This window comes from Pipistrellus kuhlii, unplaced genomic scaffold (genome assembly GCF_014108245.1).
Source record: "Pipistrellus kuhlii isolate mPipKuh1 unplaced genomic scaffold, mPipKuh1.p scaffold_m20_p_47, whole genome shotgun sequence".
NCBI lineage: Eukaryota > Metazoa > Chordata > Mammalia > Chiroptera > Vespertilionidae > Pipistrellus > Pipistrellus kuhlii.
In genome coordinates this window covers 515,843-586,247 of record NW_023425548.1, presented here as the reverse complement: position 1 = coordinate 586,247, position 70,405 = coordinate 515,843, and the positions used below count along the sequence as shown (strand labels likewise).

General features: G+C 50.0%; 1 protein-coding gene across 9 annotated transcripts; it reads left to right on the top strand.

Moving 5' to 3' along the window:
• Nucleotides 1-10,237: 10,237 nt before the first annotated feature.
• On the top strand, nucleotides 10,238-53,762 carry ACTR3B (actin related protein 3B). Of its 9 annotated transcripts, none has more exons than XR_004983515.2 (13): nucleotides 10,238-10,380; nucleotides 18,187-18,242; nucleotides 24,558-24,682; nucleotides 25,295-25,405; nucleotides 31,522-31,617; nucleotides 32,452-32,607; nucleotides 34,547-34,768; nucleotides 35,455-35,598; nucleotides 38,511-38,684; nucleotides 40,819-40,911; nucleotides 50,904-51,029; nucleotides 52,219-52,301; nucleotides 53,284-53,762. XR_004983515.2 is itself a non-coding variant. In XM_036412721.2 (12 exons), exons 1-12 carry the CDS (start codon nucleotides 10,337-10,339, stop codon nucleotides 53,362-53,364), a joined length of 1,428 nt encoding a protein of 475 aa, XP_036268614.1. In that variant the 5' UTR covers nucleotides 10,238-10,336; the 3' UTR covers nucleotides 53,365-53,761. The 9 variants fall into 9 exon arrangements, 6 of the variants coding, with proteins under 6 accessions (XP_036268614.1, XP_036268613.1, XP_036268628.1 ...); XR_004983514.2 differs by having other exon boundaries at nucleotides 53,269-53,759; XR_004983516.2 differs by having other exon boundaries at nucleotides 53,259-53,384.
• The last annotated feature ends 16,643 nt before the right edge of the window (nucleotides 53,763-70,405 follow it).

Below are 70,405 nucleotides of genomic sequence, written 5' to 3'. Positions count from 1 at the left end.
CCATTTCTTAATTGGATCATTCATCTTCCTTTTATTTAGTTGTATCAGCTGTCTGTAGATGTTAGAGATTAAACCTTTATCAGTGGTGTTATTTGCAAATATGTTCTCCCACACCGTGGGCTTTCTTGTTGTTTTGTTGATGGTTTCTTTTGCTGTAAAAAAGATTTTTATTTTGATGTAGTCCCATTTGTTTATTTTCTCTTTAGCTTCCATTGCCCTAGGGGCAGTATCAGTGAAGAAGTTCTTTTGGCATACGTCTGAGATTTTGCTGCCTGTGGATGCTTCTAGTATTTTTATGGTTTCCCGTCTGATGTTTAAGTCCTGTATCCATTTTGAGTTTATTTTTGTGTATGGTGTAAGTTGGTGATCTAGTTTCATTCTTTTGCATGTGTCTACCCAATTTTCCCAACACCATTTATTGAAGAAACTGTCTTGACTCCATTGTATATTCCTGCCTCCTTTGTCGAATATTAATTGAGCATATTGATTTGGGTTGATATCTGGGTTCTCGATTCTATTCCATTGATCTATATGTCTGTTCTTGTGCCAGTACCAGGCTGTTTTGAGAACAGTGGCTTTGTAATACAGTTTGAAGTCCGGTATTGAGATCCCTCCTACTTTACCCTTCTTTCTCAGGATTGCTATGGCTATTCGGGGTCTTTTATTGTTCCAAATGAACTTTTGGAGAGTTCTTTCTAGGTCAGTGAAATATGCCCTTGGTATTTTAATGGGGAGTGCATTGAACCTATAGATTGCTTTAGGAAGTATGGACATTTTGATGATGTTGATTCTACCAATCCATGAAGATGGTATGTTCTTCCATCTCCTTACATCATCCTCTATCTCTTTTTTCAATGTCGTGTAATTTTCTGCATATAGATCCTTTACTTCCTTAGTTAAATTTATTCCTAGGTATCTTAATTTTTTTGGTGCAATGGTAAATGGAATTGCTTTTTTAGTCTCTGTTTCTGTAGTTTCACTGTTGGTGTATAGAAATGCCATGGATTTCTTGGCGTTAATTTTGTATCCTGCTACATTGCCAAATTCATTTATTAAGTCAATTAGTTTCTTAATGGAGTCTTTTGGGTTCTTTATGTACAATATCATGTCATCTGCAAATAAGGATAACTTTACTTCTTCTTTTCCAATTTGGATGCCTTTTATTTCCTCCTCTTGTCTAATTGCAATGGCTAGTACTTCCAGTACTATGTCAAACAGGAGTGTTGAGAGTGGGCATCCCTGTCTTGTTCCTGTTCTTAGAGGGAATGGTTTTAGTTTTTGCCCATTGAGTATAATGTTGGCTGTGGGTTTATCATATATAGCTTTTATTATGTTGAGGTATGATCCTTGTACTCCCACCTTGTTAAGAGTTTTTATCAGGAAAGGGTGTTGGATTTTATCAAATGCTTTTTCTGCATCAATTGATATGACTATATGATTTTTATCTTTCAATTTGTTTATGTGATGTATCACGTTTATTGATTTGCGGATATTGTACCAACCTTGCATTCCTGGAATAAATCCTACTTGGTCATGGTGTATGATCTTTGTGATGCTCTGCTGGAGCCGATTTGCTAGGATTTTGTTGAGGATTTTGGCATCTATGTTCATGAGGGATATTGGCCTGTAATTCTCTTTCATTGAGTTGTCTTTATCTGGTTTTGGTATTAGGGTGATGCTGGCTTCATAGAAGGAGTTTGGAAGTGTTCCTTCCTCTTGAATTTTTTGGAAAAGTCTGAGGAGGATAGGTTTTAGTTCTTCCTTGAATGTTTGGTAAAACTCTCCTGTGAAGCCATCTGGCCCTGGGCTTTTGTTTGCTGGAAGCTTTCTGATGACTGTTTCAATTTCTTCCCAAGTCACTGGTCTATTGAGATTTTTAGATTCTTCCTGATCGAGTTTTGGAAGTTTGTATTTTTCTAGGAATATGTCCATTTCCTCCAGGTTGTTCAGTTTGTTGGAATAGAGTTGTTCGTAGTATTTTGTAACAATCCGTTGTATTTCGGTGGGGTCTGTTGTTATTTCACCTCTTTCATTTCTGATTTTGTTTATTTGGGTCCTCTCTCGTTGTTTCTTAGTTAGCCTGGCTAGAGGTTCATCTATCTTGTTTATTCTTTCAAAGAACCAGCTCTTGGTTTTGTTGATCTTATGTATTGTTTTTTTGGTCTCTATGTCGTTTATCTGTGCTCTGATTTTTGTTATTTCCTTCCTTCTGCTTACACTGGGCTTTTCTTGTTGCTCCTTTTCTAACTCTTTGAGTTGTAGAGTTAGATCATCTGTTACCCTTTTTTCTAGTTTTTTGCAATAGGCTTGTAAGGATATGAACTTCCCTCTCAAGACTGCTTTTGCTGTGTCCCATAGATTTTGGATTGTTGTGTTTTCATTGTCATTTGTTTCCAGGATGTTTTTAATTTCTTCCTTGATTTCTCTGGTAACCCAGTCCTTGTTTAATAGCATGCTGTTTAGTCTCCATGTGTTTGATTTCTTTGGATTATTTTTATTGTAGTTAATTTCCAGTTTTATGCCATTATGGTCTGAGAAGATACTTGATATGATTTCTATCTTCTTGAATTTGAAGAGACTTTGCCTATGACCCAAAATGTGGTTTATCTTTGAGAATGTCCCATGTGCACTTGAGAAGAATGTATATTCTGTGGCTTTGGGGTGGAGTGTTCTGAAGATGTCAATTAATTCCATCTGGTCTAGTGAGTCACTTAGGATTGATATTTCTTTGCTGTTCTTTTGTTTAGATGATTTGTCGAAGGGTGACAGTGGGGTATTAAAATCTCCTACTATGATTATATTGCTATTAATCTCTCTCTTAATGTCCTCCAGCAGTTTTTTTATGTATTTGTTTGCTCCTGTATTGGGTGCATATATATTTACCAGGGTTATTTCTTCTTGTTGGATTGTTCCCTTTAGTATTATGAAGTGGCCTTCATTATCTCTTATTATGTCCTTCACTCTGAGATCTAATTTGTCAGATATAAGTATTGCTACCCCAGCTTTTTTTTCATTTCCATTTGCCTGGAAAACTTTTTTCCATCCCTTCACCCTCAGTCTGTGTGCATCTTTTTTTCTGAGGTGGGTTTCTTGTAGACAACAGATGTATGGGTCTTGTTTTCTTATCCAATCTGTTACCCTATGTCTTTTGATTGGAGCATTTAATCCATTTACATTTAAGGTTATTATTGATAGGTACACATTTGACGCCATTTTTATTCTATACCCGTGTTCCTTCTTCACTTCCTATTTCTTTATTTTTACAGTAGACCCTTTAGCATTTCTTGCATTGCTGGTTTGGTGGAGATAAATTCCTTCAGTCTTTTTTTGTCTGTGAAGCTCCTGATTTCCCCTTCAATTTTGATTGATAGCCTTGCTGGGTACAGTATTCTTGGATTCAGACCCTTCCTTTGCATGACTTTGTATATTTTATCCCATTCCCTTCTGGCCTGATAAGTTTCTGTTGAGAAATCAGTTGCTAGTCTGATGGGGGTTCCTTTGTATGTAACTTTCTGTCTCTCTCTGGCTGCTTTTAAGATTCTTACTTTGTCGTTGTTGTTTGCCAATTTAATTATAATGTTTCTAGGCATCTTTCTTTTGGGATTCATTTTGCTTGGGACTCTGCGAGCATCCTGGATTTGTGTGGGTTTTTTACTTCTCTATTTCAGGAAAGTTTTCTGTCATTATTTCTTGAAATACTTTTTCCATGTCTACCTCAGTTTCCTTTCCTTCTGGAACCCCTATTATTCGAATATTATTTTGTTTTGTATTGTCCCAAAGCTCCCGTAGGCTCTCCTCCTGCTTTTTAATCTTTTTTTCTAGAAGCTGCTCTACTTGGGTATTTTTTTCCATCTTATCTTCTAGCTCACTGTGCGGTCCTCTGCTTCATCTAGTCTACTCTTGATGCTTTCTATTGAGTTCTTCATGGTAGCGATGTCATTTTTCATTTCTTCTTGGTTCTTCTTCAGTTCCTCATGGCTCTTCTTCAATTCCTCATGGTTCTTCCTCATTTCTTCTTGGTTATTGTTAAATTTCTCTTCCATTCTTTTTAGCCATCCTATGATCATTATTCTGAATTCTTGCTCTGGTAGGCTGCTTACCTCGGGCTCATTTACTTCCTTTTCTGGTGATGCCTGCTTTTCTTTCATGTGCGGACTATGTTTTTGTCTCCCCATGGCCTCTCTTCTCAGGATGTCTGGTTATATGGTGTTCCTTCTCCTGCGTTGATTTAAAGTTTCAAAATACAACACTACCGTCAGCTCGGCCGCGGCGGCGGCAGGGAGGCCAGGGACGGGGGAAGGGGAAGACACAATATGGCAGAGCACCGCAGCAGCTGCTCTCGGCAGCTCCCAGCAGCCGCCTCCGGGAAGACGCCGCCACGAGCAAGGCAGCAGCAGCAGCCTTAAAAATATTTTTTTTTTTTTCGATTTCAGAGAGTAAGAGAGAGGGAGAGAGATATAGAAACATCAATGATGAGAGAGAATCATTGATTGGCTGCCTCTTGCATTCCTCCTACTGGGGATTGAGCCTGCAACCTGGGCATTTGCCCTTGGCTGGAATCAAACCTGCGACCTGCAGGCCGATGCTCTATCCACTGAGCCAAACGAGCTAGGGAAAATTAACTTTTTACTTATTTATTTTTAAAACTATTATTGACAGTATTAGAGACGTCCCCCTTTACCCATGCCTTGCCTCTCTTCACCCAGTCCCCACCCCACCCCACCCCACCCCACTCATCCACCCGCATTTTCTATTGGTATAAACTGATACAAAGACAAATGTCTGACTCGTTTACTTCCTTTTCTGGTGATGCCTGCTTTTCTTTCATGTGCGGGCTATTCTTTTGTCTCCCCATGGTCTCTCTTTTCAGGATATCTGGTTATGTGGTGTTCCTTCTGCGTTGATTTAAAAGTACAAAATACAACACTACCAGGTACAACACAAGAGGCACTTAACAGGAATGTATTTACAATATTAATAACCTCTAATAAAGGTGACCACTAGAGAAAGGCAAATTAGGGGATAGGAGAGAAGGAAGGAAGGTCAAAGACAAATGTCTGGATTAAGAAGACAACATGCTTTTTACCTTAACTGACAGCTATTTGTTGTCATTACAGTGAAGCGGAACACAGGGACTCTTTGTTTTTCTGAAAACTATTCCTGCTTACAATCATCTTGTACCTAGATAAGTAAGCAAGCACAAGATATAGTGAGATAAGACATGGGAGCATTGCAATTCTGTGTCTATTTTTCAGATACACATTCTTGCAACCAAAGTTCCATTTGGATAAAAAGACAAATTAAGCAGGCAGGGGTGCCCCCCCAATCTCTCCCCTCCTATCACTGTTCCCTTTGACCTGTTTGAGTTTCTCTGCCCAATTTTTCACATCTAAAAGGACCAAGTCAATATCTGGGAAGATAGTTTGAAATGGCATGGCCTTGATTAATTTGTTCTACTATAATTATATAAGAGTTCCTGCTGGGCACTTCTGAAAAATGTTCTAGAATAAACATCAATAAGGAACAGAGAGGCTCCTGGGAAGCCAACTCCTTCAAAACCTGTTGCTTGTGAGATTTCACAATGGCAAGAAACATTTGGGCTTCGCTCTTGGCAGTACGCTCTGTCCAGATTGCTTGGCGTCCAATTATAATACTCAGCAGTTTTATGCCCGTTGGCAAAAGAATTAGATTTTTATTGGCTACTGCTCAGTTTCTAGAACATACAGTGACTGCCTGATGGGAGCTTATGGGTATTGGTTACTGGAAATAGAAACCATTCAAGGTGAAGAGCTCAAAATTTTCCAAGGGCATCTGAAATGATCAAAGAGCCGGGTTAGTTGGAAGGACAATAGATTTCTGAGACTCTTTCTGGCTCCAACATCCATCAAACTTCTGCTTACCAGGTGCTGGGTTTGCAGCACATCAGTGTTTTCCTGTTTTCTCCATAGGCCCTAAAGAAGGTGCCCCCAGCAAAATTAAATTTTAATATGTCCCAATTTGAAAAGTGTGAGCCTCAGTTTTCTTATTTGATAAAGAGAGGTATTTATGATATTTACCTATGGGTTTTCTATGAAGATTAAATGTGATGATGTACTGAAATGCTTTGTAAACTAAGATATTGTAACCCAGTTCTCTATAAGAAAATCACAATTCCGTTTGGTAGAACAGAAGATCTTATTAAAATGCACATCTTTTCAATAATAATAATAAAAAAAAGCCTTGGCCAGCCGAAACCGGTTTGGCTCAGTGGTAAAGCGAGGGTCTGCAGACTGAAGGATCCCAGGTTTGATTCCGGTCAAGGGCGTGTACATTGGTTGCGGGCACATCCCTGGTAGGAGGTGTGCAAGAGGCAGCTGGTTAATGTTTCTCTCTCATCGACGTTTCTAGCTCTCTATCTCTCTCCCTTCCTCTCAATAAAATATATTTTAAAAAAATCAATAAAATATATTAAAAAAAAAAGGCCTTGGCCAGGTAACTCAGTTGGTTAGTGTCGTCCTGACTCACCATTGTTTCAAGTTCAATCTCTGTTAGGATACATACAGGAATCAATCAGTGAATGCATAAGTAAGTGGAACAACAAATCAATGTTTCTCTCTCAAATCTATAAATCCTGACTCATTCAAAGAGTTAGTGATTGATTTTGATTAGAAGCATAAAGAATTCCTTGCTCTGTTTTGTTGAAGTAATAAATGAAGCGAATTTGAATTGAAATTAGAAGGATGAATGAGCTTTGATGAAGAGGACAGGGTAGGTGAAGAAGAATGTTCTAGAATCAGTGGTCCAACTGGTGGTCCCTGAGGTCCCTGTTCTAGATTGAGGGCCTGCATGAAGATCTGACAACACAGGGGGTTAAGCCTCTGTGCCCAGATGTTTCAAGGGGCATAACTTGAGATGAGATTTGAAAGATAACCCGAGGGCAGCTCATAGAGGTCCTTGAATGTCATAATAAAGGTTTGGATAAAATTCCATAGAATAGGGAATCACCGAATGTTTGGGGGAAGGGAGGATGACATGATGTACAAATGTTCTGCATTTTGGCACGATGCCCCTCATAGCAGTATTGTTTGCCCAAGAGAAGTCTTGGAAAGGCAGACAATGGAGACAGGGTCTATTGGGAAGTTATTGAGCAGGTCAGCAAGAAAGACAGTGAGATAAAAAGCTAGACCTCAGACACAAGGGACATTAGTGGTGGGACTGAATGAACAGGATTTGGTAGCTGCGAGGTAGTGGAGGGAGGGGGAGTCCAGAACCAGTAATCGCCATAGGAGGGGACAGAAACATAGTGGAGTTGATCAGAATGAAGTCAGATCGCCTAGCCAGTCCTTCCTCAGCAGTCTTGTATTTTTGGGTCTGTTATCAACTCTGGCAGAGCCAACACACTCAAGCCAATCAAATCCAACTTGGACCATTCTTCTCCACGGTTGCCAAGACCTCTGGGAGGTCCATTGAGTGCGATGACAGGCCCTTCCTCTTAAAGGAGAATGCCAGCTACTTTCAAAGGAACAGGGCACTAAATTTTTGGTCCTCCTTTCTCTATTTGCATCCTCATGGCAACAGAGAACACACAGATCGCTCCTGCTTACAGCTCTGCCACTGAAGATTCGCAGAGCTGCTGGGTGGTCAGTTTCTGAAGACAGCCTCTAGGTTTTGTGTTCTTTTTCCTTCTTGGCCCAGAATGAAAGGTTAAATGCAGGAAATTAAGATCACATTGTCCCAGGGCTCATTGACCAAATCCCATTAGATTGACAACCTCTAGTCACTGGTTATATTTTAAAGTTGTCTTCATTGGCATAAAAATGCATCAAAAGGTGTTTATTAGAAGTTCATCTGAGGGTGGTGCTGGGCTGTGCAACAGTCCAGTCAGGATAGTAGTTATGAAACAGTCACATTATCCATCGTGGAGAGGCAGAATTCTACACAGGAAGTGTTCCGGTTTCCATGTTTCTGCATATTGGTTGAGGGGGAGGGGTATGTGTGTGCTTCCCGTATATTCCCCAACTGGGGATGGATATGTGCCCTGACAGGGAATCAAACTCCCAACGTTTTGGTGCATGGGAGAAAGCTCCAACCTACTGAGCGTTTCAAGCAGAGGCTGGAGGAGTGAAAGGGCGTACGACGAGTGAGAAAAAACAGTTTAATGAGGAAAATTACCAGTGAGGCAGGAACTATTTATTGTCACTCTCCTTCTTGCTGATCAAACCCAACTCCAGTCAGGTATTGGTAGCTTTTTCTGAGGACACAAGGTCCCTCTCCAGCCCAAGCGGGTCGTCCTTAACAGTCTAAGCCAAGGGTGGGGAACCTTTTCACTGCGAAGGGCCATTTGGACATTTATAACAACATTTGAGGGCCAGGCAAAATTATCAACTTAAAAATTAACCTGCTGCTGAAGCCTGTTTGGCTCAGTGGTAGAGCGTCGGTCTGCGGACTGAAGGGTCCCAGGTTCGATTCCGGTCAGGGGCATGTACCTTGGTTGCAGGCACATCCCCAGTAGGGGTGTGCAAGAGGCAGCTGGTCGATGTTTCTCTCTCATCGACGTTTCTAGCTCTCTATCTCTCTCCCTTCCTCTCTGTAAAAAATAAATAAAATATATTAAAAAAAATTAACCTGCTGTATTTGGTCAGACATTTAATTAACTCACTCCTAATGCCTTGGCAGGGCCAGACCCAATGATTTTGAGGGCCTTATTTCATGTTCCCACCCTGGTCTAAGCTAGTCACTGTATATCACTTCCCTCATGGGTGGTTGCTTCGCACAGGCCGTGTCCCCTAAAAGGACAAGTTGAAGTCCTAACTCCTGGTACAGGGAGTGATCTTCTCTGGAAACAAGGCCTTTGCAGTGATCGAGTTAAGATGAGGTCATTAAGGTGGACCTTAATCCAGACTGACTAGTATCCTTATGAGAAGAGAATGCCACGCTGGCCAGGTTAGAGCATCATCCTGATACGCCAAGGTTTCAGGTTTTGGCCCCAGTGAGGGCACATACAAGAAGCAAACAATGAATGTGTACATAAGTGGAACCACAAATTGATGTTTCTCTCTCTCCCAAAAAATCAACCAATAAAAACATTACAAAAGAGAAGGAACGCATGTGAAATGCAGACACACACGGAGAACACCCTATGGCAGTGTAGGCAGAGAAGGGAGTGATACACCTACAAGCCAAGGGACGTCAGGGCTGATGGCAACACTAGGAGCCGGGAAAAAGGCCCGGAACAGTTCCTGCCCTGGGCCCTGCAGACCTTGATTTTTGCCTCTGACCTCCGGAACTGTGAGACAATAAATGTCTGTTGTTTTGCCAGGCCCAGGACACTAATGGAGCTGGTTAATGAAACTGAGGGAAAGCAGCTAAGGACTTCTGGGAGCGGGTTTTCTAGCTCTGAACCTTATTTGACCCTAACAGGCAAATTAAAAAAAAAAAAAAGGTAATGCTTATGGTATGTATGCAAATTAACTTCCATCTTTGTTGGATTAATTTGCATACTCACTTTGGCTGTGGGCATAGCAGACATACGGTCAATTTACATGTTTCTCTATTATTAGATAAGATTAGGTAAAGTGTGATAGGATCTTGCCTGTCTGGTCCCTGGTTTCTGTGAGAACTTTTGAATGATTCCATCTTTGATACTTAAAACATTTTCCTGTAATAATCTGGGTGTGGTGTTAACTCAATCTAAGGTCATTTGCTCCGTAAGCCTGGCTATGCGTTTGTTTTGCATATTTTTCTTCTAGAGAAGAAATTGTACCGTGTTCTGCTAGGTATCATAAATCTACATATACATATATATTCTTTATGGTGAAGGTTATTCATTCACCTAGCAGACATTCGGGTCCTATCATGGGTGTAGCAAGTTCTGTGCTCACTCATGCAATAAAGGGTAAAACAGGATCCCTATCTGAGTGGGGGAACAGACTACAAATAAATATATATGAAAACTTGTCCCAGGTGTTGTGGATGAAAGCAATAGATCGTTGAGGTAGAGAGTGAGGTGCGGGGAGGGGACAAGTTCTTTGAGAAGGTGCCATTGGAGCCCAGGCCTACAGGCTGAGCAGGAGCCAGGCCAGGGGATCAGGTCACATTCCTGTTAAATTAGCTAAAATAGCTCCCATCCCGAGCGGGAAGCCACAGGTGTGGGCAGAGGCCTCGCCGCCAGCACCAGAGAGGGCGGGTGGGCGTGGCTTGGCGCGGAGGGGCGTGGCGCGCCGTGATTGGCTGGCCGGGGCGGCGGCACGCGGGCTCCCGCGGCGGCGCTGCGGAGGCTCCGGGCAGGAGGCGCGGGACGAGGAGGGTGCGGGTCCTGCGGGGCCTCCCGCGCGAGCCGAGCGGTTTGCTGGCGCGCATGGCGGGCTGCCTGCCTCCCTGCGTGGCGGACTGCGGCACCGGGTAAGAGCGCCGGCGCTGCCCCGCGTCCGCCCGCCCTCGCCGCCCGGGCCCGCCCCCGGCCGGGAAGCCCCCGCGGAGCCCGCCCCCGGCCGGGAGGGCTGCGGGCTGGAGCGCCCGGCTCGCCCCTGCCCGCTGTGCCCCTGCGCCCAGCCTCCCCGGGACGCCGGGCCGGCGGGCGGCTGCGGACCGCGGCGCCCCCGGCTTTCTGCCCACCGACCGGTGCCTGACCCCCAACGTCCGGTCCCAACCCCGCGGGGCCCCGTGCGAGCCATTGCTGCTTTCAGGACCTTTGCCTCTCCCCCTGGAGGTGGTTACATCCATCCGTCCACCGGGCGCCTGTTTTGCTCTCTCCCCCTGGCCCCTATCCACTGGCTCGCCCAGGCTAATAAGCTTCTGCTTTAGTTTGCATAGACTTGCCTTTTCGCTTAAAAAATGAAAAGAAAAAGGCTACATTTTGAAAGATAGAAAGTCTGGATTTGGGAACCCGGTTATTGGTCTTTTTTTCCTCCTTTACTTTTGGGTGGGATTGCTTCTTTTGATGTTAAGATATGCAAAAGAGTCTTCTGGAAATTTCCTGAGCTCCTCAGTGGCCCAAGCTTCCTGATGTTAAGAAGGTGCTAGTGAACACGGCCAGCTGGTGGTTTAGAAATTCAAGGTTGCCTGCTTGCTTTATCGATGAAGTACTTATTAAAATGACCTGGGAGGAAATGTAGTCTCTTACAGGATTTCAGTAATTTTTTTGTCATGAAATAGCCCATGGCATGTTCACCTTGATTTCTTTTCTGTAGAAAAATGCACTTTTCTGTACAAATTTAGTTTCCATGACAACCTTGTGGGGGTGTCTTTAGTTTGCTGCAGTCCATCTACTGATCTTCCCCCCCCCCCTTCTGCTGCTAAAAGCACCAGCTGTCTGAAAAACAAACAAGAAAACAACAACTGCCTTTTTGCCTGTACTAATTCTTTTTCTAAAAAAAAAATAAAAATGTATCTTCTTGTTTTCAGAGAGGAATGGAGAGGGAGAGAGAGAAACATCAGTGACGAGAGAGAATAATTGATTGACTGCCTGCCACTCGCCCTTTTCTGGGGATCGATCTGAGACCCAGGCATGTGTTCTTGACCAGAATCGAACCTGCGACCTTTCAATCTGAAGGCCAATGCTCTATCCACTAAGCAAAACCAGTTAGGGCTGTACTGACTCTTTTTGAAATATATCGATACATTGTATCAGAAGTGTTATGGCCCTTTATTTTAGAGGTCATTTTGCTGCCCCAAACACAGGCCAAAGTCAGTGTTGGTATTATTACCCCCTCAACTGTCACTCCCGGAGGCATCTGCTCCCCTCACCAGCATCCCCTCCTCCCACCGCCCAGTGCTCACTCATGCCCACCTGTGGTCCGGTGGTGTCAGGAGGGAAGGCAGCCGGTAGAAATAGTTTTCATTCCCACATTTGCATGTGAGCTTTTTGCTTTTGCATTTTTGGTCTTGTCAAACTGTTGAAATCCAGAGCGTTTCTTGGCAATACCAATAATGCTCACGGGGCTCGTCACCTTTCCTGTTAGTAAACGGGACTGCTCATCATTCTTGCTTGAAATACCTGAAATGTGTGTTCAGTGTTGACCTGAGGTAAGTCATTAGTGGAACTTGGCCTCTTGGAGCTATAACTTCAGGATATTCTTTTACTAGAGGCTCAGTGCACGGAATCGTGCAGGTAGGGTCCCTAGGGCCTAGCCGTTGGGATCACCAGCTCATCCTCGGCTGCTTGGGGGCTCAGGCCTGCGGGAAAGCGGGCGCCGGCGAATTCGCCTCCATGTGCATGCGCCAGGCCGCCGCTGATGGGACGTGCTGCCTGCTCGGGGCCACTCACATGGGTGGCGGCGCCGCCCCGCTGCTGTCACTGCTGCTGCCGCCGAGGCTGTGGGGCGCCTGTGACTTACCCGCCTTGCTGTGAGCGGCCCTGAGCAGACTTCATCCGCAGCCAGCCCGGCACACGCACATGGAGGTGAAGTCGCCGGTTCACTTAGATTATTTGGATACGGTGATGTCCACCGATTTCTTCACTGTCTGGTTACTGTTTCCCTCTTTGTTATTAATGTCATTCTTGGAGAGATACGTTGGTTCTTAAACTTTCATCCACTGGTTTTAATATCCATTGGTGATTCTTGCCCTAAGTAATTATTATAGTGATGGTTGCAAAACTGTGATTACAAAAACATTCTCTCCAGCACTTGTTTGTTGATGATAGCCATTCTGACAGGTCTGAGATGGCACCACATTGCCATTTTGATTTGCATCTCTCTGCTGATTAGTGACTTTGAGCATGTTTTCATGTGTCTCTTGGCCTTCCTTCTGTTTTCTTTTGAAAAGTATATTAGGTCCGTTGCCCATTTAAAAAAAACAACAACATTTTATTCATTTTTTTACAGAGAAGAAGAGAGAGGGATAGAGAGTTAGAAACATCGATGAGAGGGAATCATTGATCAGCTGCCTCTTGCACACCCCCCACTGGAGATGTGCCTGCAACCAAGGTACAACTGGAATCGAACCTGGGACCCTTCAGGCTGAAGTTCTATCCACTGAGCCAAACCAGTTTCAGCCATTTTTTGATTGGGTTGTTTATCTTCCTTCTGTTAAGTTGTATGAGTTCCCTGTAGATGTTGGAGATTAAACTTTTATCAGTGATAACACTGGTAAATATGTTCTCCCATGCAGTCAACTTTCTTGTTGTGTTGATGGTTTCTTTTGCTGTGCAAAAGCTTTTTATTTTGATGTAGTCCCATTTGTTTATTTTCTCTTTAATTTCCATTGTCCTAGGAGCAGTATTAGTGTCCTAGAAGAAATTGCTTCAGCATGTCTGAGATTTTGCTGTCTGTGGATTCCTCTAGAATTTTTATGGTTGCCTGTCTTATGTTTAAGCCCTTTATCCATTTGGAGGTTATTTTGTGTATGGTGTATGCCAGTGTGTATTCTCAATCTGTTGCTTAGGTAGGAAAGCTGAGGACTTTTGTCCCTTCATTAAGTACCTGGTCATCTTACTGAGTTCCTTTTGTTTTTAGTTTTTTATTTAATTTCCTTATATATTCCAGGTCTATAATTATGATTTACAAATAACTTTCGTCTCCTTCCCAATATTATTTCTTTTATTTAGTTTCTGATTTGTAATATCTACTTCTCCCAAAACAGTTTTAAAATCACAGCAATGATAGTGGGTCTCCTTGGCTTAATTCTGACTTTAATAGGGATGACTATTTTTTCACTACGATTTGAGTATGTTAATTTAAAATTTTTTTACTACTAATGATTGCAATAAATGGTGTCTTGTTTCCATAAATGGTGTCTTGAACACACTCGTGTTTGAGTTGTGTTTTTCTTATCGTTTTGCATCCTGTTCTGTATATAGCTGAGCCGCCTTGTCAGGTCATCTCTGCTGGGTGTGCCAGGCTTGCACTGGGCTGCCCTCCTAGGAGCGTTATTAGAACGCACCCTTGTCAGCTTAAGTTTGCAGTGTTCTAGTTAATATTGGTAGCTTCTCATCGAAGTTTGAGATGAGCCTGTGCTGATGAAGATTTTATTAAAATTTTAAATTTGAATGTCTCTTTAAGAAATCTTAGTAACTGTTCATTATGCTGTGATTATTCAAAGTAACAAAATGTCAAGTATTTGATGCCATATAAGGAATAGCACAGGAAAATGTTAAGATATGGAATTACCATAGAGTCATCTGAAGAGTTTGCTCTGCCAATGTTTTTAATTAATGCCGGGTGATATCCAGCATCTAGAAGGGAACAGGAATCTGGAGAAGGTGCTGCGAGTAAATTAATGAAGAGGCTAGAGAAGAAATATAAATTTGTAATTCACAGGGGGAGCCAGAGGAAGTTCAGTTGTAATAGCTAAGTTCTCTCTACCTCCCAGCCCAAACCAGGGTTCTTTTTACTCCCACATTTTGCCCTATAGCAAAGTGGATATATATATATGTGTGTGTGTGTGTGTGTGTGTGTGTGTGATATATATATATATATATATATATATATATATATATATCTATCTATCTCAAAGGAAAGTTTTAGTATACAGTAGGCATTGTCAGTTTTGGGGAAACTACCTTCAGCTGTTCAGGTGTTTGGCCTGCAGGAGGCAATAATATGTACAGTAAAGTGCCCTCAACTGTCTGGCAGCAAGCAATCAATTATATAAATTCAGGTGTGGGGAAATGCCTTCGGCCCTTCCAGTAGGCAATAATATGTATCTTCAACCCTTGCTGAAGGCTCAAGGTTCCATCAACCTTTTTTTTAAAAAAAAAAAATATATTTTATTGATTTTACACAGAGAGTAATTGAGAAGGACAGAGAGTCAGAAACATCGATGAGAGAGAAACACCGACCAGCTGCCTCTTGCACACCCCCCACTGGGGATGTGCCCGCAACCAAGGTATGATACATGCCCTTGACCGGAATCGAACCCGGGACCTTTCAGTCTGCAGGCCGACGCTCTATCCACTGAGCCAAACCGGTCCTGGCCATCAACCTTTTGATGAAACTTCTTGCATTTATGACATGCTGGAATTAGCCTCCAGCATTTAATGACCTCAGTTTCATCAGGATGGCAGGGATCATAGGACGTTGCTAATAAGTAAGAATATTAACATTTTCATGTTAAATTGCCTCAGCAGGAACATCATTGTGTGCTTACTGTTTTTGCTGCCAAGGTACCTGTGTGTCTGTGAGAGAAAGCCTCCTCTGAAGGTTGTATTGTACCTTCTAGCAAAGTGCTGCCGAGTGGCATGGCAGGATTCGGTGAATTTGAGAGTTGTGAGCCTAAACGTGCTCTGGCCCGCTGCTGCAGTTTGACCCTTTGCTGGTGGTTTCAGGGCACAAAGCTTTGGGATGGAGCTGAGACCAGTTGTGGAAGGACATTGGTGTCACACCGCTTGTCCATTGAATTTCGGCCATTGGCGTGTCTGTGGTGTAGTGGTTTGCAGAGTGGTATGTGACTCGGGACACAGAACAAATTTAAAGTGACTCCTCTCCCCCCAAATTTAAATGGAATATTTCAAACATACAGAAAAATAATAGTAAAAATGACAACAACATATAGATAGCACTGTTCGAGTGCTCTTTCTCTCCCTCTATGTATTTTTAAATATTAACTCACTAATTCCAGCGGATAGATTGTATTATCCTTATTTTTACAGATGAAGAAACTGAGATATAGATAGGTAAAGTAACTTGCCTAAAGTTTTTGGCAAATCACAGCTGGAATTTGAACCCAGGCAGTTTGGTGCCAGAGTGCATGGTCTTAATTAATACAATATACTCTGTTGCCTTTCAGAAATACAAAAAGTATTATCATATACATGGATGATATTTAGCACCTAATTTTAACAAATGCTATCATTTGATTGTATTTGTTTCAGTTAAAAAACCCCATTGCAAAAAGACAAGTGTTTTCTCGTCATTGAGGGATTGGATTAGACACTGTCCTTGGTCTTTCCTGGACCCATCACATGGCGTTTCAGCGTTGCCCTTGCCAACACGGCCCTCCCTCGGCAGTTTGACATGATTGCCTTTCCTTCTGTCTGCCAAGCGCTCAGCAGCAGGCATTTGGGAGTATCTGCCACAGGCCAGGCTCTGTGCAGGGTGGACACAGTCAAGACGAAACCCCTTTTTGGTCATGATGCAAGTCAGAATCTTAACAGCATGGGGATGTGGGCTTACTTTAGCGCCAGGGGTGGTTCAAAACACAGACGTGGAAGGGCTGATTTTAGTGTTTGCTGTCCAGCTTGTTAGATCCTGTAGGCTTCCTGGGTCAGTAATGTAGTTAATTTATATTTATTGTCTGCATAAACTCCGGCGAGATGGCTGAATTAGGGGTGGTCTAAAATTGTTTCAGTTCAGTACGTGTTGACTTCCTTCTGGAAAGCCCTCGGCTCTGGGTTGGCTTTGAACCCACCCTGTGGGTTGAGGAACTGGTGGGTTCATTCCGGACGTCCTTCTGACGAAGCCGGGGGCCAGAGGGAAGCCAGCCCGGGTCCCAGGGGCCTGCCTGCGGCCGGAGGAGGGAAGCGTGTGCCAGGGCCGGCAGCGGGGGAAGGAAGGCCTACTCTTGACGAATTTTCGTGCCTCGGGCCTCCAGTGTTATTATAGATCCAAAAAGACAGGTAGGCTCAGGTAAGGTAAAGGTTTATCTTGTCAGTGAAGATACTGGCCTAGGAAGTAACTACCCACCATATCAACTTTTAGTTAAAGTTTAATTTCAGACCATCCTTTGTTAAGGTCTCTGAGTTTGCAAGACCACCTGCAGGCCTTTCCTGAGCTTGTCGGGTTAGCATGTGGCCCCTTTTGACCACATAGCAGATGTTAAAAATATATTTAAAAATCATAATTAATTTATTAGAATTTGAAATGTATTACTACCTCAAAAATTAGTATCAAGCATCTTGAAAGAATTTGTAAATAGAATGGATTAATAAAGTCACTTTTAGCACTGCCCTCAAGTGTTTTACTCATTATATGCATCACTACAGAATGGGGTCACTGCCCAGCCTCACTGTCCATACAGCTGCCCGATCAGGACGGGATGGGGTCACTGTCCAGCCTCACTGTCCATACAGCTGCCCGATCAGGACGGGATGGGGTCACTGTCCAGCCTCACTGTCCATACAGCTGCCCGATCAGGACGGGATGGGGTCACTGCCCAGCCTCACTGTCCATACAGCTGCCCGATCAGGACGGGGCTGGGGTCACTGTCCAGCCTCACTGTCCATACAGCTGCCCGATCGGGATGGGGCTGGGGTCACTGTCCAGCCTCACTGTCCATACAGCTGCCCGATCAGGACGGGATGGGGTCACTGTCCAGCCTCACTGTCCATACAGCTGCCCGATCAGGACGGGATGGGGTCACTGCCCAGCCTCACTGTCCATACAGCTGCCCGATCAGGACGGGGCTGGGGTCACTGTCCAGCCTCACTGTCCATACAGCTGCCCGATCAGGATGGGATGGGGTCACTGCCCAGCCTCACTGTCCATACAGCTGCCCGATCAGGGTGGGAGAGCCAGCGCATCCTTTCAGCTCTTCATTTCTAGCAGGTGGCTCTGCGTGGTGGTCCCCTGTGCCCCACCTTTAAAACAGTATCGGAGGAGACTAGCAGTGCTTTTGGAACAGGCAGTAGTGTTTTGGCATTCAGCTCCGAGGAGACTTGTGGGATCTCACACGTGCCTTGGCAGAAAACGGGCTCCTTCTGAAACCGGTGATAAGATGCTCGGTCCCATATCCTCAGCAGTGGTGGGAGCAGCTGTGACATATTCTGGGCGCTTGAAGGGCGTCATGCAGCCCCTGCAGCCGGAAGTTCGAGCAGCTGGGGAGGAAGTACTCTTCGCCCCGGGCTGCCTGGGAGCGAGGCCGCACACGAGATTTGGCTTTTTTCCCTGCAAACTGGCTGGAGGCTTTGGCAGCTTAATGAGCTCACGAGTGCCTCAGTTTCTATCTCAAAATAGTGATAATATTTACTTTCTTTACAGGGTTCTTTGTAAAGACTGAAAGAGGGGAAAAGCAGATTAAAGTTGTTAGGGACACACAAATGTGATTTATTTGTTCATATACAGAATCTTTCCAACAGAAACAAGCATACTATTTTACGTTTTTGTAACTGCTTGCTTATTCGAAACCAGTGTTTGATTCTCAGTCATTATAATTTTTTTTTTTTTTTAATTTCAAGGGAATATTTTGAGGCTCGCTTCTAGGCCGAGGAGGCTTATAGTAATGGTGTAGTGGAGTATCATTCTCACCGTGTCCGTGCCTTTGTGCTTTTAGGTACACCAAGCTTGGCTACGCGGGCAACACTGAGCCCCAGTTCATTGTTCCTTCATGTAAGTACAGCTCCTCCCTCGCGTTTATGACGGATTGTTCCTCAGAATTGTTCTAAGCATTCCCATCCTGTTCTTCAAGGCGTACCCGCCATCTCCCTGTAGAAGTTTGTCCTGGTTCCGGGGAGGGTCATTCGTTTTGACACCTAGTTCCTGAATATTGCTATTGGCTGCAGCTGTGAGCTAACGCCCCACTTCCCTCCCTCACCCCCAGCTTTCTGACAGTCCTTTGTCGCTGTCATTGAAGTTTCAGCTAGGCTCCGTGCAATCCTAAATGTCTGAATTATTTAGAAGTGTATGTGTGTCTTTAAGACTAATTTGTGATTTTTAAGTCAGTGCAGTTTTATTCACTGAGCCACTGTTCACTCTATTGAAAGACTTTTTTTTTTGAAATGAGAGGCCTGAGGACAGAGTGCTCTTCTCTTGCCTCCGCTCCAGGCCGCGGAGAGCGGGAGCTGAAGGGGCACGCGCGCTCAGTTTGGTGGCAGTGCTTCACCGCTCTGTTTCCCAGGGAGACTCCAGGCTAGGCTGGTTGTTGAGAGGGTAGAATTAGTCTCCAAAACGATTTAAGTTTTGGAGATAATTTTCCGAAGAGTGCAGTGTAGCCTAGCTGGTGTGGCTCAGTGGTTGAGTGCTGACCTATGAACCAGGAGGTCAGGGTTCGATTCCCGGTCAGGGCGCATGCCTGGGCTTCGGCCTCCATCCCCAGTGTGGAGTGTGCAGGAGGCGGCCGATCCATAGCTCTCTCTCATCTTTGATGTTCCTACCTCTCTTCCTCACCCTTCCTCTTGTTATGGAATATGGAATTTATAGAATCGGCGTGGAAGAGACTGGGGGCACTCTGAAGTTCAGGAAAGGCTTTATTCAAAGCCGCGCTGCTGGTTTGGAGAGCCTAAGATCCAGATCCTGAACAACCTGGACTGTGAGATTTCCTCTCTCTCTGTCCCTGACTTCCTTTGTTTCTTCTCTGGTGGACTCTCACAGCCCCCTCTGCCCTCGAGAATCAGGTAGAATGGTTACCTTAGACTGCATCCAATGTCCATCCTGCATGGCGCCAGTGACCTGCCTCCAATGAAGCTGTTACATCCTTGGTTTAGGCCCCTTGTAGATTGGAAGTATTTAGGTAAATAGCTCTTGCCGGACCAGAAATTAAGGGAGGGGCAGTGACTAGACTATAGGCTAACAGGAATATGCCTTAGGGACATTGATTAACTTAGGTACAGAGTTCCTGCTAGCCTCCTCATTCTTTCACCAATGGATTAATTATCTGCTAGCAAGAGAGTGCAGTAGAAAGCAGGTTTCTGAGGCTAATTCAGATTGCTAGCCCCCCAAATGTCTTATGCTCCCAGCACTCTCTGAAATAAATAAAAATAGGTTAAAAAAAAGAGTGAGGTGTATCAGTTAAGTGAAACCCTGCCTCCTAGATGTGGCTCTGGCCGGGGACTGATGATGGCAGGCTCTCCTGAGCCGTGTGGGGCGTGGACGGCTGGGAGGTGGGAGAAGGAGCGGGCTGAGTGTTACTCAGGGAAGACCAGAGACGTTCTGGTGGACATGGGCCTTCACATCACTAGAAAGCACCCATTCCATGGTGGCACGCCCTCAACAACAGGCGTGATTGGTCTGTTGCGCCCGCATTTTAAATCCATAATTTGGTGTGTAGTTTGTATCCCAGAATGGGGTCTCCAAGTCCAAAGCCAGGTGCCATCAGGGATGGTTTCTCATTGTGTGCTTGCGTGACCTTTTCTCTCTCCATGCCGATAGCTCTGGTGTCTCTTCCTTTCCTTTCCTTTCCTTTCCTTTTCCTCCCTCCCTCCCTTCCTCCCTACCTTCCTTCCTTCCTTTCTTTCTTTCTTTTTTATTTTTTTCTTCCTTTTTTTTAAATACTCATCTGAGGATATGCTTTTATTTTTAATCATTATTTTTTATATTTATTTAAATCTTTATTGTTGAAAATGTTACATATGTCCCCTTTTCTCCCCTCCAGCCTGCCCTTCCACCCCACCCCAGGCCTTTAGCACCCTATTGTCTGTATCCATGGGTTACTCATATGTGCATACAAGTTCTTTGTTTGATCACCTCCCACCCCCTCACGCCCCCCACATTCCCTCCGAGATTCCTCACTCTGTTCCATGCTTCCATGCCTCTGGATCCACTCCATCAGTGCATTTTAAAAAAAAATATATTTTTATTGATTTTACACAGAGAGGAATTGAGAGGGACAGAGAGTTAGAAACGTCGATGAGAGAGAAACATCGACCAGCTGCCTCTTGCACACCCCCCACTGGGGATGTGCCCACAACCAAGGTACATGCCCTTGACCGGAATCGAACCCGGGACCTTTCAGTCTGCAGGCCGACGCTCTATCCACTGAGCCAAACCGGTCCTGGCCATCAGTGCATTTAAAAAAAAAAAAAAAAAAAAAAAAAAAAAAAAAAATATATATATATATATATATATATATATATATATATATATATTTTATTGATTTTTTTTACAGAGAAGAAGGGAGAGAGATAGAGAGCTAGAAACGTCAACGAGAGAGAAACATCGACCAGCTGCCTCTTGCACACCCCCTACCGGGGATGTGCCCGCAACCAATGTATTGTACATGCCCTTGACCGGAATCGAACCTGGGACCTTTCAGTCCGCAGACTGACTCTCTACCACTGAGCCAAACCGGTTTCGGCTCATCAGTGCATTTTATTCATTAGATTCCACATGTGAATGTGATCAGGTGATCATTGTCTTTCTCTGACTGGCTTATTCATTCAGCATAATACTCTCTGGGTCCCTCCATGCTGTCTCATAGGGGAAGAATTCTTCTTTTTTACTGCTGCAGAGTGTTCCATAGTGTGAATGTACCACAGCCTTTTATCCACTCATCTACTGACGGGCTCTGGGGCTGTTTCCAGATCTTAGCTATTGTAAATTGTGCTGCTGTGAACATATTCTTTCTGATTGGCATTTCAGGATATATTTCTAGATTTGGGATTACTGAGTCAAATGGCAGTTCCATATTTAATTTTTTGAGGAAACTCCATACTGTTTTCCGTAGTGGCTGCACCAGGTGCTTTCCCACCAGCAGTGCACTAAGGTTCCCTTCCTGCCACATCCTCGCCAGCAGTTAGGACATGCTTTTATTGCAGTTAGAGAGAGAAAAAGGGCTAGGGAGAGACAGAGAGAACTGATGCGAGAGTGAACATTGATTACCCTGACTGGGGATCGAAGCAGCACCTGGGTATGAGCCCTGACTGGGAATTGTGTCTGTGACTTTACAGTGTGGGTTGACACACCAACCAACTTAGCCACACCTTTAAAAATATATTTGTGTTTATTTCAGAGAGGAAGGGAGAGGGAGAGAGATGTAGAAACATCAGTGATGAAAGAGAATCATCATTCAGCTGCCTTCTGCATGCCCCCACACTGGGGATTGAGCCTGCAACCCAGGCATGTGCTCTGAGCGGGACTCAAATCCTGACCTCCTGGTTCACAGATCGAAGCTCAGTAACATCAGCTGGGCTCTTGAATTTCATGCATCAGGCCTCTAGTATGAATATAAAATCTTTAATTAATCTTTGCCCCCTTCCCTCTGAGATTCATCAGTCTGTTCCATGTTTCCATACGTCTGGTTCTATTTATTCATCAGTTGATTTTGTTCATTAGATTCCTTGTTCACTTATTTTGATTTTTAAGTTCAGTTGTTGATAGATATGTATTTATTGCCATTTTATTGTATGCATTTTCTTCTTCTTTCTCATCTCTCTCCTCCTTCTCCTTCTCTCTCTCCTCCTCCTCCTTTCCTTCCTCCTCCTTCTCCTTCTCTTCCTCCTCCTTTTCTTTTTCTTCCTCCTCCTCTTCTTCCTTCTCCTCTTCTTCTGCATCCTCCTCCTCTTCCTCCTCTTTCTCCCCATCCTCCTTCACTTCCTCTTCTTAAAGACTACCTTTTAACATTTCATGTAATGTTAAAAGGTTTAGTGATGATGAACTCCTTTAGCTTTTTCTTGTCTGTGAAGCTGTTTATCTGACCTTCAATTCTGAATGATAGCTTTGCTGGTAGAGTAATTTTGGTTGTAGGTCCTTGCTGTTCATCACTTTGAATATTTCTTACCACTCCCTTTTGGCCTGCAAAATTTTTGTTGAGAAATCAGCTGACTGGATAGATGCTCCTTTGTAGGTAACTACTGTTTTTATTTTGTTGCTTTTAAGATTATCTCTTTGTCCTTAACCCTTGGCATTTTAATTATGTTGTGTCTTGGTGTGGGCCTCTTTGGGTTCCTCTTGTTTGGGGTTCTCTGTGGTTCCTGGACTTGTAGGTCTATTTCTTTCACCAGGCATGGGAAGTTGTCTGTCATTATTTATTTAAATAGGTTTTCAATATCTAGCTCTCCCTCTTCTCCCTCAGGTACCCTATAATGCAAATGTTGGTCTGCTTGAAGTTATCTCAGAAATTCTTTACACTTTCTTCATATTTTTGGATTATTTTTTTATTTTTGCTATTCTGATTGGGTGTTTTTTGCTTCCTCATATTCCAAATTGTTCATTTGATTTTTGGAATTCTCTATTCTATTGCCCTATAAATTATTTCTTATTTTAAGTAGTGTATGCTTAATTTCTTACTGCTCCCTTTTCATGTCTTAATGTTCTTACTAAGGTTCTTGAAAGTCTCACTAAGTCCCTTGAAGCCTTCATTAAGATTCTTGAGTAACCTTATAACCATGGTTTTAAACTCTGTATTAGTTTACTTGCTTCCGTTTCATTTAGTTCTTTTTTGAGATTTCTTCTGTTTTTTTCATTTGTGACATTTTTCTTTTTCTCTGCATTTTGGCTGCTTCCCTGTGTTTATTTCTATATATTGTGTAGAGCTGCTATGTCTCCTGGAATTGGTAGAGTGGATTTGTGTAGTAGGTGTCCTGTAGGGCCAAGTGGCTCAGCCTCCCCAGTCATCTGAGCTGGGCACTCTCAGTGCGCCCCTGTGTGGACTGTGTGCACAGGCTTATTGTAGTTGACCCTTCATTGCTATTGGTGTCATTAGGAGGAATTGAACTCAAGGCCAATTGGCTGTGAGGACCAGGTGCAATGACAGTGAGAGAGCTGCTGTGCAGGAGATACCCCTATGGAGCAGGACTTGCTTCAGTGGGACTTTGGTGCTCACTGAGTCGGCCCCTTGAATGTGTTGTTTGTAGATTTGTAGAGTTGTAATCTGGTGTGGTCTGAAGCTGTTCACTGGGTGCACTGCCTCTGGGAGGTGCAAAGTTAGTGACTGCCTGGAGCCACTAGGCAGGAGCTACAGAACAATCTGCAGATGGTTGCCACTTGTATTGGGTTTGGAAGTGACCAGGTGAGGCCCAGGTGTGAAGCAAGGCAGGCTGGTGCTAGTGTGACATCTTGGGTCTCTTTTTGGTAGTATGGGGCATGCTAACACCAGCTCCTGCTTGTTTTAGAGATTTTAGGAGAGTCTGAAGCCTGAGCCAGGAGAGCCCATTCATATCGACAAGCTGCTGCAAGCATCATGGGTAGGGCTGTAAATTGGATGGGGTGGGGTCTCAGGGAATCGCCAGGGCCTGGCGAACAGCGTGAGCCAAGCTGATGGAAACTCAGATATGGTTGCCAGTTAGTTCTGTGACAGGGGGAGGTACCAGCACAGGAACAATGACCAGGACCCCTGCAAGCACCCCTGTCTGGGAGAAAGCCACCCCCTGAGTTCCTGCCCCAATGTCAGAGAGTCTAGTACCTTCCATATTTCCCTGGCTCCCCCAATGCTACTGCCCCAGAGCTCAGAGAAAGTGGACTGTGTAAGTCTGTGTGCCTTTAAGAGGAATACCTGTGTCTACTTAGCCATAATCCCCACTGGTTTTCACAGCCTGAAGTTACAGAGATTTTTCTTCCCAGCTCTGGAACCCTGGACTGGGGAGTCTGGTATGGGGCCTGGACCTCTTGCTCCTCATGAGAGGCCTCTGCAGCCACAATACCTCTCCCAATTTAAAACACACACACACACACACACACACACACACACACACACACACACACACAAATGGGGCGTCGGACCAGGCCGGTTCTGAACCTCCGCCCTCCTAACAGTCTCAATGTGCTCTCTTCTTTACTTCTCTAGTTGTGGGACTTCCATTCAGCCAGATATCAGTGGTTCTGAATGATGGTGGTTCTGTATTTTAGTTGTAATTTTGATTGTGGGAGGCAACAAGTACCAATGTTTACCTACCCCACCATCTTCGTTCTCCCCCTAAATTTGGAACCCCTTTGTAAATTATTGAAATAAATGTGGATAGTGAAGGAAATATTTTTCCTTTTTTTTTTAAGGTATTGCTGTCAGAGAGTCGGCAAAGGTAGTTGACCAAGCACAAAGGAAGGTGTTGAGGGGCGTGGATGATCTGGACTTTTTCATTGGGGATGAAGCCATCGATAAACCCACATACGCCACCAAGGTGAGCCCAGATGGGAATGGCTTCAGTGAGTAGCCAGGATGAGCTGAGAATGGCAGATTATATAGAAAGTGTGCTGGGAGTTAAATGTGTTTTTATCCTTATGTTTGTAAAGAGGTTTTGTTGTTTGGATGTGGGGAAGGGGGTGGATTTTCAGAGTTGGTATACAATCTGGACTCAGGCTGGCATGTGAAGGTAGGTCCTGCTGAGATGGAAAATCACAGGTTGAGTAAAGGACCTGTTAGATATGGAAAGTTGCAGATTGATTAATTAAAGAGAAGCACTAAAATTAAAATTATTTAAGTAGACGTTTGTTCTAAAAAACACACCCTAAAAAACAGAACCTCCCAGTCAGTGGGACGGTGGATTAGCTGCACTTGCACTTGCCACTCGGCTGTTCAGACGTTCTTGGTTCTTAGAAATGGGTGGAGTTAGAGAATCAACGATTACATAACAGCCTTTCTGTTAAAGTGTCTGTCTTTTCTCTGTGGGACTAACATTCAGGTCATGCAAAGGGGACCTGATTCTGTAGTTGTTCAGTCTCCCCGTCTTGTCGTTAGAGTTGCTCTCACTGATGTGAACCGAGCTTGACATACTTGGTTTCTCTTGGGTTAGTGGCCAATAAGACATGGAATAATCGAAGACTGGGATCTTATGGAAAGGTTCATGGAACATGTGATTTTTAAATATCTTCGAGCTGAACCTGAGGATCATTACTTCTTACTGGTGAGTAATTGGGACTAATAGCCGCATAAATTCCCAAGTGCTTGCATTTAACCAGTTAACCACCGTGTGTCCAAAACCATCCTCACACGCCATGATATTTTGAATTTAATTAAAAAAGGTCCGCTGCTTGTGTCTATAGATGCTTATGGCGTACAAATGGTTAAACTCAAGATAGCATTCCCTGGGGAGTCTTTATTTCTGCTAAAGCAACTTATATGAATCAGGATGCTTTTTTGGGCAAATAATGGAACAGTCAGCAAAAATGTCTGATGCCAGGAAGGGCTCATTATCTCACTCAACAGGCAGCCTCTAGTTGAGTGGTTCCAGGGCAGGTCACCTTAGCCCCTCAGGGACAGAAGCGAGGGCTGGCCCAGTGTGCCAGCTGGGCCTCCTGTGTGGTCCCCTCAGGCCCAGCCCACTAGGTTTCCATGCGTTAGTATCTGTGCTTTCAGAAAGAGGCTCACCTTTTAGATTTCCAGGAACCTTTCTAGCAGATTGGCCCACCATTCTCTCCCTGCGGCTGGGAGGGGACCCTCCCTGACCATGTGGCCCTGGAGGGTAGGGACTTAAACAGGCCTCCAGCAGCCAGGGAGGTGGAGGGAGGGATTGGTTGGGTAGGAACAGCTGTGTACTTAGATGGCTCCATGAAGTAACTGGGTGGCTGTGATTTTTTGCTTCTTACAACAGAGGAAACCGAGGCAAGGTGTTATTTTGCCGTGGTTTAAGTCTTACTGCAAAATAAAATTGAGTGGGGTTATGGACCCTGATTATGTCACTTGATCTTATTTAAACAAAATAAACAATTACAGAGAAAAGAGAAGAATTATGTCTTGATTATGGATTCTGTTCTAATTGTTATACTCAATATTATGGGTTTTCTTCCATGAAATATTCTTTTCAAGTTAGAATTAATTACATGTACAAAACTCATGCGCCACAGAGAGCAATTGCATGTAAACCGCCTGTTAAAACCTGTGTAATTTAGCTGTCCAGGCTGAGCACTGTGCTTTCCAGGCACCTGGGGCCCTCCCGTGTCCCTCCAGTGGTTCCTGTGAAGTAAACGGAGCCAGGAAGTGACAGTTCTGAGTGGCTTTGTCTTTGTAGCCAAAACAAATCACAGATGCCCACCTGTCAGGTTTGGCACTTTTCCTTCTCTAGTGCACACATGGCTACCTGTTGGACAGGATTTTAGGAGCGGGCACTGTGCCCAGCCGCTTCCTTCTGCCTGCTCGGCTCACTGTGCCAGCATTGTCCCTCCGACTCCACCTGAGGGCATCTTCCAGAGGCCTGTGGAGCAGATGCCAGGACAGCCCATAGGAAATGTCTCCTATTTCTATTTTATTTTTTCGAATTTAGCTGGCATATGTAGGCCAGTAAGCTAAAATCACTTGCCAGGAAAGAATTGGGTGTTTGGTGTGAATGTGGAAATGCTAAAGCCCATTTGCCAAAAATGAACATCTGCGGAGAAGGTTCAAAAATAATCAAGTTTATTAAAGATAAGAAAACACTGTGCTATCTACGTTGTGTTTTGGATGCCACAGGTTGGTTCAGTGCGTGGTGTGCCTGAGGGAGTGGAGATGTGCCTTTCTCTCAGGCGTCTGCCCGCACCATCGGTCACTGCAGCAGTGACTGGGGTACGGCGGTGTACACGTTTACAGCCGAGCCACCGACGTTCATTGAAGACATTTACTGACCGGCTCCATCAGATGAGGGCTTCTCCGTGAGGCTCCGAGTTCTAACTTCTGTGTCCTTCAGCAGCCGCAGGGTCCTTTCTGACTGCTGACAGGCATCGGGGCAGGGGTGCCCCTCAGGCTCCCAGTGTTCACATGGTTCCCGAGGTTACTGGCTGTGAGTCCTGAGCAGAGCCAATGGGAGCCACTGTGCCCCGGAACTGCCCTGTGTCCAAACCAGAGTATGGGTTTCAGAGAACTGCGGGCCTGGGGAGCAGAAATTGAGGTTTATTTTTCTTTATTTTTTCCATCACCATTTATCCCCTCTATGCCCACTCCCCCCACCCCTCCATCACCACACTGTTGTCCATGTCTTCTCTCTCTTTCCTTTGTTTTGCTCAGTCCCTCCAACTCACTCCCTTCCCACCCCCCTAACTCCTCCCATCTAGAAATTGAGTTTTAACTTCAGAAAAGATTTGGAAACTTTGACTATGAGTTGAGCAAGAAAGAGGAAAGAAGAGAGGGAATATCAGCCTTCTACGGTCTTGTTGCTCCATTCGGTCCTTGGTGGTTGTGGGTGATGCCGCCCACGTGAGGGGACAGCTCTCACTCGGTCTGTTGAATGCTCGCCTCTCCCACCACATCCCAGACTGCTAGTTAGGGGCGCATCCTGCGCCCAGTCGGGCACAGCGCAGTGGGCCTTCCATGCGGCGTGTCCTGGTGTAGGGACGTCCCCTCCCTGCTTCCTGAGGGTGCAGCCCTGCTCGGTCGAGTTGCCGCCAGCAGAGCCAAGGCTATTTCTTGGGTTTGCTCAGTTCCTAGAGGCCCACCTGCTTTCCAGCCTCCAGCGTGTTGTCATCTCCTCCCTGACCTCCCTGTCCTCCCTTCCTTGAGGATTTATAGTTTTTAAAAAATATGCATTTTTGTTGATTTCAGAGAGGGAGAGGGAGAGAGAGAAACATCAGTGATGAGAAAGAATCATTGAGCGGCTGCCTCCTGCACATCCCACACTGGGAATCAAGCCTGCAACCCGGGTATGTGCTCTGACTGGGAATCAAACCGTGACCTCCTGGTTCATGGGCAGCAACTCAACCACTGAGCCATGCCGCCAGGCAGGGATGTATAGTTGTTTTTAAAAATATATATTTTACTGATTTTTTACAGAGAATAAGGGAGAGGGATAGAGATTTAGAAACATGGATGAGAGAGAAATATCGATCAGCTGCCTCCTACACAACCCCTACTGGGGATGTGCCCGCAACCAAGGTACATGCCCTTGACCGGAATTGAACCTAGGACCCTTCAGTCTGCAGGTCGACATTCTATCTACTGAGCCAAACCAGTCAGGACTATAATTGTGTTTTTTTCTACCACGTGGGACATGATTATATCATATATTCATAAAGCTTCCCAATTACAAAGCACTTCCCCTTTTTAAAAAATTCTTTAGTGCTGAAAGTATTACATATGCCCCCCTTTCCCCCATTGATCCCCTCTAGTTCGCCCTCCCCAGGCCTATAGTTTTAAAAAAGGTTTTGTTGCTGCAGTTACAGAGGAGATTGGGGAGGGGCAGTATTAGATCCAGGTGTACAGTTTGCTGGCTTAATCCAGAACTAGGTATTGGTTTTTTATGACAGTGACTATTCATCTGGAATCAATACCAGATGATATTTTACCATTTTTTTTTTTAAAGAAAATGTATTTGTATTGATTTCAGAGAAGAAGGGAGAGGAGTTAGAAACATGATGTGAGAGAATCATTGATTGGCTACCTCTTGCATGCCCCTTCTGGGGATAGACCCGAAACCCGAGCATGTGCCTTTGATCGGAATTGAACCCGGGACCCTTCAGTCTGTAGGCTGACACTCTATCCACTGAACCAAACCAGCCAGGGCTATTTTACCCATAATTCTGATGTTGGTAATGCTTGAAGTTGTCCTAGAGGCTCCTTACACTATCTTTATATTTTTGGATTCTTTTTTCTTTTTGCTTTTCCGGTTGGGTGTTTTTTGCTTCTCTGTATTTCAAATTTTTGACTTGATTCTTGCAATCCTCTAGTCTGCTGTTGGATCTCTGTATTTTATTCTTTATTTCAGTCAGTGTATGCTTAATTTCTAGTTGATTCTTTTTCATATCCTTGTGGGTCTCACTAAATTTATCGGCCTTTTTCTAGGAAATTCTTGAAAAATTTTATAACGATGGTTTTGAACTCTATATCCAGTAGTTTGCTTTCCTCCATTTCTTCCATTTGTGACCTGTTTCTTTGTCTCCACATTTTGGCTGCTTCCCTGAGTTGATAGAGTGGCTTTGTGTACTAGGTGTCTTATAGGGCCCAGTTGCTCAGCCTCCCCAGTTACCTGAGGTAGACACTCTTAGGGCACCCTTTTGTGACCTGTGTGAACAGTCTTGTAGTTAAGCCTTGATTGCTGTTGGCATCACTGGGAGGAATTGATTTCCAGGCCAATTGGTTACAAGGACCAGCTGTGTCTATGATGGGAGAGCTTCTGTGCTGGAGACACCCTTATGAGGCAAGACTTGTTTCAGTGGGGCTTTGGTGCTCACTGAGTCTGCCCCCTGAGTGTGTCTCTTATGGATCTGAGGAGTTGTAATCTGGATGGTTCTATTTTGACCCGTGGGTACACTGGCTCTTGGATCTCTAAGGAGAAGCTAATTTAGATTCTGTCTGAGGCCACCAAGCAGGAGCTATGGAGAGATCTACAGATTCATCTTCTTTGTTTGGGTTTTGGAGGTGCCCAGATGAGGCCCAGCTGTGAAGCAATGCAAGTTGCTGTAGGGCCTTGGGCTTTCTTTTGGATGTTCTGGGTCTCACTGACTCAGATGCAGTTTGATAGGTAAGTATAAAAGTCAAAGGACCAGGCCATTCATATGCAAAAGCCTCTATGCACTCAGCTTGGATGGGGCGGAGTCTCAGGGAGGAACAAACAACAGTGGCTTCCCATCAGCCCTGCCCTAAGAGGTCCCTGGGTCTCAGTGTCCCTTGGTAGTCACTGCAAGCACCTCTTGAGAGAAAGCCACCCTCAAGTTCTACCCACTGCCAGACAGTCCAGTTTCTCCCTGTATGAGTCTGTATCCCCAGAGTCTCACCCAGAACTGGAGTTCAGAGCAGTCAGGAGCTTGTCTCTCCCTGCAGATTGAAAAAGCCAGCCACGTACTCAGTTGCCAGCCCTCTCTGTGCACACGCCTCTGTACCTCTGCCTTCCGCACTTCCTCTGAGTCCCAGTGTGCTTTTCTCTTCCCTGATAGTTGTAGAATTTCCACTGAGCCAGCCTTCCTGTGGTTCTGGATGATGATGATGATGTGTGTTTTTTTGTAGTTTTTTTTTTAAAGATATTATTTTAAAAATATATTTTATTGATTTTTTACAGAGAGGAAGGGAGAGGGATAGAGAGTTAGAAACATCGATGAGAGAGGAACATCGATCAGCTGCCTCCTGCATACCCCCGCACTGGGGATGTGCCTGCAACCGAGGCACAGGCCCTTGACCGGAATCGAACCTGGGATGCTTGAGTCTGCAGGCCGATGCTCTATCCACTGAGCCCAACTGGTCAGAGCTTTAATTGTAGTTTTGAAGTGGTTGTGTGCGGCAGCAGGTTCAGGTGCTTACCCATGCCGCCATCTTGATTTCTCCGCATTGCTCTGAATGAGGAACATTTTTGCTGGATTAGCTGTGTGTGTGGTTTTGGCTGGGGTGGGGGTAAGGGGCACAGTGAGGGCGAAGCTCCTTTTCTCTGGGGCTCTGCCTCGCAGCTGGTGGCTAAGGCATTTGTCTGAGCTTGCTCTGGGCTCTGGTGGCAGGGGTTTGGCAGCGTCTGCCGCTGTCCCGCTCAGTTGGCTCTTGCTCGAAGCAGGGCTGCCTGCCTGTGCTCTGAACTCTGCCCTTCTCCTAGACCTGACGTCCTGGTGTCCCCAGGGTGCCCTCCCGGTCCAGCTGGGTGTTTCTTGCCCATGGCGGGTCTGTTCAGTGTCAGGCTGTTCAGGTGTGATGCTGGCAAAGACCAAGCTCTCTTCTCCATCACTCACTCTTGGTCTGGGTGGTCACAGGAGCAGCATTGTTCAGAGAGGGCTTTACTTCCAGGTTTTGAGCCCCACAGTCAGGTTTCATTTTTTTTTTTTAATTGGTTTCAGAGAGGAAGGGAGAAGGAGAGACAGAAAGGTCAATGATGAGGGAAAATCACGAATCTACCACCTTCTGCCACCCCTGCTGGGGATTGGGCCTGCAACTGGGCATGTGCCTTGACTTTCTGGTTCCTAGGTCGAAGCTCAACCACTGAGCCATGCTGCCCAGGCCAGGTTTAAGGAACTACGCTGCTTATTCCATCTGTAAAGGAAGGGTGCTCTACAGCATCCTGATGATCATGCTCTTAAGTTCTGACGCAATTATATGAAATCTGGGCAGATACTGACCACAGTGACTGCTTTCTTACAGACAGAACCTCCGCTGAACACACCAGAAAATAGAGAATATCTTGTAGAAATTATGTTTGAATCTTTTAATGTGCCAGGACTCTACACTGCAGTTCAGGTAAAAGCAAAGTTATTTTTATGGTTTCCAAAGGACCTTCACGTCTAATATCTACAGGACGGCATGATGATTCCACAGGCTCTCTCTTAGGAGATAGGGCTGTGTGTTCTTCCTTTCTCCTTTCTCTCAACACACACACAGCACACGGAGACACAGACACACACATTTACAGACACACAGACACACAGGATAGACACATATATTCACAGACACACAAACACAGGACGGACACACACATTCACAGACACAGGACAGACACACTCATTCACAGACACACAGACACACACAGAAGACAGACACTCATACTTACATACACCCTACTCCGCATTCATCTCTGTCCATGGTCTCCAGCCTCAGGGTGGGATGGACAGTTCTCTGTGTTAGCAGCCTCTGGCCTGGACCCCTAGAAAGAGCATCCGCCTGGTCTCCCCAAGTGTGACAGACACAGCATCAGGCCTCCCCAGTGTTCTGGGGGCAGATGGCCCTGGTGGGGAACCAGTGTCTGGGTGAGGCCAGTGAACTGCAGCCGTCAGTCCGTCCGTGGACCCGCACTGGGAACGGTGGGCAAGAAACACCACCCTCTGATTCCATAGTAAAATCCCCATCTCACTGGCTTTTTTTGGGTAAAAATTGATTTATTTTATTGAAAACTTGAGTCCTCCAGTTTAAGTACACATGGTCCTTGTCCGGTGTGATTTGAATTTTGGGGGCAGGTGAAGATGAAGAGGGGGAGTTAGACTCGCTCAGTGAGAGGGCCCGATTGCCTGACCTGAGGATGAGTGTGCAGAGGACTGAGGACGCCCGGGCTGACTGAGGACGCTCGTGTCCTTCCAGGCAGTGCTGCCCTTGGCGGCGTCCTGGACGTCTCGGCAGGTCGGCGAGCGCACGCTGACCGGCATCATCATCGACAGCGGGGACGGGGTCACCCACGCCATCCCAGTGGTAAGCAGACTGTCAGTGCTTCTCTTTGTAGGACTCACCGGAAGAGAGGTAAGGGAACAGTTAAAGGAAAGAAAAGCTTTCCTGCTTAAAATACCACTTTTAAAGTCATAGCTGTACTTAGACCAGGGAATAAGAGGAGAAAAAAATCTGTGGCCTTCTCATTTTTAAATGTGCGGGGGCAGCTAGCTTCTGCTGTCGGACGGCAGCCATTGGGTGGGGTCAACAGAACTCTGCCTGGCCCCTGGGGTCACGGGGTCACGGCCCCCGGGGGCTTTTCCTGCTCACCTTCCGAGCCTGGGGCAGACGTCATCTGGGAATCGGTTTGTAAGCATGGCGCCTGGCCGCCGGAGGACTCTCTCTGTTCGGGACAGGACGTGGTGGCTTTCTCCAGCTCTCTCTGGACCAGGCCTGCTGGTGTGGAGAATGGTCTAAGATAGGGGTGTCGAACTCAATCAGAGAAGGGGCCAAAATCTAAAATCCAGCCTAAATCGCGGGCCGAATGGTTTACTGAACAGTCATAAACTATCATTGTGATGGAAACACAGCGGAGTGCAGTGATGACAGCGCGGTGCGGGCCACATTGCAAGGCCTGGCGGGACGGATTTGGCCCGCGGACCTTGTGTTTGACACAAGAGCTGAGGGGAGGATGGCACCTTCCGACTTGCAGAGTGCTCTCTCTGCCGGGCCACTTTCTGGTTTTACATTCCAGAACGTTAGAGAAGTGACTCCTCATTGGGGCTCTAGGAGACTTCTGTCCGTGTCCTCCCCCGCCCCCCCAGCTATTTAAATGACTTGTTCGAAGTTGTTCTTTGGGAAGAAATTGACACTCTCTGGAGAGGGTGTCCAGGGAGAGTCACCGGCTCTCGTTCCCGATCTCCCCTTCAGGCCCTCCTCCCAGATGCACCGCTTACTGGGTATCACGTTTATTACAAGTACGCGGTCTGCATGTGCAGGTGTGTGTATGTATGAGGCCTGCGGAAAAGGCAAACTAGGGCTTTTTAAAAAACAACTCATTTACGACCTCAGGTTTCAGGAGGTCTCAGTGAGGATGTGCTCATGTGCTTTAATTCTGGGTCAGAACGGGAACAGGGCAGACGGTGGACGTGCCCTCAGTCGGGGTGCGCTCTGCAGCAGCATCTGGAGGGACGGGCTCTCTGCTGGGCGCCCGCAGCTGGTCTCACCCCTCGCTCCTGTAGGAATCGCTGAGGCCTGTCCATGCCGCTGCCCTGAGAGCAGTGCTGACCAAGGAGCCAGCGTCTGCCCCTTCTCAGGTCCTCCCCTCAGAGGCCAGTGAGGACGGACCCGCTGGGCCTGCTGCCCTCTCTCCCGGGATCCGATTGAGGAGGAGAAAGGAAAACTGGTTCACTCGGTGTCGAGGCCCACAGAGAAAGTGGCTTTAACATTTTTGTCTGTGTCATAATTCAGTGTTTTCCCAAAAAATGATATGTACAAAATTGGAGTGAAATGGAGAAATGTGAAGGAGGAAGTAGAATACCCGTGAACTTACCCAGAGGGCACTGGGCTTTGGTTGCAGAGCCTTCTAAGCTTGTTTCCTAGACACAACGCCTGCACGTTTTCAGCGAAATGGGAACATCGTGTTTCCGGTTCTGTGTCCTGATTGTACAGTATAACCCTAACATTATAGCTTGCGTGCTGACTTATCCCTAATAGTGCTGCTTATGGCTGAATATTCTGTGAAAATACTTAGTAGCTACGTAACAGCCCATCTGGGGAGTCCAGCCTAATTCACTGCCTGCCTGTCGTTGGATGGGGTGTAGGACGGGGGTGTAGAGTGTTTTGAGTCTGAGACCAAGCTCATGTTGTCAAACTTTTAGAAAGTGTGAGGCATGGAGTGTGATAATTGTGAATGGTTTGTTAGCTGATATTCCTAAGATTTTAAGTTGATCTTCACTATTTTAATAATTTGGACGTATCTTTTATCTCCCTCTTTTCCCTCCTTCCTTAAAATATTTTACAAATAGCTTAGACTGTGGGAAGCCACATCTTCTTACTTCCGGACGGTAGGCACGTCAGAAAGGAACCCGGGGGCTCAGCAGCTTGTCCTGGCGCCCTCCCGTGGCTCTGCCTGGTGGCTGTCGCCACAGAGCGCAGTCCGTGGTCCCTGCCAGGCCCTCCGTGGCCCAGGGCGTGGGGCAGGGAAGCATGCTGTCCTGGGGACGAGTGCCACGTCCTTTCCTGTGACCCTGTGGTGGGAGGATCCACTCTGACCACCGGCCCCTGTCGGGGAGCTGGGTGTGCCCGGCCTGGGGCTTCCCGGGACAGCCTCCCCTCAGGAGGGCTGGGAGGGGCTGGTGCTGGCCCGCAGACAGTGCCACCACAGTCCAGGAAGGCCCCAGGGCGGGGGCCTGACTACCCAAGGCCGACACAGTGTTAGGGGAACTGCAGAGTCACTCCTGCCCCACACCCGGGGCTGTTCACTGGGAGCTTAGTGATGCCCTCGGTGCTGGTGCTGGGCCTGCCAGGCCGCACTGACTGTTGTAACCCCAGCGGATCATTTGCCCCACATTGGACGGAGGTCCCAGCTTGAAGCCTGTTAACAGGTCCTTAAATAAAAGTAGACTTACAGTTGGCTTAGCAGTTTACAGGTAAAACTCTTCCTGTTAAGAAGTAGTTGGGTTGGATTTTTGGTTCTGATATGCAGCATCCAGTTTTGGAATGTGGTTTTCCGAGCATGTTCCTGAGGAAAGCACCGTTCTGGCTGCTTGGGGGGGCCCCCCCACCCCCAGCAGGTCATGGTCACGGGATTGGGAAGCAGGCCTCGCCTGCGGAGCCACGTGGGGATCTGTAAATGTGTGTCAGGGCCGAGAGGGCAGGAGCCTTGGGAGCCGGTGGCCGCGGGCTTGCTCACAGTCTTCTGCCTCCTCTCTTCCCCAGGTGGAAGGTTACGTAATCGGAAGCTGCATCAAACACATCCCGATCGCAGGTAGAGATATTACGTATTTCATTCAACAGCTGCTAAGGGAGCGGGAGGTGGGAATCCCTCCTGAGCAGTCACTGGAGACCGCAAAAGCCATTAAGGTAAAAACAGACGGGGAATGGGCTGGTTTGGGGTGAAGGAGAAATGGGCTGCACCCCTCCCTGCTGCCGCCACCCTGCTCCCACCCTCCTTCCTCTCCCGCTCCCTCTCCGGAATATGGTCCTGATCCATTTGGAGTTCAGTAAGGGCTGACAAACGGACAGCTCAGGCCCTCCTGGGAACAGCCGTGGAAGCCCCAGCGCAGATGAGAACCGCTTGATGGCCAGGCAGAGCCTGCGTGCGGGTGCAGCCTCACGACTGGAGCCTGATTCGACAGCCTCCAGGCACCGAGTCTTCCGCTCCTCCGCGGCTGGCACTGGCAGCAGCAGCAGTGACGCCAGGGTCCTGGGTATCGGCCAGTGTCAAACGTGTTCCCATCCCTGTTGTGTGGTTTGCACCCCCTTAACGGCTGTTCAGAACAATCCATTCTCGGCTCTAGAATCACGAAGCACAGTCCACTTATATTTACTGGACCCTAGTTACCATGCTAAAAAGGTACAGGAAGTTTTAAAAGGAAATCAGTTTGGTAAGAAGGAGCATGGCTTGTCAGGACATGTTTAAATGCTCATGGACCAGTTTAGTCTGTTACCATGTCCATTTCAGCTGACACACCCTTTTAAGGGAACTTTTCAAGTTGCAAAAGGACAGACGATTACATTTCTAGTAAAAATACAAGAGATTCTCAAGAAGGCAAGGATAACTACTGTGTAGATGAAGAGAGAGGATTTAGTGTGTTTTTGAAGAAGAATTTCGCGTGGGTGTGCCGTGAGCTTGAGCGTCTCCTGTCACGTTGAGCTGCCGTGGGAGTGAGGGCGCTCCCCACTGTGTTCCTTGGCTTAGCCCCCGGGAACCTGCCGGCTGAAGGACAGGCAGCATCATAGACGGCCCACATTTGCACGGCATTCTGGGTAGCAACAGAGGGAGTTTCAGGGTGGGGGCACTGGTGTAGGTCAGGGCTCCGGCAAGCCAGGTGGCCAGCTGCCCCGCTGTCCTGGGGCCACGGTTTCCCGGGATGGGCTCATTTCACTGGGCAGCGCAGCCCCAGCAGACCGGGAGACTTCGCCCTTCCCAGCTGGGGAGCGGTGAGCCAAGTATCAGACTTTCTTTTTAGACTAAAATGCTTCCCAAGAACTCCCCTCGTCCTTTCCCGGCCTTTTTTTTTTAGTGAAAAAAAATAAAATAAAGAGATTTGACCCAAGCGCTCTTGCCACCCCCTATCTGTGACAAATGTCAATCAGAATGGAGCCCCTTGTTTCTGACACTCGGGATCGAGCTGGGGAGCGTGAGTCAAGAGTCCTGAGTGTCATGGCGCAGGAGGTTGCTTTCCGGTCCTCACAGTGGCATTGCTTTACTCACTGGCTCTCTGGGTCCTCTCCTCGCGCTGAATTCAGCGCTGGCTGTTGAGGCTGCAGAGGTCAGGAGGAAAGAGACTCCTTAGGTAAAGCTCTCGATGAGCTGCCCTGGCCTCTGGGTGGCTGTGGCCCTGCTGTTGGTTCCCGCCTCACTTCTCTGGGTGAAGGAAGGGACCCTGGAGTGCGTGGGGCAGAAGTGCCTGCCCCGTGTTACTGCGTGGCCCTGGCCGTGGGCATGAGCAGGCCGGAGGCTGTGTGGGTTCTCATAGTGTGAGTTCAGAACACCAGTCCAGCCTGCACACTCCACCCACCTTCCCATGAAGGCTCCGTGCTGTCCCTGGGCCAGGCGAGGTGCTGAGGACATGGACCATGCTTCCGAGGACAGCTCCATGCTCTGTCTCCACCTGGCAGGCTGAACTGTGTCGAAGGGCTCACTCTCGTCAGGAACACAGTTTGTACAAACAAACTCTGCCCCCAGTCTTACAATTATGTTGAGGTTGAAATGGAAATATGGTTTGGAGAGTCCAGCAAACTTCAAACTTCACAGCAGAAACACCTTCAGAGATCCTTCCAAAGGTGTAAGAGGGCCAGGTGCTGCCTTCCCACCGTGGGGTGGGGGCACCGTCTATGCGGGGAGTAGGACGGACCAGCGGGTGCAGATCACAGGAAGACACTGAAGCCATTCTGGGTGCCTACATATTCCTGAGGGGGCATGGTGTGAGTGTCTCCATGGTGATCTGTAGCTGCTCTGCCAGTCTCGCTCCTTGTGTACCAGGTGCCCCCCTCTGCCATCTGCCCACAGGAAGCTGACTTTCAGAAGCTGGTACTCATGTGCCACCTGCAGCTGACAGAGGTTAGCTCTGAGGACAGGTGCCCTCCCAAAGAGCCCAGAGGAGACATTGCATGTGTAGGCTGGTGGTTCAAGGTGAAAGCCCGGCACGTTCTTGCAGCAGCAGCGGCAGCATGGGCCAGTCCTGCCTGCGTGTGCCTCTTCCTTCTCCGGGGCCCTCCCGCCTATAACCTGCCGCGTCCCTGCTTGTTAGGGACTCTCAGCCAGAGCGCTTGCCCCCGGCCAGGATCTGTGTCTGTTCACTCCTGCAGCCCGCACCTCAGCCGTGAGGACTCTCCGTCTTCACCGGGCGGCTGATGGCCGTGCTGTGCTGTGGCTGCACAGCAGGGTGACAGCTGGTGGTGGCTGCGGCGCTGTCAGGCTGTCTGCCATGTTCAGTGGGCGGGGCTGCAGTGCAGGCCAGCTGGTCCAGGATCATCGTGGTGGGTACCCGGGGCAGGTGCCATGTGGGCGCCTTAGAGGAACAAAGAAAGAGGTGATGGAGACAACATACTTAGTAGACACCTGAAACAAGCAGCTTCACAGGTCCAGCATCAAAGCGTAGCCATGTCTTGTGTGAAGGATGACGTGTGAGGCTTAGCACGTCCACATTGGCGAGGTGTGTGGCAGGACTCCCTTCAGGGGTGTGTTCAATGCGTGGGTGGCTGGGTGTTTGCCGGAGGCTCTGGGTTGGTTGTTAATGCCTGTGACGTCTTTGTGTGTGTGCACGCAGGAGAAGTACTGTTACACCTGTCCTGACATCGTCAAGGAATTTGCCAAGTACGACCTGGATCCCGGGAGCTGGATGAAGCAGTACACAGGCATCAAGGCCATCAGCCAGAGGAAGTTCCTGGTGGATGTGAGCTACGAGCGGTTCCTGGGCCCCGAGATTTCCTTCCGCCCCGCGGTGAGGTGCTGGCCTGCGGTGGTGAAGCACACCGTGTGTGGGAATGCTGCCACCTCGTGTGTAAAGCTGGTGCCGTCACTGAGCCGGCTGACTGACAGCCGTGAGCACAGGCCCTGTGTGACCGACTGCGCCCCTTGCTGCACAGGTTTGGTTATCTGCAGTAGGAGCCATTGATTACGCCGTGAGTGGCTAGGAGGAAGTTTGAAGGGCAGTGGGGGTAATGGAATTGAAATGAATCGCTCACTGATATAAAAATGAGTTGCCTCTGTATCAGAGGGGATGATGTACCGTTCCCTTTCCATCCGAATTCCCTTTCTAACCAGGATACCTGCTGCCGTGTCCCCGCTGACGCTTAGTCAAGGCTTGTGCCTGAGGGCTGTCTGTCAGAATCACAGCTGTCGCCTTGTAGCTGGGAGTCACAAATTACGACTTTTTTGGAAGCGGTAATTAAGGGGCAGCATTTTATTATTTATTTATTTTTTTACAAGTTTTTTTTTTTTTTTTTTTAAATATTTTTGATTTTTTACAGAGAGGAAGGGGGAGAGAGAGAGAGAGAGAGAGAGAAAGAGAGAGAGAGAGAGAGCGAGCTAGAAACGTCAATGAGAGAGAAACATTGACCAGCTGCCCCTTGCACAGCCCCCTACTGGGGATGTGCCCGCAACCAACGTACATGCCCCTGACCAGAATCGAGCCTGGGATTTTTCAGTCTGCAGACTGACGCTCTACCACTGAGCCAAACCGGTTTCGGCAAGGGGCAGCATTTTAAAGTTTAAATAAAATGCACTTAAAATATTTCAGTATATTTTCCTGCCTGATTCAGTTTGTGTTTAATAGGTAGATTGCAGACTGCTACTTGTTTTTCAGATGTGCATAGAACTATTTTGTACTGGGACCTGGCACAAAACGTGTCCAGTACTGTAATCTAATAACACCACACTCCTCCCCTCCTGCCCTCGATATCAGTGATTGGAATAGACATGAAGCCGCCGTGTCCAGGGAGCAGCGGGGAGCAGCTGATGTGACCTCCTCCCAGCACTATGCACATTGAGGCTTTCCTTTGACTTTTAAAACATGTTTCAAACGGAATGTCCGTGCTCTTTCCTCAGATTAAATCCCCTAAGGTAAATAAGATAAAAAAAGTTTTGGTTAATACTCAGCCACAGCTATTTTCCCATTGATGTTTTAGAGAGTGGAAAGAAGGGGCCGAGACACAGAGAGAGAAACATTGATGTGAGAGAGACACAATGATCGGTTGCCTCCTGCATGGACCCAGGGCGGGGGATTGGACCTGCAAACGAGATATGTGCCCTTGACTGGAATTTAACCTGGACTTTTCAGTCTGCAGGCCATCACACACCGGCCAGGGCATTGTCACATTAAAAAAAAATATCCTCACCCAAGGATTTGTTTTTCATTGACTCTAGAGAGAGAGAGGAAAGGAGAGGGAGGGAGGAAGGGAAGGAAGGGGGAGAAAGAGGGGGAGAGAAGGGGAGAGAGAGAGAGAGAGAGAGGCACAGAGAGAGACATCAGTGTGAGAGAGAAACATTGATTGGTTGCTTCCTGTACGTGTCCTGACTGGGGATCAAACCTACAACTTGGCTTGTGCCCTGACCGGGAATTGAACTGATGACCCTTTGGTGCATGGGAGGACATGCCAACCAACTGGCCAGGGCAGTCGTTACATTTTGAAGCCACCATACAGTGACCTTTCATTGACTATGTTTTTTTATTTTTTGTATCTTGGATAATTTTTTCATAAGTTAGTATTCATAAGTGATGTACTCATTACATATTCATAGTGTGTCATTATTTCACATACATCATGGACATGCTTTTTACAGTGTCTTATCACACGTTTCACTGTATTTGTGATGCAGGGCTGGTCTGCTTTTGTTACCATTTCATATTTTTCCTTCATTAAACCCCACATTTCATCTCTTGAGAGGACGTATGTCGTCATCAGTCCGTGCACACAGTCACATGAGATTCACTTGACGTGTTGTTCATTCCCATGTGAAGTGCTTAAAGGTATAGTAAATTCTGTATTTGTTCAAGTTACTTTTTAAAAAGTGTTCTTGTTTTGTCCTATTGAGAGCAATGTGTAATGTTTCTTCTGCATTTATATAAAACATAGTTTGCCAACCCGGATTTTATGGAGTCCATCTCGGATGTTGTTGACGAAGTGATACAGAACTGTCCCAACCATGTACGTCGTCTGCTCTACAAGGTAGGAGCTGCTGGGGGAGGGCTCCGAGCTCACTCCACAGCGCAGGCCCGCGTCCTCAGAGCAGTCATTAACGCCTTTCCTGTTCCACCTCCTGCCTCACAGGGCTTGGTAAAGGCCAGTGTAATGCAGATTTTTTTCTTGGAGTGGGGAGGGCTTAGCTGTTTGGAAGAATGACCCAGTAAACCGGAAGTATTACTTTAACTGTTCTATGTCTTTTATTCTCACCTGGCAAGCTATGCTATTTTAAATTGGACCCTTTTAACTATATGTATTGATTGAAAGAGAAAAGCGAAACTTCCTCTCTAATTTCCATGAATTCTACTGGTTTTGTTTGATGCGTGTTTAGGTTCAGTGCCAATGTGGTGTTGCCAGAAGAAGATAGAGCCTGAAATGAAACAACCAACTAGAAAATGCTCATGTAATATTTTTCCCCAAATTCTTTGGAGGGACTTTTGAACTTGAGAAAATGCTAATCCATGTAGTTACAGAATAAAAGGAAATATTGCTGACCGCCAAATATTGAGAGCAGAAAGGGATGGTCAGTTAGCCTTGGTTAACCTTCGATTGACCTCTGCATGAGGGGGTCATGCTCTCCCACCTCAGGACTGCATCTTCCCTTTCTCAGATCAAGGCAGCCGAGTTTTACAGAAACATCTTCTCATCTGTAATGGGTGGGAAACCTTTTTTTCTGCCCAGGGCCATTTGGATATTTATAACATCATTCAAGAGTCATAAAATTATCAACTTAAAACTCAGCCTATTATATTTGGTCAAACATTTAATTAACTCACCCCTAATGCTTGGCAGGACCAGACCAACTGATTTTGCTGGCCTTATGTGGCCTGTGGGCCGGACGTTCCCCACCCCTGATCTATAAGATGGAATACAGCCTTTAAAAAGAAATAGGCAAATCAGTGAAAATAGGTAAATCAGTGTAAATGCAAATGAAAAGATGTGAGAATATACTGATAGCTAGAAAAGCATGTTGTAAAATTTGCACATAGTATTGGGTCGGCAACTAAGTACTTGGGGATTTTTTAAAGAAAATCAAAGACAATTTTTTCATGGAACTAAATAACTTTATTCTGTAATGTATTGCCCATTTTGATCAATGACCTTTTGCCATCTTTCAGGCAGCATCATAATCCCACGTTCAAAAAACTTCTGGTTTTTATTAGCAAAAAACTGAATCAGGTACGATTTGACATCATCATCATTATTGAAAATTTTTACCATTCAAGGAGTATTTGTAAAGATCGAAACAAAAAGTAATCAGATGGTGCAAGGTCAGGACTATATGGTGGATGTGGCAAAACATCCCAACCAAGCTCCATTAATTTTTGCCGAGTGACCAAAGATGTGTTTGGCCTTGCATTGTCATGATGGAATACAACACCTTTTGGATTTGTCAATTCGGGCCGCTTTTCTTCAACTGCATTGTTTAATTTCGTTAGTTGTTCATGTAGACATCAGAATTGATCGTTCGGTTGGGTGGGCTAAGAGTTCAAAGTAGACAATTCCTTTGTAATCCCACCAAACTGATAACAAAACCTTCTTTTGATGAATATCAGCTTTTGATGTTGTTTGAGTTGGTTCACCTGGCCTGCTCCACGATCTTTTCCGCTCTTGATATTGTTGTAAACAAACCCATTTTTCATCGCCAGTTATCAGTCGTTTTAAAACTGGATCATTTTCATTACGTTTCTTTAGCAAATCGCAGCTGCTATGCGTTGCGTTAACTGTGATTCTTTCAGTTCGTGAGGAACCCATGTATCGAGTGTTTTGAACATAGCCAAGTTGTTTAAGTGATTTTCAATGCATGTATGTGATACATGAAGCTTCTCTGCAATCTTCACGTGTTTGTACTGTGACAGTCCGAATTGATTATTGCTTTGATTAGGGCGTCATCAACTTCAACTGGACGACCAGAGCGTTTTTCATCTTTGAGTGAAAAATCACCAGACGAAATTTGGCAAACCAATTTGACACTGCCGTTCTTTTAAGGCTTCGTCACCATAAACAGCACACAACTTTTTATGAGCTTGCAATGCGTTTTTCCCTTGTGGAAATAAAAAAGCAAAATATGACGAAAATGTTCCTTTTGATTTTCATTTTTCAACAAACGCCAAACGAAAACTACAAAACAGATCAAAAACTTTTTCACTGATTAACAGCTGAATAGCCAACTACCAAATAACAAAATGTGTTTTACATTTGTACTACGTCTGCAAACCTAAAAATTCAACTGAAGCCATATGTGTGTGAACCCGCAATTACTTAGCTGCCGACCCAATATTTCACTTTATATAGAAATATAGTTTGCATATCTATAGAGGGAAAGGTTCTGAATGATATATGCTAAACTTTTTTTGATTATATCAATTCTTTGATTTTTTTAGTCCTTTTCATTTTCATCCATCCCTGCAGCCCCCTCCCATCCGGCAACTGTTAAAGTATTCCTGTATCTATGAGTTTGTTTCTTTTCTGCTTATTTGTTTGTTTTATTTTTTTTAGATTCCACATATAAGTGAAATCATATGGCCTTTGTCTTTCTCTGTCTATGTCACTTAGCATAATACCCTCTAGGTCCATCACTGTCACCGCAGATGGTAACATTTTGTTCTTTTTTATGGCCGAGTCACATTTTAATGTATATATGCACTACTTCTTTATTCTTTCATTTATTGATGGACACTTAGGTTTCTCCCATCTCTTTGTGGTTATTGTAAATAATGCTACATTGAACATATGAACACATGTTTTTGGATTTAGTGTTTTGGGTTTCTTTGGATAAATTCCCAGAAGTAGAATTACTGGTTCCATCTTTGTCTCTTGTTATATAGCCTTTGTTTTAGTCTATTTTGTCTGGTGTAAGTATTGCTACCCAGCTTTTGTTTGTTTCCATTTTCTTGAAATAATTTTTCCATCCCTTTTAGTTGGATCTGAAATGGATCTCTTATAGACATCATATGTATGGGTTTTGTTTTCTTATCCAGTCAGCCTCCATATATCGTTTGATTGGAGCACTTAATCCATTTGCTTTTAAAGTAATTGTTGATAGACATGAATTTGTTGTCATTTTATTATTCATATGTTTGGTGTTTTTTTCTTATTCTTAAAGAAGACCTGTTAACATTTCTTATAATACTGGTTCTGTGTTGAGAAACTCCTTTAGTTTTTTTTTTTGTCTGGGAAGCTCTTTATCTGTTCTTCAATTTTCAATGATAGCTTTGCTGGGTAGAGTGGTTTTGGTATTCATCACTTTGAATATTTCTTGCCAATTCTTTCTGGGCTGCAAAGTTTCTGTTGGGAAATCAGCTGACAGTCATATGGGCACTCCCTTGTATGTAACTAACTGCTTTTCTCTTGCTGCTTTTAAGTTTATTTCTTTGTCTTTAACCTTTGGCATTTTAATTAGGATGTCTTGGTGTGGGCCTCAATGCGTTCATCTTGTTGTTTGGGACTCTGTGCTTCCTGGACTTGTCTTTCTTTTACCAGGTTGGGGAGTTTTTATCACTTTTTTTCACAAAGGGTTTTAGTTACTGCTCTTCTTCTTGCACCCCTATGATGGGAATGTTGGTTGCTTGAAGTTATCCCAGAAGCTTTTTGTACTATCCTAATTTTTTTAAATTCTTTTTTCTTTTGCTGTTATAATTGAGTGTTTCCTGCTTCCTTATCTCCCAAACCGCTGATTTGATCCTCTGGTTCATCTGTTCCACCTTTGATCCCCAGTCTCGATGTGGCTTCTTCTTTATATTCTTAGTTATAGGACTTCTGTTCAGCTAGATTTCAGGCGGTTCTCAATTATGGTTGTTCTGTAGTTTAGTTGCAATTTTGAGGTGGTTGTGGGAGGATGTGAGTACCACCTTTACCTATGCCACCATCTTGAACACATTCTTCATATGCCAGCCTCTTAACTAAAATGTCTTTGGGGGTGGTAGATGGACAACTTTTACTTTTTGTCTTTTAAAATAGTTTGAAGTTTTATAGTTAAAAAGTGTTATTTTTATTACTGGAAATTTTTTTTCTATATAGATAACTCTTTATGGGTGAAAATAATTATAATTCTCTATTTATTGCATATCCTTGAATGTCCTCCAATAAAATCCACAAGAAGGGCAAACTGAAGACAGACTGGATATTGAGATTCAGTGAAACAGTCCATCTTGTTCTCCCCACTTCTTATTTTTTTTAAAAAAATATAATTTATTGTTTTTGCCTAAAAAAAAACAAAAAAAAACCCTTCCATTTTGTACAAGCCCTCTGAGTGCCCTTCTAGTTACTACATGAATCTATAATAATAAAAGTGTAATATGCTAATTAGACCAGACAGCCTTCTGGAGGAAGCCAGGGCTGGGTGGGAAGCCGGGTCCCGGGTGCCGGAGGGAAACCTGTGGCAGCTGCAGGGGGGAAGGAAGGCCTACTGTTGCATGGATTTCATGCATCAGGCCTCTAGTTGTTTAATAAAGCCTGTTAGATCAAATTAAAAAAAAATAAATATAATTTATTGATTTTGTACAGAGAGGGAGAGAGATAGAGAGTTAGAAACATCGATGAGAGAGAGTCATCGATCAGCTGCCTCTTGCACACCCCCTCCTGGGGATATGCCCGCAACCAAGGTACATACTCTTGACCGGAATCGAACCCGGGACCCTTCAGTCCCCAAGCCGACGCTCTATCCATTGAGCCAAACCGGTCTCGGCTCTCCTCACTTCTTAAATCTCAGCTTTAGCTGAGTCTTCTGGTCCGTGAGAGCGAGGAACAGGTGGCCTCTGGGTCTTCTTGTCCATGAGAGCAGGAGCAGGAATCCGGGGTCTTCCCTCTGTCCTGCTGGACATGGACTTCTGTCAGTGGCTACTAGTTGCTCCTGATGGGGTGAGGGTTTTCTCCTGGGACAGGCAGGTGGATGGGCTTCCTCCTCCCAGTGGGTGTGAGCTTGTCATGGGAAGAACCTCGCCTGAACTTCAGTGACGTGCACAGGTGTACGGGTCGGTGGGTTTTTAGAGTTTGGAACCCTCTTCCGGTGGGAGACACCTTCCTGCAGAACACACTGCCCTCTGCTCTGTCCTAGGCCTGCCCTTCCTCTCCTGTCGCTCTGGAACTGTCGTTCCTTTCCCGCTACTGATGTTGTTCCTGCCGGGCCCGCTCTCATCCGTGGCACAGGTACCTGCCTGGGCTTACAAGCGCTCAGTGGTCTGGATAGCATGGCCCAGTGGTTGAGCATCGACCTATGAACCAGGAAGTCATGGCTCGATTCTCGATCAAGGCACATGCCCAGGTTGCTGGCTCTACCCCCAGTGGCGTGTGTGTGTGTGTGTGTGTGTGTGTGTGTGCGCGCGTGCACGCGCGTGTGCAGGAGGCAGCAAATCAAGGATTCTTCCTCATCATTGATGTTTCTGTCTGTCTTTCTCTCCCTTACTCTCTGAAATCAATAAAAAAGCATCAAAACAAAACAAAACAAAACAAAGACAAAGCACTCAGTGAACTGGGGAGGAAGCATGGTCCAGAGCCAAAAGAAGTTATGAAGTCAAGGGGGCTGAGCCCTGCTGAGCTTTGACCAGACAGGTGAGGGACCCTCCATGAGAGCAGGCTCTGGTTCCGGCCCCTGTCACCCGCACTGCCCGGTGGTCCCCACAGCCTCTTGTGGCAGCTGTGATGTCTGAATTGGCTGTAGTGGGACCCCAGAAACCCAGCAGGAGGGAGTTCTGAACCAGCGCCTTGGTGCCTGAGGGCCTGCTGTTTGGGAGACCGGTCCGGACCCCTGGTGCAGGTCCTCGGTGGGGGAGTTGGAGGAGGCTCATTGGGCCCCGTGGTGGCAGCTGGTCCTCGATGTGAGTTAGCACCTTGCTCAGGCTGATGGTGGAGGGGTGAGAATGAAAGGTGGCTTTGAAACTTCAGAATCTTGAGAAAAGCAGAAGTTTGTTCTTCGGAAGAAAGTAGTCATACCCTAATTTTTATTTCAGTCTGGCCTGTGGATAAGAAGGCTGGCTGTACAGCCTCTTTGTAGGGAGGTTGGGGCCTCAGGGGCTCACGTGTGAGAGGCCTATGCTGTCCCCAAAGGCCAAGACATTGCCAGGAGCAGGTGCTGCTTGAGCCCTGGCTGCCGTGGGCATCACCCTCAGGAGTGTCAGAGTGGACACATGCCTGGTCCCACCCCCAGGGAAGCTGTTGTGGTCGGGCTCAGCCTGGGCTGGGTGTTAGGAGCGTCTGGGTGACTGTGATGTGCAGCTAAACCTGCAGCGCTGTAGCAGCTGGCTTCGTCTCCATGTTCAGTCGCTTTTGTGCTGTACTTGTGGGCAGGGCTGGTTTTGAGTTGCTTTGTTATGAAACTGCATGTCTTCATTCCTGAGTTCTGGTCCTCAGATATCCGAGCTCCGGACAGACCACAACACGATCATAGTCAAAGCAGGGGACTTAAGTGTGTAGGAGAGAGGGTTCTTGTCCTCTAGACCTTAAAAAAAAAAGCTAAAAATAATCTACACTAATAACAGAGAAATATGCAAATTGACTGTACCTTCATGACACCCACCAGCCAATCAGGAGTGAGTATGCAAGTTAACCCCACAAAATGGCAGGTTAATTTGCATACACAGGCGCCGAGTCATTGCCATTGCGACAATGCAGGCATTCTGCACCGATCCAGCTGCTCTGGGCCTCTGGGCAGCGTGGGAAGGTGGAAAGGCGGCTCCGGGCCTAAGCAAAGGCAGAAAGGCAGCTTCTGGCTGGAGCAAAGGTGGTCTCGGAAGCCAGGGGAAGGAAGGGCCATTCTTGCATGAATCTTCGTGCATCAGGCCTCCAGTACTGAAATAATTCTAATGGGAAACACCGCAGGCCACATGTCACTCAAACGAACCATGCAAAGTGTGGTAATCGAGAGAAGGGGCAGACTGAGCTGAGTCTTGAGGGGTTGGCCTGCAGAGCGGGGAGGGGCTTGGGCCAGGGGGTGGGGCCTTAACTCAGACAGAGCAGGTGAGCAGGAAGTCTGTTCTGCTGGAGCCAGGCATGGAAGGTATGGAAACCACTGGGAGGCAGGCCAAGAGCTGTTTAAAATTCTTTTTCGTTATATTTGTCAAGCACATGTAAATACATTTTTTAAAGCTTTCTGTGGGTTATTTTATTTTTTAAAATTTTATTTTATTGTTTATGTAATTATACTTTGAAATAGCTTAAGGGATGGCTTTTCTATAACAAAATTGCTTGAATTGGATATATAATTATGCTCAGGCCTTTTAAATCAGAGAATCAGGTGGCAAAGTAAAGGAGATAATATATATAACTTTTTATTCTTCATGTTGAATGAGTTCAAATATCTTTAATATTTCAGAGAGAAAAGTACATATTTTAAGATATCATTGGGGGTTTTCAACTCTTTTCAAAATAGGCCTTTTATTTGGTGAAGGCCTGACTGGAGACTGACGGGGGAACAGTAGAGATGCTGCGCTGGGTGGGTGGAGGACAGAAGGGCTGGGTGTGTGCACCAGCCACCGCCTCCTGTGCCCAGCATTCCTCGGTGCTTCCTGTGGAGCCCCACGCCCAGCAGGACTGTGTTTCCGGGGAGGAAGATGGTGACGTGCTGCGAGGAGAAGGTCATTGTAGGGAGTGGTGCCGTTGCACTGACCACGCTGAACAAATGTTCCTGAGCACCTGCCAGGCCACCTCCCGCTGGGGCAGGGACAGCACCCACACGGAGTGCGTGTGGGGCAGGCGCTGGGGACTGCAGGTGGCGCCGCCTCGGCCTGCGCAGGGCGTCGACCTGTGCCGATAGTGATGCAGCGTTTGTGCGTTCACTGTGTCGTCATGATCATACGTGCATTGAGCCCTCAGAATGGGGCCAGGGTGACTCGGGACAGCTTGTGAAATTGTGTTTAAATTTATTTTTTAAATTTTATTTAAAAAAACTTAAAAACATTTTTTTTTTAATTTAAAAATCATTTAGATTGATTTTTAGAGATAAAGAAACAGAAACATCAGTTTGTTGTTTTGCTTATTTATGCATTCATTGGTTCTTTTTTTTTTGTTAACTCTCATCTGAGGATATTTTTTCCATTGATTTTTAGAGGGAGTAGAGGATAGAGAGATTGAGAGAAAGAGAGAGAAACATGAATGGGAGAGAGGCACATTGATTGGTTGCCTCCTGCACACGCTGTGACTAGGCCCAGGATTGAACCTGTAACCCAGGTACTTACGCTTCACTGGGACTCAAACTCGAGACCCTTCGGCATGCAGGCTGACCCTCTAATCACTGAGCCACATGGCCAGGGTACTGGTTGATCGAACTTGCAAACGTGGTGCCTGGAGGTGATGTTCCAACTAACTGAGCTGCCTGGCCAGGGCTGTTTGCATCGGAGCCCAAGTGGCCATGTGTGGCCATTGGCCCCGGGGACAGCTCAGACCCACTGAGCCCTGGCCAAAGGGAATGCCCTGTGTCCACCCCTGGGTGGCGGAGAGGAGCATGTGGGTCTGGAGGAGTATGGCCTCTGCAGGCCTTTACTGTGGGCATGGCGGGTGGGGCCTGGGCTGTGTGCACCGGGGGGCGGGGGGGGGGGGTGCTGGCAGCTGCGTGTGCTAAGTGGGTGCACTGGGGGGCCTTACGTGGAGGCGGGTTTTACCACACGGAGCGCATTGGGTTTTGCAGGGAGGTGACTTATCCCACCTACGGCTGGGAAAGCGTGAGCTGCACCCCAGGGGTGGGTGGGAGCCCGAGGGGCAGGAGCAAGAGTGGTGGGCGGCCCGGGACGATGCCCACGAGGGAGGCGCGGACTCGCAGGAAGACGCGGAGAGGCCGGGCAGTGTGTGATGGGTTGATGGGAAATCCAGGGTTCTCACATGCTCACCTTGGAGGGCGTCACTAACTAGGCCGTGCGGAGAAGGAGCCGTGGAGGATTGGGTGCTAGGTCTGGTCATGGGAGGGGTAGGAGGAAGGTCTGGGTCCTCGTGCCGCAGGAGGAGGGCTGCGGTGCTGTCACAGGGACAGGACAGGAAGGCCCGGTTGTACGACGGCAGAGGAGAGGCTGTCAGTGGGCTCTCCAGAGACACAGCGGCAGAGGTGGTTGCACCGTCTCCATCTCCTCCCTCCGCGGCCTCCATGTCTGTGTCAGGGTTAGCACGCCCTGGCCTGCGTCCCCTGGTCAGTCCTGAATCAGGGCAGGCGGCTGCGGGACTGGGCGGAGCGGACTGCAGTCTGAGGCCCGTCCCTTCGCTCGGGGATGAGGCCCACGGACGCACGGAGGGACACTCCCGCTCACCACATCGACAGGAGCCCCCAGCCCGGCGCCGTGCCAGTTAGATTGGGTGCCACAGGCAGGCCACGCTGGCGTGTAAAGTGAACCGTCACAGAGGAAGAAAGAGAGAGAACTGCAGAAGCCACTGGAAGGTTGTTGGCAGCCCACCTGGTGTTGCTGAGAGGTCACCAGGGGAGCTGAGACCTGGGCGAGGAGGTGAGCGGCCTGTGAGGGGGGTGGCAGAGCCAGGTCCAGCCGGCGGGAGAGGAGCCGTGCAGACAGTCTGGCCCGGCAGCCGGGCCTCCCTGTCTCTAGGGCTCGGCACCACGTCCCAGAAGCACGCTGCTCGGCTTTGCTGAGAGCCGGGCTTCGGGCTCAGTTGGAGAGCGGGAAAGCCTGTCCCCAAAGAGAGAGCCTTTCACAGCACCACAGGCCGCTGCAGGCGCCCGTCTTCCCCGCAGTGTTTGGTCCGCTGGCCGGGGTGGGCGCGGTGCCTGCGGTGAGCGGGAGTACCTGCCACCCTCACTCCTTCGTGGGGTACTGCTGAGCTCATCCCAGACATTGTGCTCCATTCATAAGTATTCCAGAAAGTGTCTCTAACAGATAAGGACGCTGTAAGAAAAACATAAGCGCAGTCTCACGATCACACCTGAAAGTACTGGTAATAATCCCACAGAATTATCCAGTGCCCAGCAGTGTCTTGTCATCGTTTGTTCCCCGGCAGTCTGTGGGCGGGCGGCTCACCCAGGAAACCTCTGCTTTGTCTTCTAGAACGTTGTGCTTTCGGGAGGCTCCACAGTGTTCAGAGACTTTGGGCGGCGGCTGCAGCGAGACTTGAAAAGGGTGGTGGATGCCAGACTGCGACTCAGCCGAGAGCTCAGCGGTGGCAGAGTAAAGGTGGGGATGGGGCGGAAGGGCGTCCGGGGGGCGGAGGGAAGGGCGTGGGGGGGGGGCGGCGGAGGGAAGGGCGTCCGGGGGGCGGTGGAGGGAAGGGTGTCGGGGGCGGAGGGAAGGGTGTCCGGGGCCCTGAGCCAGGCTGGGGGTACGGGCAGAGGTGGATGCTGAGCTCCCTCCCAGTGTGGCACACGGACAGGCGGACAGGCGCGGTGGCTGGCAGCTCCGCTCCGCCCCTGGCCGCGCCGGGCCGTGTCCGGGAGCCGGGCCCTGCACCGAGGCCCCGGTGCCCTGGAGCGGCCGTTCGCAGGGAGACAGTGCCGTGCTCCACGCCTCCGCCCGACGGCACAGCCCGCAGCGGGCCACGCGGGCACGCGGGCGAGGGCGGGGGGGGGGCGAATGGGAGCAAACGGGTGTCATTCTCAGAGCATTTTGGGGACTCAGTGTTACCTGGAATTATTCCTACAAAATAAAACAGCCAATTTGTTCAGTAAATAAACTGAACTGTGTTTGTTGCTTGGATTTTTTGCCTTTTTTTAATCCTCACCGGAGGATATCTTTCTCTTGCTTTTTAGAGGGGGAGGCATATCAATGTGAGAGAGACATACTGATTGGTTGCCTCGCACACCTATCTGACCTGCAACACAGTACTTACGTGCCCTTGACCAGAATTTGAACTCAAGACCTTTTGGTTGGTGGCCTGATGCTCCAGCTGCTGAACCATACCGGCCAGGGCTGATGCCTTATTTTTATTTATTTATTTTTATTTTTTAAAAATACATTTTATTTATTTTTTACAGAGAGGAAGAGAGAGGGATAGAGAGTTAGAAACATCGATGAGAGAGAATCATCCATCAGCAGCCTCTTGCACACCCCCTACTGGAGATGTGCCTGCAACCAAGGTACATGGCCTTGACCAGAATTGAACCTGGGACCCTTCAGTCCGCAGGCTGACACTTTATCCACTGAGCCAAACGGGTTTCGGCGATGCCTACTCTTTAAATGCCCTTAGGGTTCTGAGAGACTTGCCTGCTGTTTCCCCGTGCCACCTGGGCTGGTTGCTGGGCTTGGCAGAGTGTGGGGGGCAGGGGCCTGGTGTGCAGCAGGAGTGGCTGAGACCCTCCTTTCCGAGGCAGCTGTGTCTCAGGAAGGCCAGAGCGGCTGGTGCCCTGTGCCCTGTGCCCTCCCGCAGCCAGGCCGGTGGAGGTGAGGGTGACCCCGCACCGCATGCAGCGCTTCGCCGTGCGGTTCCGCGGCTCCGTGCTCGCCTCCACCGTAGGTCCCTCCCCGGCTCTGCCGCTCCGCGTCCTGAGGGTCAGACCTGTGCCTGCTACACAGTCGCCACCCAGTCCTGCAGACAGACATGCCTCTCCGTCCGCCGGGGCTCGGGGTGACGGCCGTGTGGTCAGTGAACCCACGTGACCTCAGCGCTCTGCGTTAATCCTCGATGCCCTGATGCTCCGAGGCTTAGTGCCTTTCCTCCTCAGCACGGAGCAGCCACAAACCGCGACACCAGCACAGCTCCCAGACAGAGCCGAGGGGTTTCAACCAGGGACCGTGTGGCTGCTCAGGCCGGGAGAGGTGGAGAGGGGCAGGCCTGTCTGGGCGGGGGTGGGGAGGGAGGGAGGATAGGAGGGAGGGTGGGGAGGAGAGGTGGAGGGCAGGCCTATTGGGGGGGGAGGGAGGGTGGTGAGGAGAGGAGAGGGCAGGCCTATTGGCGGGGGAGGGAGGTGGTGAGGAGAGGAGAGGGCAGGCTTGTCTGGGGCGGGAGGGAGGGTGGTGAGGAGAGGAGAGGGCAGGCCTGTTTGGGGCGGGAGGGAGGTGGTGAGGAGAGGAGAGGGCAGGCCTATTGGGGGGGGGAGGGAGGTGGTGAGGAGAGGAGAGGGCAGGCCTATTGGGGGGGGGGAGGGGGGGTGGGGAGGGGGGGAGAGGGCAGGCCTTGGGGGGGGGGAGGGAGGTGGTGAGGAGAGGAGAGGGCAGGCCTATTGGGGGGGGAGGGAGGTGGTGAGGAGAGGAGAGGGCAGGCCTATTGGGGGGGGCAGGGAGGTGGTGAGGAGAGGAGAGGGCAGGCCTGTCTGGGGCGGGAGGGAGGGTGGTGAGGAGAGGAGAGGGCAGGCCTGTCTGGGGCGGGAGGGAGGGTGGTGAGGAGAGGAGAGGGCAGGCCTGTTGAGCGGGGGGGAGGGGGGGGGTGTGAGCTTGCGAGCTGCGTCTGTCCTGGACACTCACGAATCGGGCTGTACAGCCCGGGTTCCTGCAGGCCTGCCACACCAAGAAGGACTACGAGGAGTGCGGCCCCAGCATCTGCTGCCACAGCCTCGTCTTCGGAGTCCTGTCCTAGGGCCAGCCTGGCCCTGGGCCTGTGGTCGCCTTGTGAGCCAGCTGTCTTTCAGACCCTGCGAGGGGCCAGCAGTGATGCGGGTGTTGGGGGTACGAGGCAGCAGCGCAGGTGGAGCCCCCGTGCCTCGTGCCCTCCTGCCTCCCCAACCCGCTCCAGCTGGCTTCTGGGATGCCGGGAGCAGCCTAATGGGCACTGGACTCGCATTAGGAAAACAGCCAGAATGTGGGCAGGCAGCCCCTCCCCTGGGGCATCAGCCTGTCCCGTCTAACTAAAGAGCACTGTACAAATTAACCTTCACTCTGACAGAGATGCGGCACCCATTGCGGCCGGGGCGGGATGCCTGCGTCTGCACCCCAGCTGTGCGGGCCTCTGGCCGGAGACGGAGTGCGGGGCACTGGCAGTGTTGGGGGCCGGGCTGAGGGACCCCCATCCCGTGCACGAATTTTGTGCAGCAGGCTTCTAGTTTTTGTAAATAAAATGTTATGAACTTGAAATACAAATTGAAGTTTGTATTTTCTATCATTTTGCACTCTATTTATTTGGTGCACGTGGCTGGTCCCTGTGTGGGCGGGCGCCGGGACCGGGCCTGGGCGGGTGCTGGTTCCCCGGAGTGTGGCCATCCGTGTCCCCGAGGCACGCCAGAGGGCAGTAGCCACGTGTGTGCTCGGAGCCAGCGCTGGGAGACGTGGACCCGCTCACGTCCTCGTGTGGACCCCTGGCTGGCGCACGGTGGGCGGCGGCGGCCACGGGCCTCGAGGCTTCGCCTCCCTCCCAGCCGGCAGCTCCTCCATGGCCCTGGCTCAGAGGCCGGGCCTCAGCAGTGGTTGCGTTAGAACCTAATGTGCGCATTCTCAGGCCACAGGACTGCTAGGCTTCCCCGTCCCCTCTGAGGTTGTCCTCACGTTTGTCCAGCTCACAGATCCTGAGCAGGGCGCTTGTTCTAGACATGACGCCCTGGCTGGTCCTCGGCACCAGGCGAGTCAGATAAGGCGGGAGGGGGTTGGGGGTCGGGGGGGAGAGAGAGAGAAAGAGAGAGAGAGAGAGAGAGAGAGAGAGAGAGAGAGAGAGAGAGAGAGATACACAACTATTATATAATGAGAGAGAATCATGGGTCGGCTGCCTCCTGCTCGGCCCACACTGGGGATGGAGTCCACAACCTGGGCTTGTGCACTGACTGGGAATCGAATCGTGACCTGCTGGTTCATGGTCGACACTCAACCACTGAGCTATGCTGGCCGGGCAAAGAATTTATTGATCTGAGGGAGAGCGAGCAAAAAGGAGGAAGAGAGAAGCATGGATTTGTTGCTCTGTTTATTGATGCATTCCTTGGCTGCTGCTTGTATGCGCCCTGACGGGGGGTCGAACCCAGCCTTGGTGTATCGGGAGGACGCTGTAGCCACTGAGTTACCCAGCCAGGGCTAATGTTTTGCTTCTTTAAACAGACCTGCCAAGTACTGTCTGTCGAAGGGGCTGGGGTCGGTCACTCAGTAAGAAGGAAGAGTGCCAGTTGCGTTGGTGATCTTAAGGAAATGGCACATGCTTTTTCTCCAGATTGAATTAGATTATAGTGTGACGATGTCAGTAGGTAATATCCACCTTCTACAATAAAATGCCTCCGTGAACAGTTTTCCATAAAAATAACTCAACAAATGCACACTTGAACATTCTAAAATTGTCAGCCAATGGTTTTCAGAACCATTGCGCTGTCTAACGGTGTAGAAAGTTGCTTGGCGCTACCTAACAGATGTAGATGCAAACTCAGCCCCAGGCCAAGAACCTGTCACAGGGACGCCTCCCCTGCCCCCTGGTCGCTGCCCACCCGCGGAGAACCTGGCCACGCGGGAGTCCAGGCATCGCGTCCGCCTTTGGTAAGCTTCTACTCAAGACCACACGGAAGAACATGCCCAGGATTTTGCTCCTACATGTGTGGGGTGTCCAGGACAACTGCACGTGGGAGATGGAGGCTGCTGAAGGGGTGTCATCTGTCCGGGTCTTGGAGGAGGTGTGTGGTGACTCACCCGGCACAGGGGGCTCTGAGGCCCTGGGTGCTCACGGGGACACACCAAGGAGGTGGGCTCTCTCCTGTCCAGCTTCCAGGGGAGGGGATGAGCGGGGAGTGGACCTTGGGGCTGAGGTTTGCCAGCAAGTGTGGGGGCAGGGCAGGTACCTGGTTCTCTGTGGGTGGGTGTGGGTGTGGGTGCCAGGTCCTCTGTGGGTGGGGGGGGGGCGGGTGGGTGCCGGGTTCTCTGTGGGTGGGGGGGTGGGTGCCGGGTTCTCTGTGGGTGGGGGGTGCGGGTGCTGGGTTCTCTGTGGGTGGGGGGGGTGGGTGCCGGGTTCTCTGTGGGTGGGGGGGCGCAGGTGCTGGGTTCTCTGTGGGTGGGGGGGCGGGTGCCGGGTTCTCTGTGGGTGGGGGGGCGGGTGCCGGGTTCTCTGTGGGTGGGGGTGCGGGTGCCGGGTTCTCTGTGGGTGGGGGGGCGCAGGTGCTGGGATCTCTGTGGGTGGGGGGGGCGGGAGCCGGGATCTCTGTAGGTGGGGGGGCGGGAGCCGGGTTCTCTGTGGGTGGGGGGGGCGGGTGCCAGGTTCTCTGTGGATGGGGGGGGCGGGTGCCGGGTTCTCTGTGGGTGGGTGGGGGCGGGTGCCGGGTTCTCTGGGTGAAGCCAGGAGGGTGGGGAGGACAGGGAGTGAGAGGCTGAGAGTGGAGGGTCCCAGGACTGGAGGTTCAAGCCTCAAGTTGGGGAGACTAGTCACAGAGACAAGCCCTTCTCAGCGATCACAGCGTCACCAAGGTGGGCACCCGGCAGAGGTTGAATTTGCTGGAAACTGGAGAATTCAGGGCGTTGGGCAGATGGTCCAGTTGGGGGCGGGCACCATCTGGGTGGAGGGGCCTTGGCGATGAGAGCAGAACTGTGGTCGCAGCACAGCCGGCGGCCAGCCCTGAGCATCGCCTGTGCGGAGCTCACCGGGGCCTTGTGTGAGCTGGGCTCCCTGTGACGGGTGCTGCTGTGACCCCGTTTCCAGGGAGACACTCGGCACACGGGGAGGGGTGAGGCACTGCCTGGTGTCCATGTGCTCGTCCCCAGGCTGGAGAAGCAGGTGGGTGACAGCCTGGAGTGGCGGGCGGTGGGCGGCGGGCAGAGTGCCGCCCGGACAGTCGGGAATGGCGGAGGAGGAGCTGTGGAAGGCCCTCCCCCACCCACATCTCTGGCATGTGATGTCTTGTAGGGAGCTGCTGCCGATGTTTGTATGTGGAATTATTTTTATTCAAGGTGCTTTGTTCAACATGTGTGTGCCCTGTGATTGACTGCATCGTATGTGATAAGGAAGCAAAGAGTCATCAATCTGAGCATGAGAGCCACAGGGCACAACAAGTGTGCAGTAGGTTCCAGCCGTTATTCTGTTCAAAGCAGCTGTGTCCCGAGAGCCCCACTCATGAAAACTGTCTTAAAAACAGTTTTCAGAGGAGGATCCAAGATGGCTGCTCGGGTAGACACCTAACCGGAGCAGCACACAACAATTTCAATGGAATACAACTAAAATGTAGAGTGGACATCGCCCAGAGCTACAGGTAGTCGACTGACTGAAAATTCTACAACAAGAAGGAAAGAGAAAACCAGAAGGAAAATCAGAGGAGCTGAAAAAAGCCTAAGGTACGGAGACATGCTGCCCGCATGCACGCCCGCAGAGAGGTTGCAGCCGGAGAGGAGGAGAGGGCTGGGTGCTGCCTGGCGTTCCCTAGCAGGAAGGAAATAAAACCCCCAGCCTGGGCTGAACCCCTGAACCGGCAGCGCTGAGCCCCAGTTATGAGCCAGACCCTGGGGACCCAGGCTCCGGCGGGGGAGACGGGGCTGTGAGGCGGAATCCCAAGCGAGCAGCGAAAAGCAGGGCCCCCGGAGTCGTGCGCACTTTGCGCGCAGAGGACTGAATGTTGACTCTGATGCTGGATTACCCTAGCCGGAAGAAACAAAGCCTCCGGCTGCGCTGAGCCTCAGTCCGGACTGCTCTGAACCCCAGTTTTAGGCCAATCCCTGGGGACCCAGGCTCGGGCAGGGGGAGACGGGGCTATGAGGCGGAATCCCAGGGGAGCGGCGAAAAGCGGAGCCCCCAGAGTCGCCCGCACTGCGCGCAGAGGACAGTCTGTTGACTCTGATCCTAGACTCCCCCAGCGGGAAGGAGAAAAAAAAAAAGCTCCAGACTGGAGGAATGCCACAGGGAGCAGGAGCCCCTGCTGGACACCAGCCAGCCGGGGGCCGGCAGGGAGCTGGGCGACGGGGCCCCTGGGGGGGGGGTGCCCCCGAGCCATCGACCTCTGAGTGCGGGCAATGGAGCCAAGGCCGGGGGCTGCTTCCTGGGTGGCGCCGACCCCGGCAACAGGCTGGAGCAGCGCGTGAGCCCGCGGAGAACAAAGGAGTGCCACAGGCCAACCTGCTGAGCTCCCAGGACAAGGAGGAAGAAACCAAAGTTCTCAATGTGAAGAAATCAAGTGAGAGCAAAAGATAGTAAAATTACTTAAGAAAGAATACAAAGAAGATCTTGAAAAATCAAAGATTAAGTCAGAACTCAACTCACCAGCCAACATTGCAACATAAATATGTTTAAAAAAAAAAAAAAAGACAGAATGTTGGAACAGCGGCGGCCAGGCCTAGAGTGCCCAGGCACAAAGCAATGGCAACCGGGCCCGGAGCAGCAATGGCCAGGCCCCAGAGCAGCATCAGCCAGAACCAGAGCAACAACAGCCAGCACTGGAGCAGCCAGACCTGGGGCAGTGGCAGCCAGGCCTGAGGCGGAGGCAGCCAAGCCCAGGGTGGCCAGTCCAGGAATACCCAGACCCGGAGTGGCCGGTCCCGGAGAAGCCGGGCCCAGAGCAGCCGGGCTGGGAGCAGCCAGGTCCAGAACAGCAGTAGCCAAGCCCGGAGCATCCAGGCTGGGAGCGGCCAGACTCGGAGCGGCCGGGCCCGGGGCAGCTGGGCCCAGAGCAGCCGGGTCTGGTGCGGCCAGGCCCGGAGCAGCAGCTGCCAGGCTGGGAGCGGCCAGGCCCGGAGCATCCGGGTCTGATGCGGCCAGGCCCGGAGCAGCGGCTGCCAGGCTGGGAGCGGCCAGGCCCGGATCAGCGGCTGCCAGGCTGGGAGCGGCCAGGCCGGGAGCAGCCGGGTCTGGTGCGGCCAGGCCCAGAGCAGCAACTGCCAGGCTGGGAGCGGCCAGGCCCGGAGCCGCCAGATCTGGTGCGGCCAGGCCCGGAGCAGCGGCTGCCAAGCTGGGAGCGGCCAGGCCCGGAGCAGCGGCGGCCAGGCTGGGAGCGGCGAGGCCCGGATCAGCGGCTGCCAGGCTGGGAGTGGCCAGGCCCGGAGCAGCCGGGTCTGGTGTGGCCAGGCCCGGAGCAGTGGCTGCCAGGCTGGGAGCGGCCAGGCCTGGAGCAGCCGGGTCTTGTGTGGCCAGGCCCGGAGCAGCAGCTGCCAGGCTAGGAGCGGCCAGGCCCGGAGCGGCCAGGCCTGGAGCAACCGGGCCCAGAGCAGCCGGGTCTGGTGTGGCCAGACCCGGATCAGCGGCTGCCAGGCTGGGAGCGGCCAGGCCTGGAGAAGCCGGGTCTGGTGCGGCCAGGCCCGGAGCAGCAGCTGCCAGGCTGGGAGTGGCCAGGCCTGGAGCAGCTGGGCCCGGAGCAGCCGGGTCGGGTGCGGCCAGGCCTGGAGCAGCAGCAGCCAGGTCCAGAGCAACTAGGTCGGGAGCGGCGGTGACCAGACCCGGAGCAGCTGGTTGTGAAACGGACCAGAGCATCAGAGGCCAGGCCCGGAGCAGCCAGGCCCGGAACAGCTCGCTCCTCGCCTGCCCCTGCCCCACAGCTGCCTCTCAGACATGGCTGGAAACTTTTGTGGGAACTTGAGGGTCTGCTGAATCAAGTGATGAAGGCTTAGATCTGGATGTGTTGAGTTAGTATAGGGCTGGGGTGTTGATCTGTGAGTGCCTTGGGTGGGGCCTGGATGAGGCTGGTTGTCCTATTTGGAAATGTCTTTTGTGTGAAATGTATCATTGGGCAGGTGGTGGTATTATTGATATGAGAAAATGCTAAGTAACTGATTTACTATCTGAAAAGGGATTTACTATCGGGGAAAGGGAGGGAGGAAGAGACTGAACATAAATTGCACCTATAAATGAGGACAATGGGGGATGGGGAGGGGGCGGAGGGTGGGGTGGGAACCTGGTGGAGGGGGGAAGAAATGAGGAACCTTTGTAACAATATGAACAATAAAGATTGATTAAAAAAACAAAAACAAAAAACAAACAAAAAAAAGTTTTCAGGTCCATGAACTAACTGGCTTCCCTCCCGCCTGCAGGGGGTGTGTGAGCCACAGCCCACCTGCGTGCGGGCCCCTCCACATGGTCACAGCACAGCCAGCAGCGGAAATGCCCGCAGAGCCCGCAGCCTCCCGGGGGGAGCGATGAAGCACTGAGCCTTCGTGACGAAGGCCTTCTCCGAGCCCCCCGCTCTGTCTCACCGGAAAAGCAGATCGCGCCCGACAGGCTCGGGAGATGGATCGCGTGCACAGCGTACCTGACACCGCAGGAGAGCCCGTGGGACTCACCTGGGGAACAGTCTCCACTTAGCTGCAGAATATTTCATAATGTCTCCTTTAAAAGGAACTGTCAGGCTTGTTAAATAGAAACAGGTTGGCAAAATAATTGCATGGGGCTCATTGGCAATTACATCAATTTCACTTGGTCAGATGGAGATACATTTTTAAAAGAGGAAAGAAGTGACAGCTTGATACTGGTCGCGGAGCGATTGTTCTCGTGTTAAAATACTCGTTCTCCTCCTAACTGGTTTGGCTCAATGGATAGAGCGTCGGCCTGCAGACTGAAGAGTCCCGGGTTTGATTCTGGTCAAGGGCACATGTCCAGGTTGTGGGTTTGCTCCCCAGTAGGGGGCGTGCAGGAGGCAGCTGATCGGTGATTCTCTTTCATCATTAATGTTTCTATCTCTCCCTCTCTCTTCCTCTCTGAAAGCAATAAAAAAAAGGAATAAAAAATACTAGTTCTTTCTATCCTGCAGTATGTCTCAAAGCAAGAGGAGTATTCCGCAGGCTGGAGTCTCAGTTTGCATTTGCTTCCAGCTTGGGGTGCTCGGATTGTTTCCGGCTGTGTGTGTACAGTCTGGATGTGTACTGATAGGATTGGCTAGCCTGGCCAGTGTGGTTCAGTTGGTCCCATGCACCAAGGGTTCCCCAATCCGATTCTCAGTCAGGGCTCATGCCTGGGTTGCAGGCTCTATGCCCAGCAGGAGGCATACAGGAGGCATCCGATCAATGTTTCTCTCCCTCTCACTTCTCTCTCTGAAAAAAACAATAAAAACATATTTAAAGAAATAGTGTTTGCTACTGATAAAAATTTTTTTATTGGTTAAAGAGGATTAGTAATTGATTTGATAGTTTTAAATTACTGTTAAAAATTAATATGGTAAACCTAAGGATCAATGAGGAAATTTAAATAACATGGTGTTGGCTATCTTCTCATCAGTGGGTCGGATAGATCGGCCGTCACTGTTGGCCTGGTCGCCTGCTGGCTGTGTGTATCACCGCAGATACATTCTGGATAGTTCCATCACCTCTGGCCTTCAGTGACCTCCCCCCGCTTCCCGCTGTGATTGGCGGTGGTGACCGGGCGGTGATGGTTTCCGTGAGGCTCACTTCCTGCCTTTGGCTCATCACCGTGAAGCGGGGTGTGGGGTGGAGCAGGGTCGTCACTGCCTTTGCTGGCTCTGTCTCTTCGTCTCCTTTCCTTCTCTTCACCTGGTGAGATGAGGCCACAGGAGCCAGGGGAGTCGGTGGCCACAGGACCCCACATACGAGTTTGGGGGGCAGATGAGCGGTGGGGGTGACGGAGGAGGCTGCGAGGTGAGGGCTCTGGGCTCATGGAGACCTCCCCTCTGGGTTTGTGCGATTGATCCTTCTTGGCTGAAGTTTTTTTTTTTAATCCTCCTTTGGGATATGTTAATTTTAGAGAGAGTGGAAGAGGTGGAGAGAGAGAGAGAGAGAGAGAGAGAGAGAGATATGGAGGGGGAACATCCATGTAGGAAAGAAACACAGAAACATTGATCGTTGCCTCCCACATGCACCCCAAACAGGGATCAAACCTGCAACCTGAGTATGTGCCCTGCCCAGGACGGCACCCAACCTGCCGAGCACCCGGCACGGCACCGTGCTCTGCTGACTCCTGCGATGTCCGGGCCTGGCTCTCCCAGAGGCTGGTGGCGACTGGTTGAGAAGTTCTCCCACAGTCCGCTGGAAGAAGGCTGAGCTGTGGGCTCGTCAGGGACAGAGCTGCGTGCTCTCCCTGGACCCCGGGTGGCCCCTCCCGGGTGCAGAGGCTGAGGGTGCTGGCGGCCCCCTGTGGCATTCTGGTGGGGAGATTGACAGAGGAGGGTGAGGGGATAGGGTGCCCCAGGAGGGGCCAGGAGAGGGCCAGGGAGTCAAGAATGAGGCTGAGAGGACGCTGGGCGGTGCCCTGCACTTCTCACAAACCGGCACCCCTGTTTTACTGCCTTCTTTGTTCCTGACCCCAGCTTCGTTGAGATATAATCGACAAATAGCGTTGTATATATTTAAGATATAAAACACGACCTACTTTTTAAACAATTTTTTATTGATTTTAGAGAGGAAGGGAGAGGAGTAGAGAAGCATGGATGAGGAGAAACAGGCTGTCTACTGGGCATGTGCCCTGACCAGGTATTGAATGGTGACCTCTTGGTGGGTGAGTCGACACTTGGCAGCCACTGAGCCACACTGGCAGGAAACACACCCACTTCTGGTTGAAGGTCTCACAGGTCCACGTGCTAAGTTTTACTCTTAGAATGGCCCACGTGCAGACACTCATGGGGCCGTCCGTGTTTGGAGGGCGGACAGCAGAGAGAGCGCCATCCTTTCCCAGGAGGCCGAGGGAGCAGGGCGGCCAGGTGCCGGCTCAGGGAGCGCTTCGGGCTGAGCCCCGCCATCACCCCGGGCGCCGGGGAAGCCTACGCTACTGCGTCAACGCTGGGCCAGCCGCCTGCGAGCCAGTGCTGAGCGGCGGCTGTCCACCTGGTCGTGTCTGTCTGACGGCGGAGCACTTTCTGGCCCGAGTGACGGGGAGGCCCGGCCGCTGCTGTAAACACTGAATTCCGACGCAGGGAAAGGACTTGCTCTCAACTCAAAGCGCAGCGCAGGTGCGGGCCCGAGGGTCCCTGTCACCGGAGTGTGGGCTCCAGCGGTCCGGGGAGTCCTGAAGGAGCAGACGAGACTCTAGGCGACGGTTGTGCGTTCGCAGGACAGAGCTGGGCGGACGGAGGTGCTTGGTGACGGTCCCAGCGGGTCAGCCCGGAGGGACCCCTGTGGGTGTCCACAGGGACCTCACTACCCGGATCCGGGGAGCGATGTCCCAGGGGCGCGTGCCTGTGGTGAAGACGACCAGAACGGGGAGGAGGTGGGCGATCTGCGCCTACCTGAGCTCCCTGCCACTCTAATGGGTGGCAGCCTTGGACTCTGTAACGTGTTCTTCAGCCCGCAGGCTGACGCGCTAACCGCTGAGCACCGGCGAGGGCTGGGCTGAGCATTTCCGGCCACGCACCTGCTGGGAGCCCCTGGGGAAGGCGGACAGGAGGAGGCGGGGCGGCAGCCGCTGAGGCCAGGGGAGGGTCTCCCAGCACCTGTGAGCCGGAAGCCAGCGCAGCCTGGAGCTCACGGGCATGCCCGCACCCGCTGCTCCAGGAGTGACGATGGAAACACGCACAGGCGCCCGGCCGTGGGCTCGGTGGGAGCGGAGTCCTGTCACCCAGAGGCCGCAGCCTCGACGGCACTGTGCCCGGGCGGGCACGCGCCATGGGCTGTGATGCAGGCCAACAGTCGGTGTTTCTCACGTTGATGTTTCACTCTCTCTCCCTCTCCTTTCCTCTCTCTCTAAAAATCAATAAAACATGTTTAAGGAAAAAAAAAAAATGACCCGTGGGCAGGTCATGTACCGAGCTCACGGCTCAGCAGGAGGCGTGCTGTCATCAGTGAGCGCTCTGCCCTCCAATCACTCCTGTCTGCCCTCCCCCACCACTAGTTCCAGAGGCGTTTAGAGCCTGAGCTGAGGGCTGGAGGCCAGGATTTGCACCCTGGGTCCTCATTTATTAACCGTGTGGACCTCGGTGTGTCTCCTCACCTCTGACCCCCAGTTACCCGCCCCCAGAGGGAGGATGTAAAGGCTGTTGGGTGGCGGACGTGGAAAGCGCCAGAGCTGAGATGGACATCTGCGGTGCCAGGCCCTCCCTGCTCTCCCCTCCCTACCTGACTCCCTAGGTCTCTGGGGAGGGCCCTGAGCGGAGGCTCCCACCTGGTTCCATCCCTGGTTCAGTCAACCCTTCGCCCGGCTTGCAGGCCGAGGTGCCAGTGGCGGACACCAGAGGGCGCGCCAGCACCGCGCACCGCGCTGGCTCTGGGACGGCAGGTCCTGGCTGCGGGTGACACGGAGCACCATGTGATTGCAAAGGCTGGTTGCCAACCCCCAGAGGCCAGTTCTGAGCTGAAATCTGAAGCCGCGGAGGGCTAGTCACCTGCACACACCCTTTCAGGGGATTTTAAAAGCTGCTCATTGCCCTGAACGGTAACGAGCAAATGGCATTCCGTGACAGCAAACTTTGGCAATTTGACCCTCAGAGTGAGTGTGCCTGTCAAACCCTCTGGGAACAGGAGCCCAGAGGCAGATGCAAAGCCTGGGTCCCTCAGCAGCCTCCCTGGGAAGCGCCCAGCCCAGCTGCTCTGAACTCAGGCCTCGTGCTGGGAGGTGGGAGCTGTGACCCCCGCCAGCCCGGCCTCAGCACGGAGCTGCCGGGGAAGGGCGTGGGCTCACCCGCTGGCCTGTGACACGACCGTGGAGGGGAGCAGGGGTCGGCAGCAGACACCAGCGTGGGGAGGAGCGGCAGCAGACACCAGCGTGGGGAGGAGCGGCTGGCTGTGGAGGAGGCGCACGGCCGAGTCTCTGACAGACGGACCTGCCGCTCAGCTCCCAGACAGACACTGGCAGCTCCCTGGGAATGCGGTGGAAAGCTCCCGTGGGTTCTGAGCGCACAGCTTCCGGCGCACAGGGTCCCACCAGCCCGTTCCTTCCCGTCTCATCGTGATGCGTGTCGGAGTGAGTGAAAGGTCACCTGTGTCCTCTGTGTGGTTCCCACCGGAAATCTCCTCCATGTCCCTAGAAAGAGCCACCGGAGTCTCAGTGACTCTTTCCACTTCCACGCTGGGGGAGGGATAGAGCACGGGACGGCGGGAGCAGAAGTGGGGGGGGGGGCAAGGGACAGGGACCACCTGTGCTGCTGGACCTGAAAGAGGGGACAGGAGGTCGGAGAAGGGGTCAGTGGCTCCTAGGGGTTGGGGGAGGGAGAAGGGGTCAGTGGCCTCTTATGGGGACAGGCAAGCCAGTGGTTAGGAGCCAGTGGTCCCGGATTGAGAGAGGGTGCAGGCTGGGCTGAGGGACCCCACCCCCAATGCACAAATTTTGTGCACCGGGCCTCCAGTTTAATTCTAACAACAATATGAGCATTTTGCAGCCCAGCCTGAGGCTGGCGGGCTCAGGTTCTGCTGAGAGGGCCTGAGAGGTGGCCCCTGAATTTCCAGCTGCCGCTTCGGGCACAGGAGCCCCGGATGGGGTCGGGCACCTGCCCTCCTTCCTGCGCTGAGGACCACTAGGCTGCCTTCTGGTCCCAGGAGTTCAACTGGAAATGGATCCAAAGGACCTTCAGGCCGAGACCGGTTTGGCTCAATGGATAGAGCGTCGGCTTGGGAACTGAAAGGTCCCGGGTTCGATTCCGGTCAAGGGCATGTACCTTGGTTGCGGGCACATCCCCAGTAGGAAGTGTGCAGGAGGCAGCTGGTCGATGACTCTCTCTTTCATCGATGTTTCTGGCTCTCTATCTCTCTCCCTTCCTCTCTGTACAAAATCAATAAAATATATTAAAAAAATAAAATAAAAAATAAAAAAACAACAACAAAGGACCTTCAGGAGCAGGAACCCCGTGGCACGTCCTGAGTGGCACAGACCTGGGTCAGGGCTGAGCACGGGGCTTGTCCTGCTGGGGCTGCCCTCATTGGAGATTAGCACCAGTGGTCTTTTTATTTCTAATTTTACTGATTTTTTACAGAGAGGAAGGGAGAGGGATAGAGAGTTAGAAACATGGATGAGAGAGAAACATTAATCAGCTGCCTCCTACACACCTCCTTCTGGGGATGTGCCCGAAACCAAGGTACGTGCCCTTGACTGGAATCGAATCTGGACCTTGAGTATGCAGGCCACCGCTCTATCCACTGAGCCAAACCAGTTTCGGCAGCACCAGTGGTCTTTTAAAATATATATTTTTATTGATTTCAGGGAGGAAGGGAGAGGGAGAAAGAGATAGAAACATCAATGATGAAAGAGAATCATTGATCTGCTGTGTTCAGCGCGCCCCCTACTGAGGATCAAGCCCGAAACCTGGGCATGTGGAATTTAACCCAGGACCCTTCAGTCTGCAGCCTGATGCTCTGTCCACTGAGCCAAATTGGCCAGGGCATACCCTAATGGACTTATTGAAATACCCTACCTTCGCTCTCCCAGGCTAGCCCGCCGGCTGGAGGGAGTGTGGGCTGGGGGCCCAGTGCAGGGCAGTGATGGGCGGTGATGGCAGTCATGGGCAGAGACTGCCCGGAGCAGGGGAAGCAGGGCGGCGTGGGCAGAACTGACAGAATAGCGCTCCGACCACGTTATTTCCAAACCGCCTCCCGAGCAGGCGCTGCGGCTGAAATAAGCGATTGAACAATAAATGGGATTGGCAGCTCTGTGTGCTGATCGGTGCCGGGACACACGGCGTCCTCTGTGTATCAGGCTCTGTCTCGGCGCCCTGGGCTGCAGAGTGCTCTGGGACTCTGGCGGGTCTGGAAACAGCGGCCGTGCTGGAGGACAGCGAGGGCCGTGCTGTCGGAAGTGCTCGCTGCTGCTTATTTAGTCCCCAAACCCCGTGCCCTAACGAGACAGACAGACGTGGGCCCCAGCGGCTCCCCGGGGCCGAGGCCGGCTTCGTGGTGACAGGGCCGCACGCTGAGAACGTTTTTGGTTAATGTTGTCACGATCATATCTCCGCGGCCGGTGCAATGAAGTTGGCTCTCATTCGTGTTGGGCATCGAGCCACAGATCCGGGCGGAGACGGTGCTGCCCTCAGTTTGTAACATCAGAGACGGTGCTTTGATGAGTTTCAATGCCGCTCGGCTTAAATGCAAATTTTAAAATAAATCATTGCTTTGCTATGGGCCATGGTGGAGCAGGCTGGGAGTATCTTTCTATTAAGCACAGGGATGAGATGAATGTCTGAAAGGAAAAACTCGACAAGGTATCAATTATCTCACGGAGGAGAATTGACAGAAAAAAACCCGCTATGGTAGCCATGTGCTCCTCTCCAGTAGCACGCTGGAGGCCACTGGAGGCTGACCTGCCTGTGACCTCCATGTGGACGGGTAGCAGGCTCTCATGTTTAATGCGGCTTCTCTGGAAACAGGACCCCGAGCATGGACACCAGACCTGCGCTCACATGCTGTATGTGCTGAATGTGTGTCTTCTCTTCTCCCCGCACCGCACTGTCTTCTAGACAAACGTAATTCTATTTTCCTAACGTGTGTGTAACCCGCAGACTGCCGGTGAACACAGCCCCGGGCAAGGCCCTTGCTCAGAGGCTGGAGACACGCCACCCTCACCCCCAAGGAGGCCCTGGAGACAGCAGCACCGCTCCGGGTCTCCCTCAGGGCCTTGCTGCTCCAGCTCTGCCCGCCCTCCTCTCTGCAGCCTCCTCCTGCCTCATTCCTGCAGCGCCCGCCTCACCCGCCCTGGCCGCCGGCAGGACTGCGCGTGGCCCCCGAGGCCGGGCACAGTGACGGCGAATGGCCGGTGAGGGGTCACCTGCGCCTGCCCCCCAGCCCCGGGACCCTCTCTCAGTTCCCTGCACGAAGCACCATGTCTGTGCAGACGGGAGAGGGGATTGGTGCTCCGGAGGCGCCGTTGGCAATGGAAGTGCCGGTGCAGATTCAGGAAGTTCCAGCAGGATGAGCACCAGCCCAGATGGCGCTGGCCAATGTGGTAACATGGCCTGGTGTGGGCGTCCCTCCTCCTCCTGGTCCTTCACCCCTGCACCAACCAGCCCCAACTTGACACCAGCACGCAGGTTTCATCCGGCTGAGGCACTCAGAAAGCCAGGGTGGCCGTGTCGGGGTGCCCAGAGGCTAGAGCGTTGGTCTGCACACCGAAGGCTCATGGGTTTGGTTCCCGGTCAGGGCCAGGCACCTGGGCTGCAGGTTTGTTCTCTGAAAATCAATGGAAAAATATCTTCGGGTGAGGACAGCAGCAACAACAGCAGCAACGAAGCAGAGGCTGGGCTACTAACTTATTTTATCGTCTAAAGTCTTACATATGTCTCCTTTTCCCCCGACTGACTCCCCCCAGCCACCCCCACCCCTCCGGCAAGCCCCTGCCCCCATCCCAGTGTCTTGCCGGGCTGACCAATTCACCCTCGGCCAAGGTGCTACCAGAAAATTGTTTTCTGGCCAAAATAAGTGCTCCTGGAGGTTTCCCTGTTTTGCCTTCCTGGCCATTCATGCGCGCACACACACACATGCACCCACGGTCATGACGCAGATATATGCACCCACACCTATACCCAAGCCCACCCACTGTCGTGCACATTCCTCCCATGTGCATGCATACATAGCTTTGCACCTAACATACTCCTGACAACCGCCTCACATACACACGCTCACACACGTACATGTGCACCCACATACACACACACACACACACACACACACACACTCACTGTTTGGTCTGCTGCCGCCTGATTTACTCCCTCCCCAGCCACACTGCGCTCAGACTGTGCTGAGCGTCTGATTCCTCTGACTTGGTCCGAGGACCCTCCTGAGCTGCCCCGCAGCCCTGGCGAGTGTCTGGCACTACGAGGACCCTCCCTACATCCCGCTGCGGAAAATGGGAAGGGGCAGCAGCCACAGGCACTAAGGCTGTTCCTGTTAATACTTACCAGGCAATTCGCAATTCCCATAGACAGTGGCCACTAGATGGCGCCAAGCCCTAGGTGTGAGGGAGAACCAGTGAACTGGGGGGTGGGGCTGGGAGGCCTGTGTCTCCAGCTCCAGGAGGTTGTGCTGGGGCCTGGGCTCCCCAGACATTTCATCGCCCCAGCACTTCATGCCCTTTTTGTCATTGGATCTGCCCATCGGTGCTGAATTGAGCCCTCTGGTTCTGGGTGAGGAAACTGTCAGAGCCTGCTTACTGACCCTGGCCACCAACCGTGTGTGTGAAGAACTCAGCACAGGGAGATCTGGCTTGATCTGGAACTAAGTCAGAGACAAATCAGTGGAGGCACTGAAATTGCTCTCCAACAAAATCACTGCTTTTTGAAATAAAGATTTTATTGATTGTTTTTAGAGCCAAAAGGGAGAGAGGGAGTGAAAGAAATATCGATTGGCTGCCTCCTGCCTGTGCCCTGTTGGTGTACAAGATGGTGTTCCAACAACTGAGCCACACCGGCCGCAGCACTTTGGTTGGTATGTTGGTTTCCATGGTCTTCTGTGGTGTCATATATACCCAACCTCTTTAAAATAAACCCCTCTTCCTCTGTGCTGCCTAGTAAGAATATACCCTGTTTGCTTTAAAAATATTTTCACTGGGGCTTGAAATTATGCCTCAGAGTTTTCTTTTTTCTTTCTGCTCCTCCCAGCCTGTGTCAGTGCCAACAGGATGCCTGCGAAGGGAGCTCAGACAGACGGGCTCAGGATGGGAGTGCAGAGAGCTCCCCATGAGCATCAGAGACTGCATTTTTTAAAAGAATGTTTCTCTCTCTTTTATTTTTCTACTAGAGGCCTGGTGCATGAAAATTCACACACTGGAGGGGGGTCCCTCAGCCTGGCCTGCCCCTCTCAGTCTGGGAGCCCTCAGGGGCGGGAGGTGACCCAGAGATCAGGGAAAGGTGACGCTCCATCACACCTCTGCTGCTGCCACTGCCGGCAGTGCAAGCCTCAGCCCGGCACTGGTTACCTGAGCCTCGCAGCCCTGGGCAGCTGGGCAGCTGGGCAGCTGCCATCTGAGGCTTGCCTGCACCTCAGGCGTAGGCTGGGCAGCCTATAGGAGGCAGCTGATTGATGTTCTGCTCTCACATTGATGTTTCTCTCTTTCTTTCTAAAAAAAAAAATCAATAGAAATATTAAAAACAAACAAAAACTGGACACTTGATCATAACTGATTAGCATTAAAATTTTTCTGTGTGTTGGGCACTTGGCTAAATAATTCCCATTCCCACACCCAGTTATTCACATTCTGTGGGATGTTAGTGGATTTTCCAAGGTTACAGACTTTAGAAACAGCAGAGTTGAGATCAGACTTAGACTTGACCTGATTTTGCTCAGCTTGCAGTCTGGCTAGATTTAATTATGAAAGCTAGAGGGCCACACTGTCTTTCACTGGACTAGTCAATGGCACAGTCTTGGAGAAAATGGTGACCTAGAGTTGGGTGCTGAACACACAAGGCAATATACATTATAAACCAATGTCGCCCCAATAAAATCAATAAAAAGTAAAAATAATATTCCCCTCTTTGAGTTGCTGCATTAACGAGATGAAAAGCCCCTAGGAACATGCTTGGCATGTAGGACGTGCTCAGTAAATGCTCAGTAAATGCTAACTCTTAAAAAGAGAGAGCACGGCAGCCTGTTTATGTGGCCTTCCTTTGTTTATTCACTCAGGAAACGTTTATTTGTGGCCTCTGAGTGTGGACTCTGGCCTGGAACCAAGCAGAGAGGAGGGGATTGTCTGTCCTGTGGGCCCTTCTGTGCCCAAGTACCTGCAGCTCAGGCCAGATTCCCGGGAGTTGGGAAATAAGCAGGCCACACCGTTCTGAAGCACCACAGCGCCTCCCAGACTGCACTCGGCACAGCTAGTGAGCCGGTTCCCGCCGGGCCTCTCAGGACAGACGCTCCTTCCTTCCGTGTCCAGGTTGGAGGCTGGACAG

Coding starts and splice junctions, on each gene's coding strand:
- ACTR3B (XM_036412720.2), top strand. CDS start 10,337: ATGGCGGGCTGCCTGCCTCCCTGCGTGGCGGACTGCGGCACCGG. Junction 35,599..38,510: donor AGACCGCAAAAGCCATTAAG/GTAAAAACAGAC, acceptor GTGTGCACGCAG/GAGAAGTACTGTTACACCTG. Junction 40,912..50,903: donor TACGTCGTCTGCTCTACAAG/GTAGGAGCTGCT, acceptor TTTGTCTTCTAG/AACGTTGTGCTTTCGGGAGG.